We start from the raw sequence: 72,089 nt of genomic DNA, 5'->3' as shown, positions 1-72,089 counted from the left end.
ACAGGTGTCATATTCTGGGTGATAGTTTCCATTACTGTGCCCATAGCGGTTGTCACCCAGCTCCCAATAGACCCTGAATGCCATAAAAAAAAAAATTACGAGTGGAAGTGTCAGTCTTCACTGAACTTCTAGCATTTTATTCATGCACCAAAAATACAACACGGCTACAGTTTTCTCCCAGATAGTAATCGGGAAAGGAAATAAAGGAGAATTTCAATGGTTAGATGATTTTCCGATCACCAAGTAATGTGGCATCGGTGGCTGCGTCCTATGGGGCCTCATGGATTAGCCCTTTAAATGGCTTATGGGGTAGGAAAATGAAATTGTAAGTGTCATTTTCGGATCACACTCTCAAGTGGAGCATGAAGCTTGTGAATATCTAGACTAAGAGGATCCTCCTCATCTCCTTCATATATAATGGATGCTGCGGGCCTCCACTTGGGCACGTCTGCCAGATGCATGGCTGACCAAGCTGCCGTCTATCCCCCTGGCTGATGTATCAGGAAACTTCTCAATATCCAGTGACAAGCAAGGAATGGAAGTGCGAGCGTGCTGGACAGATTAACCCAGACATCCCTCCTCCGCCCCGCCGCCCCCAGAGAGGTCCCATCCTTGTTGGCAAGTGGCAGAAATCATCAGGATCTACAAAAAGGAAGGAGCCAGAAGGGAGCGGTCGCGGGGACGAGGTCCTGATTGATATAGGGTGTCACTTTACTGTCAGGACACATCAGCTCTGCTGTCTCTTCCCCTTATAACCGGAGCCCTGTAGTCGAAAACAGACCAAATGCGCCTAAAGCAGAAGACATATGTGAAGTGTGTCACATTAATGGGATTATATTATCCATTTATAGGGCCATCCGTGTCCAGTCACCATCACTGATCCTTTTTAGAACTACAGCATTAAAGGAAATTGTCCAGAATTGGAACAACATGGCCGCTTGCTTCTAAAAAGAGCGCCACACCTGTATATGGGTTGTGTCTGGTATTGCAACTTAGCTACATTGTGAATGGGGCTGAGCTGCAATACCACACACAACCTGTGGATAGCAGTGGCGCTGTTTATGGTAGAAAGCAGCCATGGTTTTTATAGTCCCGGATAACCCCTTTCATTTCGTCATAGAAAAAGAAAAACATTTAAAATCAGTGTAATTCTGTATTTCCCGGTGATATTTTTCCCATTGTTGCAGGCAAAATTTGACCAGACAATTCTTTAACACCGACAGTCAGGGATCTCGCCTTGTAGAACCCAAAAAGTCAGACCCTTAGGGCTAGTTCACACGGCGGATTTTGCGGAACTATTCCTCCCTATTCCTTAGTATGGGAACATGGGCCGAGAATGCGGGCGGCCGTCCGCAATCTCAGTCCGTGATTACGGGCACGGCCGTGTGCATGAGGCCTTCAAAAAGACCGGTCAGCTCTCCGGACATGTATATTTTAGTAAATACTTTCCCCACGGAAAACAATTCTGGAACATATTTTCTTATAACTCAGCATTGTGCCGTTCCTCTGTTATTCCTCCTAGAGATGTATAAACAGACAACTGGGTGTTACTATTCCCCTTGTCAAAGGGGCGTGTCCCATCTCAGTCTGAAACTGTGAGCACTGATTGGATAGTGTCAGACTGTGTAGGGGCACCCCCCCCCCCAACTGCTTACACCCAGTTGTCAATTTATTCATACATTTCTAGGAATAACAGAGGAACGGTACATCACAGAGTTCAAAGAAAAGATGCGCCCGAATCGTTATATTATGGGGAATACATTATAACTAAAACAGACATGTCAGGAGAGCTGCCTCGTAAAGTCCAACCTTGATCGGGTTGGCCAAGAACCGATTCACAAATGGCAAAAGCAAATCCTAAACATGACCATGGGCAATCGATTTGCGATTCGCCGCGTTGGGCAGATCGGTCAGCTCATCTGTACAGTTACAAATGATCACATAACGGAAGGCGGTGTACAGATCCGCGAGCACGGAGGAACGAATTACGCGGCGCCACCGCTGGATGGATAATTGCGCGGCATGTTCTCCTTTTAATTAAACGTGTTACAAAGGGATTGAGGGGTGAAGGGGCAGAAGGAGCGCAGAAATAATTACTTCCTCACCTTCTATATTTAGACCAACGGCATCCTTAACCGTTTTAGGTAAATATGAAACAAAAAATTGTTTTCCCCTATGACACCCCCCCCCCCCCTTCATGCCGCCAACCCCACACCTCCATATAACAAAGTGTCAGCTTCACAGGCACCGTCTCTGAGCGCCACCAAATTGCCTGTCTTCTAATGACAGGAGATTAAAGCTTCCGCAGGCTGCATACATATAACGAGGGCTGTTTGAGATGTGACACAAATGACGGTTATGGAGGAATTACCACGGTCTGGTGTACTGATCCCGCATGATAATGTTGCAATAAATAAGCGTTAACTAATGCGTTCAATTAATTTCTGCAGAATAACGCGTCGCGTCCGCATTAATACCTAATGAGCCTGTCGCCTCCATTATATTGCAGGGTAATCTGTCAGGGCTGACTGCGATCGCTCATACTTATGCAGTCTGTACGGCCCTCGTCTGCTCCATCAGATGAGATTTTTTGCTGCCGAAAGGAATATGGAGGGAGATCGAAAAGGTATTAACCCCTCGCTGCCCAGGCATAGAACTGCTTGCAAGACCGTAGAGGACGTGATCGTGCGATTTGTTGGTCTGGAAAGAACAAAGTGTCTATTGATTGGCCAATCCCAGAGATGGATCGTGTAAACGAGCGCCGATTAAGGAGATGGATCGTTGATCGACGCTTGTTTGCTCCTTTCTCAAGAAGCTATGTATGGGGACGAGCGCTCATTACTACGATAACTCGTTCCCATACTATGTGCTGCCAGCAACCATAATATTTTCGGCTGAATAAACTATACAATCAGTCGATGAATGAGCGTTTGCTCGTTCATTGGATGATCGATGCTCTGTTTACACAGGGCAACGATCGGGAACAAATCGGCAACGATCGGGAACAAATCGGCAACGATCGGGAACAATCGGCAATGGGAGTCTGCCCACTAATTGGCCCATGTAAAAAGGGCCTTTAGATTCTAACAAGCCCCTGGTCTTCACCCAACTACATGTCATTGGTAGATTATAACCCTCAAAGCCACTCGTTCGTAAATAATAATCTCGCCTTTTTTTAAATGCCGACATAGTATCTGCCATTACTACCCCTTGGGGTTGGGTATTCACTAGTTTGACTGCTCTAACTGTAAAGAATCCTTTCCTATGTTGATGTCAGAAACGCCTTTCTTTCACACGCAATGGACGTCCCGTCGTCCTTTGTAGAGACCTTGGATAGAACAGATTATGTGCTAGTTCGCTGTATTGACCACACAGATCTTAATAAGATCACCTCTAAGGAGTCTTTTTTTCCAAGCTGAACAAGCCCAATTTCTCTAGCCTTTCATTGTAAGACAGACCTCCCATCCTATTTAATAAATCGCCCTCCTTTGAAGTTTCTCCAGCTCTCCTATATCCTTTTTACAAGGTGGAACCCGAAACTGTATCCCATATACAAGATGTGGCCTTACAAGGGATTTATAGAGGGTAATATTACTTTTGAAACACAGGTTTTTAGCTTTCTTTTTATACACCCTAAAATCCTATTTGCTTTTGCAGCTGCTGCTTGACATTGAGTGCTGCTGTTTAGCTTATTTGTAACCAGAATACCCAGGCCCTTCTCTTGGTCTTTTATCCCATTTAACGTCTTTGTATTAATACTATTATTGTGGCCTGAGTGCATTACATATATCATAAAAGGTCATCTGCCATATTTTTGCCCATGCTGCCAACTTATCTAGGTCTTTCTGTAATATTTTATAATAAAAGCTCAGTTTTAAGTGTTCTACAAAGTTTTGTATCGACAGCAAAAACCGACACCTTACTGTCAATCCCACCCACCAGGGCATTAACAAAGAAGGGTATAGGATTTGCAGGTCGCGGCCCTCAGGGACAAATAGTGAGAAGGCTCACAGGCTGGCGGATGAAGATGGAGACAAGCCAAAGATAGCAAACAAAGGGGAACAAAGTCGAAGACAATTAGGGTTCAGCAAGTGCAGGCGAACAGAGGAAAACAATTCGAGGTCAAACCAAGTAGTTGCAGGAACAATAATTTGATACCCCTTGATGATGTCACCGAGGGCTCCTTGGTGGACTGTACTAGCCATTTAAGAGGCTGGCCGAGCACTTGAGCGGAAGCAGAGGAAGAACGCACATAGGGGCCGGAGAGCAGCAAAAGCCATGACAGAGAGAAGGGGATGCGGAGGAGATAATATACACACCAGTGGCGCATGCAGGGCAGGTTTCTTGTTACCCAGAACACCCTTCCCCTGTGACCAGGGCCAGAAGGCCCTTACATAATATTGTACTCAATTGAATCTCCATCTTTAGGACGCAGATACAATCGGCAGCGCTGGCGAGGCAAGGGATCGATCAGTTCCCTTACTTGCCATTCGGCACTTTCCTTGTGATTCAGGCGGTGCGATGATGTCATCGCACCGCCTGCGTCATTCCCCTGGAGGAAGCCTTGCCAGAAGAGACCAGGCTGGAGGAGGCGAGCATGGCGCTGGAACAGACGAGTGCTTATTGAAGCGGGCACCCCTATCTATATGGACAGTGTGTGGCACCATTTACAGCGGACACCTTCTACAGGGGGCAGTGTGGGGCACTATCTACAAAGGGGGCACCAAGTGTGGCACTGCAACACTTTTTTTTTTTTTTTTTTTACGCTACAAGTAGTGGTCAGCACATTCCAACCAGCCGAGTCCTTTATATTACAGCTTGTAATATAAAGGGCTCGGCATGTGGATACGTACAGACCAAAAAACAGATGGCAGCGGGAGCGTGGCGAAAATAACTGGGTTTAAAAAATATCTGTTTGGAAACCCCTCTTTAAAAACCCCACGTTTGCCCGTGTACAAATACACTATTTCATGTATTAAGTTTAGAAATAATATTCGAGATAAAATCCCATGATCTATACCGAACCCTGGACGTAGCCATGACAACCAAACAGTTCACAATATGTTTACATTACAAAGTGACAAAAATGCTTTATGCATAAAAAGGTTTAGAATCCCTTCAATCAGCGTCATATTCCTTAAAGGGACCCTCTTCAATTAATTACCAAGCAGGAGGGGATTGTTGAAAATGGACAAACCCTTTAACTGCCATATTGAATACACCATATATTGTATTACAGGTATTAATCCCCATGTCTTTTGAGCAGCGACTGTTTTGCCGCACAAGACTAAGGCGGCCGGTGATTGGACCATCGCAGAACGAGCGTATAAAACACTGAGCGTCTAGCGCTGAAAGAAACACAATCCGTAATGTGAACAGCGACGTTTAGAAAAGACGTTTCACGTAACATGTTGTCGAGCTCAAGACCAATGGTGAAGGAGACCCGGCGACGTCGGCAGCCGGACAATGCTTTATTATGTCCCAGCAAAAGCTTAAATAACAATCCGTCCTACAATGAAGGAAATGTCACATTTCTAATGGATCGGAACTGGATGTCAATTATAGAGGAGTCACTTTATTATCTTTTTATATCAAAAAAATTCCAAACCCCCTTATATTTCCTGTCAGAACGCAATGTTGGCATAAGACCACATTCACACTGGACGGTAACGGTGCAGCTTTTCTACCACATCATTACCGCCCCATGTTAAGATTACCGATAACTTATGTAACGTTTATCCATTCTAGGCTTAGGTACAGGATAATGATGCACCGACACTCGGGGGACGGGATAATTACACAGACACTCGGGGGACGGGATAATGGCACACGCCGACACTCGGGGGACGGGATAATGGCACACGCCGACACTCGGGGGACGGGATAATAGCACACGCCGACACTCTGGGTACAGGATAATTACACAGACACTCGGGGGACGGGATGAGGGCACACGCCGACACTCGGGGTACAGGATAATTACACAGACACTCGGGGGACGGGATGAGGGCACACGCCGACACTCGGGGGACGGGATAATTACACAGACACTCGGGGGACGGGATAATTACACAGACACTCGGGGGACAGAATAATGGCACACGCCGACACTCGGGGGACGGGATAATTACACAGACACTCGGGGGACGGGATAATGGCACACGCCGACACTCGGGGGACGGGATAATAGCACACGCCGACACTCGGGGGACGGGATAATAGCACACGCCGACACTCGGGGTACAGGATAATTACACAGACACTCGGGGGACGGGATGAGGGCACACGCCGACACTCGGGGTACAGGATAATTACACAGACACTCAGGGGACGGGATGAGGGCACACGCCGACACTCGGGGTACAGGATAATTACACAGACACTCGGGGGACGGGATAATTACACAGACACTCGGGGGACGGGATAATTACACAGACACTCGGGGGACGGGATAATTACACAGACACTCGGGGGACGGGATAATTACACAGACACTCGGGGGACGGGATAATTACACAGACACTCGGGGGACGGGATAATTACACAGACACTCGGGGGACGGGATAATGGCACACGCCGACACTCGGGGGACGGGATGAGGACACACGCCGACACTCGGGGGACGGGATAATGGCACACGACGACACTCGGGGGATGGGATGAGGACACACGCCGACACTCGGGGGACGGGATAATGGCACACGCCGACACTCGGGGGACGGGATGAGGGCACACGCCGACACTCGGGGGACGGGATAATGGCACACGACGACACTCGGGGGATGGGATGAGGACACACGCCGACACTCGGGGGACGGGATAATGGCACACGCCGACACTCGGGGGACGGGATGAGGGCACACGCCGACACTCGGGGGACGGGATAATGGCACACGACGACACTCGGGGGATGGGATGAGGACACACGCCGACACTCGGGGGACGGGATAATGGCACACGCCGACACTCGGGGGACGGGATAATGGCACACGCCGACACTCGGGGGACGGGATGAGGGCACACGCCGACACTCGGGGGACGGGATGAGGGCACACGCCGACACTCGGGGGACGGGATAATGGCACACGCCGACACTCGGGGGACGGGATAATGGCACACGCCGACACTCGGGGGACGGGATAATGGCACACGCCGACACTCGGGGGACGGGATAATGGCACACGCCGACACTCGGGGGACGGGATAATGGCACACGCCGACACTCGGGGGACGGGATAATGGCACACGCCGACACTCGGGGGACGGGATAATGGCACACGCCGACACTCGGGGGACGGGATAATGGCACACGCCGACACTCGGGGGACGGGATAATGGCACACGCCGACACTCGGGGGACGGGATAATGGCACACGCCGACACTCGGGGGACGGGATAATGGCACACGCCGACACTTGGGGTCTCAGAATAAGACAGATTTACTGATACGGTGTAAGATTTAGACAGCGTAAACTTAGACCAGGCAGTCAAACAAAAGATGCGCCAAATTAATAGGCGCATGATATGATACATTTTAGCGCCTCTTGCTTGACCTATCAGGCACTTTTCCTTATAATTCCTTTGATTGGTCTTATTTTGCGCCAAAATTTTAGTTGCGCTTTAATCCGCGACACATTTTGGTGACCATTTTTAAAAAAAACACGTGTGAGCGAGCCAGAAAGCTCTGCTCTTCTGGGACATTTGCCTAATAAATCGTTCTAAAACCTGATGCGACGTGCCACCAGTGCGCCACTTTTTGACGCATTTTACTACATATTCCAATCACCAAAACACATTACTAAGTCAGCCCATTAAATACGGATTTACGTCCGCGCTCGCACTCCCCATGCGGAATATATTGCATTTACAACTCTAGTGCCCTCCAATCACAACCATCGCATTCACGTACACGACGCTCCACGGCAGCCATGTTGTAATGGTCGGGAAAGAGTTAATCAGGCTTCAAACTTTCTTGGCTTTGTTTTCTCCGGCGGATCTGGGCCCCGCTGTGTTAATGATGCATTAGAGATTGCTGGATTAAAGTGGAATTCTTCTCCAAAGCCATCAGACATCATCAGCGGGATTTCTAAATGAATTCATTACGGCTCGTGTTATTACAAGCGATGCGAAATGCGTTGTTAATGAACGGTTTCTGGAAACGCACGGAGCGGGTGGCACATGGGGGGGGGGTGAAAGAAACGGTTTGTGGTGTTTACATGATGTTTATGTGCCCCTTGTCGGGTCAGGTTCTCCTGCAGGTTTTATCACAACACCCCCTCCCCCTTTATTCCCATATTGCACCCCCATCCCCCCCCCCCCTCTCTCCGGCATCATTCTGGAAAATAAATTACGACACAGGGAAATTCTGCTTGCGCCGGCAAATGGTGAATTACTGCCCGAGATGTGAGGACGACGCCGGGGGAATACGAAAAAAGAAATCCTATCAGAAGCATACTCCGGAAAAAGAACTTTATATCCGCGACACCCCATCCATTTTACTTGTCCCACGAGCCCCTGCACCCTAAAAATGACTCGCAAGTCCTGTATATTATTGGATGCTTGGAAGGGTCGTCTTTAGAAAAATTAAAGGGTTTGTCCACTTCTATAACCAAGTTTGCTTTTCCAATGCATCTAAAATAGTGAAGCAACTCTGCGAATAGTTTGATTAAAAACAAAATAATCTCCCGTTTTGTGTATGCAGACCTATGTGTCTCCGTGGTTACAGACTACAAGTAAACTTCTATGTTAGCAAGAGGGGGGGCATCACATGGATGCAGATCAACCTACACACAGAGCTCGTTTATAGTATATATTTTTTTTTAAAAACCCAAAAAAACCAAAAAAAAAAAACACCACATAGTTCTGCCGTGGAGCTGTGTACACAAAACGGTTGGCCATTTTTATATCAAGGTGTTTACAAAAGGTCTTTATTTTTATTTTAAAGGCATTAAAGCATTAAAAAAACAAACCATTTGGAAAAAGTTCATGTAGTCCAATGGTGGCACGGGGGTTGGCACTTTTGCCTTGCAGCGCTGGAGTCCTGGATCGAATCTGATCAAGACCAACATCTGCATGGGGTTTGTATGTTAAGGATTTGGCGCAGGCTGGGACGGAGTACTACTACCCCAGGCTAAAAGAAACGTGAATGCTCTTCACGTAGGAGTTTCTCAAATTTTGGGGTCTAAAAAAAAAAAAAAAAGCCTTAGGGATGAGGTTTTTTCTAGGAATATCCCCATGTGTTATATAGCGTCCCATGCACACGTTAAAATGGAGAGACGCTCGAAACCCCACCGTGATCTACCATTATTTATATATATATATTATAAGGCATGTCATACTACCCCTCTACCTGTAGGTGGGGCTGTTGATGTTTGCGTATAGAAGATAAATGTATCTCAGTTGTGTATAGAAGTGTGATTGTATATAAGTGATAATATAGATTACTCACACCTTAAATATACTCCATGTGGGGGGGGGGGTTCCCATTTAAGAGGAGTTCCCCTTAAAAATGCATGCTTTACCTGCTTAAAGTGACAGCATCAACGATGATGTATGCATTGTGTTTTTACAACTTAATGACTGGAGGGGAATCCCCTTCCACTACCAAAATAGGCAAGAATTTTCAGTATTATTAACTGGCCATATTATTATTGTGACCACCACTAATATCCAGAGTGACCGCCGTGTGCAGCCCGGACAGCAGTAGACGGGCGGGCAGTGATCAATAACGCGCTGGTCGGTGGTCTCCGGTATCTGGCGGTCGCTGACTGCAGAACATCCCACATTTACTGGAGGGTGCGTGGGGGGGGGATCCATAGAGCGAACAAGACGATCGAGCTTCCACAGATGCCCAATTGGGTTCAGGTCTGGAGAATTAGGGGGCCAGGGAAGTATTCGGAAGTCTTGGTCGTGCTCTTCCTGTCGGATATTTGTAGCCGTGTGACATGTCGCATTGTCTTGTTGGGGGGACGTGATCTGGAACGATGGATTCATACCCTAATCTGTTCAGAGCCTCCACATGGATGAGCGGCACAGAGAACGTCAGGAAATAATACCCCAGACCACAACGCTGCCGCCACCGGCTCGTGTTCTTCCAGCAGTGGCTGCCGGGTGTTTGTTCTCTGATGTTTCTCGCCTGACACGCCGACGTCCATCCGTTCCATGAAGCAGAATGTAACGTAGGGTTCGTGGACCTTCTGGGCCGTACTGTCTTGGCGGTATGGCAGCTGGCCAACAGGACGCAGGTCAAAGTCTATAGTTCGTATAGGGTACCTGTGGCAGCTCGGACAGTAGCAAGACAGGAACTTGGCAGCCGGTGGGCGTAAGGCATGGAGCAGTAGGAAAGGCGTGGAATACAGCACACCACGTCAACAGCTCAGCACGGCACTAGATCAGGATACAAGTATAGGATACAGGAACACTGGGAGCAGGAAACACTAGGGGGCTATATGCAAGACAGACTAGGAAAACACAACAAAGCTCAGGCATAGAACTAGGGGGCTGGAGCCCTCTTATAGTCCAGAGTACTCAGGTGTCAAAGTTCATGAACGAGGTCCGGTGTGTGCGCTGCCCCTTTAAGAGCGGGCAAGAGCGCAGCCTACGGGATCCGGCAGTGGTGAGTAGACGCGAGTGCTGGCTTCTCCTGAGGAGGCGGCTGGGGCCAGGCGGGCTGTCAGGGGGGAGAACGGAGCTGACAGCCCGCAGCCATGGACATGACACAGAAAACGTAACTCATCGAAGACAACCCTTTACCAATCCCCGGTGGTCCAATCCCGATCCTGCCGTGCAAATTAAAGCCTTTTTCTCCGCTGCCTCTTTGTTACACAGGAGCAGTGACCGCCCGTCGGCTTCGGACCCCCATATACAGTCGGGTTCACTGAATTGTTGTATTGGACACACCGGTCGCCCCCTGGTTGATTTTCCCGGTGAGCGGCTCCACTGTAGCGCGTCGTTCGTCCCTCGCACACCTTCGTAGCCGACGTTCACCTCTCACATCAATGGCACGCGGTGCTCTGCAGTTTCCATGTCCGTTATTCCCGATGGCGCCATTTCTCCACTCACGATGCACTGTCACCACAGCAGCACGCGAACAGACTGCGCTGTGTGAGAAATACCCCCAACCTGAGCCCGACAGCCGATAATCATCCCAGCGCTGATAAATCTCCCCTATTACCCATTGCAACAACGAGTGATATGTGATCAGACCGCCGACCACACCCCTTATATACCCACCGAACATCACTTCATAGGCTACACGATGCCGACATCGAAAGTAGAAGGTGGTCATAATAATGGGACTGGACTGTGTCACCTGGAGATACTAACAAAACAGCGCCACCTTGTGGCTAGGTTTTTCTGAAAAGAGTCTGTTGGAAAACGAGTCATTTTTCCACTGGGACAAGGCTTTGTTTTAAACTAGTTAAAAATATAGCTGAAAAACCAAAACAAAAAAAAAACCACAATATACTCCATGGCCAGCCGTATGTAGACATGCATCCCAATTAGTAGGTTTGGCCTATTTTAAGCCACACCTTATGTCCGCAGGCATAGCAACAAACACATACAGGACCACAGTCTGGAATATCTTGGCTCCATACAAATCAACAGAACAGGGCCCCTCTTGGGCAAACTTCACACGTCCCATCCTCCATCTAGTGCCCCATTGGGTACACATGGTGGGCACCTGGAGTATTTTTGTGACAAGGGGGTCCCTATGAAGGGACGGAAAGTGGATTAATATAATAGTTCTGTATGGTTTCAGAAAGCCTATCAAATAGGACCCATTTTTGTAATATTCTGTGACTGGATGGCAGTCGACAACATAGAGTGGTCCAATTTTGTAGACTCACTTGCCTAGGGCCCTGACAACTGTACCACTTATAATGTCCCGATGGCGCCCTAGAGCACGTATATATGTAACCTCAATATAGGAAAAAATGATGGGTCCTACTGAAGACTTAGTGACATCATTGGCTACCAGTAATCCCGCCAAAAAAAACACAAATGATGGGGTCCTGCTACAACCCAAGTCCCATCCCCATCATACTGCCAGCACCAGGACCCAATAAGATGGCAGTGCCACCGAATCACAAGGCAGTCCAGGGAGCGGTCCTACCTCTTTCTAGTGAGTTGTATATATTTTTGTAGGACAGTCCGGAATATCTGATAATCTCGCACCCATCAGGTCCCAAATTGAAGGACGTTTACGGCATATTTTTGCGTTTTTTTAATCTTTTTCCTATTAAGACGTGTTTTATGTTTTATAACATTTCCCTTTATGTTGTTGTTATTCATCGTTCTTTTTTTTTTTTACGTCTTTTACGACGTCCTTGCGTTTCACTCATGATAAAGTCATCTTTTCAGATAAAATAAGGTAATTTATTATCTTTTATCCGAGAGGCCGTCTTGTATTATTCACACATTTCACAATCGAACAATTTGCAACATGTCATATTCCCGTAGGCGCAGCTGCAGCGACGGACAGGGTGGGCGTGCTGAACCCTACGACACAAGACAGGCTCTCGTCCGCCCACGTCAACATAACAAGTTCAGCGCGGCTCCTTCCTACGTAAAATTCTCGATAGGCACTAAGCCGCTCGTGCCAAATGGCTCATTAAAGAGAAAAAAAAATAAAATTGTGAAGAAATTGGATCGGAAACTACCCAGAACCCTTTGCTGCCAAGACCTAGAACAGATGTGGCAGCTGCCGGTGTAGCATTTGAGGTAAATTTACCTCAGAAGAAGAATTTTTTTTTCCTCAGTTAATATATCTGCCATGTTAGAATATATTAGTGCCCTGAGGCCGAACAGTCGCCCAGCGCCGTGTCTCGCTGAGGGAAAACACTGACGGGAGTCGGATTCGTCAGCTCCGTTTGCGGTAGCAATCCCAGTTAGCGCTTGTACTCAGAAAGCCGGTACACGCTGGGTCTTGTGCCATCGTACCAAGCGCTGGTGGACTTTGCGTGGCATTGTGCCATGAAAGCAGATGGGCGTTAATGTAAGCAGTCAAGAGGCATTATGTGTGCGGATGAGACGCATAAAACGCAGGCAGGATTCCCAGGAATAAATGTTCCGGCAGCTGTTGGTCTTGTCATTTCTTCTTTCTGCAAGGTTCGTACCACACGGCCGCCGCCATGCCACCGAGGAACAGACATCCATAACAATTCCGCAGAAAAATAACTAAAAAAAAAAAAAAATCTCCGTTCTTTCGGGAAGTCGTCTCATCCAAATTGTATCGCCTGCGAATCGGCAATTATTATATAGAATTCATTTAAGAAAACCGGATAAACAAAAACGTGCGCGGGGTAAATGACAAGAAAAATAGGACAAAAAACACGGAATTCTGAGGCGATTTTTTTCTATATTAGGCCCCATGCACACGACCGTATTGTCATCTATCCGTAAATACGGATCCATAGTCATCTATGCATTTTGGGGTTGAATGGACACTTCATCTCATTAACATACGGTAAACAACCCAATAAAGTCACGAAGACCACCAGAAGTCTGAAATAAAACGTTATAGACACTATGTTCATCTTGCCTGGTCCAGTTTTTACGATACACAGTATACCCATGCACACGACCGTGAAAAAAACTCTGTAAAATGCGGACCGCAATACGGTCCACAATTACGGACTCGCCCGGTTCTATTGGCCACCGACACCTTTCCGTACCGCTACGGATAGGTGTCCGTGCCATAGAACCGTGCCAGGTATTATGGAGCACGTCCTACTTCTCGATTTTTACGGGCAATGCTCCCATATTTTGTATGGGACCATGGCCCGTAAATGCGGCCGGCCGTGCCCGCAATCGCGGGCCATGATTGCGGGCACGGCCGTGTGCATGAGGCCCTCATGCACAAGGTAAGGGAGCACGGCCCGTAAAAAAACAAAAAACAAAACTAAAAGTAGGACGTGCTCCATAATTCCCGGCACTGTTCTACAGCACGGATACCTATCCGTAGCAGTACGGAAAGAGGTCTGCGGCCAATAGAACCGGGCGGGTCTATAATTGCAGACCGTGTTGCGGTCCACAATTACAGAATTTTTTTGCGGTCGTGTGCATGGGGCCTTAGTTCTTTACAGCTCAGAAGTTTCTGGAACACCATGGTGAATTTCACTAAGCAGATGTTGGCACCAGATGTGACCTTGCATGTAAAATTGGGCATATTTTGAATAATATATATATATAAAAAATCTTCAACTTTGAACTGTACATCTTTATATAAAAACTACATTTGGCACCACATAATGATCCGCCATTAAACTCGACAATACACGACCATGTTACATTTTGCAAACAAGAAGATTGCAATATTAAAGCTGCTGTCGAAAATAGGTTTCGGCGCCACGTATAAAAGTCTCTGCGCCAGATATTAGTTTGCCAGTTAGATTTTGTGCATTTGACTCTTCACGAAGTTTGTAAATCATATTTGGCACCCGATATAGATAGCCATAAAAAACAAAATACACACACTGCAGAGGTATTATGAGATTATGCGATGCGGACCAGTGAGAGGGACAACCCACCGTTGCATTGGGTGGTCCCTCACACAACTATTGCAAGGAATCCGGCAGATGCCATGAAAACAGTAGCCGGCAGATTAAAATTGCACCTTTTATGTGGTCACAATATATTTCAATGGACACCATGTGTGATCCCTCATCCTATGAGGCATCATGTAGCACCAGCTTAAGACTTTCAAATTGGACTTGGCGCCAGATATAGACATTTCTATTTAAGTCGGCGCCAGATACAAATTCACATGTTTTGCTCGGTAAATATCCCTGGCAGCTACTATTTATTATGTCCGTATACATTGGCCCTGTACTAAATATTGCTTTGCAAATTTGATTTGGAGTCACTATTATAATCTTGGCACCATATATATCCCTAGGTGTTCTTTTGCCCAGGAGATATTCATTAATAATGAATAGATTAAACAGGTTATGATGTAAGATACAGGTTGTACTGTTATTCTTATATGGAGATGAGGGTACGTGCACTTTATATGTGGTACCAATTAATATTCACAGCACCGTGGTGCCGATGTTTTGTAAAAATATTCTAATTACAGTCACCGTAACATAGCGTTCATGGCATCTGCCGATAAGCTAAAAGGAATAAAAATATCTATTATAGATATTTATGCGTGAACCGATTGGTCCTTAGGACAAAGTGAATCAATGGTTTCTGGCGTCACGTGTGGAAGGAGTAAAACCAAAAACATGGGAACATGTCCATGATCCGAAATGATTGTATAAAAGGTAATTTACTGAAAAACAAAGGATTTTGTAGTTTATAATAAGTGAATTATTTACTGGTGACCCTGGCGCAATAATTCCTGGGATAAATTATTAAATATCCGATCCGTCAGAATTATCCCATAAATAAGTAATTTGGTGCCATCTTTAAGGAGCGCAGTAAATTACTTGTCCATGTTCCGATCTAAATGCTCTCTTGGGTAAATTACTTCTCGCCCCGATGAGTTATGAATGAAGACTGGGCAAGCACGTCACAGCGGGAATTTACAGCCTGCGATGCAGTGTCGCCACGTCCTTTAAACCTCGGTTGCCACACAGCACGTCAGCTGCACCCCGGGTACAGGCCGAGACGCTGGCAGCAGTCCAGATTTTCAAGTCTTGCCTCAGGCAATAAAAGAATTAGAAGACGAGGATGTTTTATATTATCTATGGTCACTAATACATTATCCTGAAAGAGTCACAGAGCGAAAAACATTACATTTTGTTTTACAAAAAAAACACACACACACATACATACACACATAGAGATATATATATATCTCTATCTTCCCTATAGGCTGTAAGAGTTTATGTTCTGGTAATTACTACTATTAGTCATACTAATAACATGCATATGAGACAGCACCGACAACGTCAGCTTATAAAATAGGAAAATACATTTATAGAAAAGGAGGTGGAGAACGTGATGGTCACGAACATGGACGACTGAATGTCTGGAAACGCGTTTCATGAGTTTGAAGCAGATTATATGGTTTGCTACTCATTTCTCAGCCAATTACAATCTATTATAATCAGTAGACTTTTATTTAGTTAATAGTTTTCTAAAGTGCTAAGCAGGGGCGGGAAAATAAGTTAATTTGCATATAGACCCCTCCCCTTTGTGTTCCATTTCAGCCATTCATTAAAGACAAAATGGGTCACGTGACAATCCACTGTAACCCGCATTCATTGTAAACAAGAAACGGGGCCAGCTTTACATCAGATAACAGCCGGTGCAGTATATCCTGTTGGGGCCCCCTCTACTATATGATGTATGGTCATACGGCGTCCAATTAGAAGCATTCTACAGTAGGGCACCCTAAAAACAGTGGCATACATTGGCCAAATATTATTTCCATACAGTTGTATAAACAACAAGACTATAAAGTACCACCGCCATATGCTCAAAAGGAGTTGTCCGGCCATTTTTTATTGATGGCCTATCCTTAGGATAATCAATACCAGATCGGTGGGGGTCCGACTCCTGGTACCCGCTCCCCGCCAATGAACTGAATGAAGGGGCCAAGGCAATAGTCACCACGGCCCCTTCAGGGTTTACTAGGCACAGTGGTAGCGGCCGTGCCTGGGATTACAGCTCAGTCCCGTTCCCTTGTATGGCAATCCCAGGCCCTGCCGTCATGGATGTGTATAGCGCTGTGCCTGTAAACTGGGAAAAGGCTGCGGCAATGAACACGGCCGCTCGTCTGAATTAAATAACCCTTTTAATCCTAGCAGTGCCACAGAAGGAGAATACCACCATACGATGCTCAAACAGGTCGTAAACCCCTAAGGGTGTGTGCACACAGGACAGATTAGCTGCAGATTTTTTCCGCATCGGATTTCGTTGCCGAAAATCCGCAGCATAATAATGTAGTAGCAAAGTGGATGAGATGTGAACAAATCTGATCCACGCGCTGCAGAAGAAAAAATGGTGTGGTCTTTCGGCCAAAATTCCCTGCGGGTTCTAGGTCAGGTACCCGATGTACTTTTTGGCCGGGAATCCGACCCATGTGCACCTTCCCCCGATACTGGCTCTGACAAGAAGAGTCCACTTGAGTGGGCTGAGCTGCAGTACCAGAGACCTCCACACTCACGTCCATCGCTCTGCCTGGATAAAACGAGGAGAATATGGGGGGGGTTCCAAGGGTTGGACCACCACCGATCATATATTTACCAATCCTAATGGATAGACCGTCAATTGAAAAGCCCAGAAACCCCTTTAACACTTCTTTCTGTGCCGAAGTTTTGCCGTCTCCCAGGGCCGCTCTAGGAACAGGGACGGGAAGAATGGAAATCCTTGATGAGCGCGAGCCGACGGCCTTAAAACCAAAAATGTATCCTAAAATAAGTGGCTTAAAATCTCTCAAGAGAATTCAGAAGAGAAGAAAATAACTAGTTAAAATTAAACCGCGTGCGAGTTTGTGATGTTTCCGAGAATTTAGATAGAGAGGATCAGATATCCGTTTTGGAGCTTGATCTAGGATCATAATTAAGACCATTTGGGTCAGCGGTAAAGCAATATATGACATCTTCATACGATATTACCGTAATGGGGGTTTATATAAGATAGTCCTCACTTTATAAGGGTGAAAGGTTTTAGAACCCTATTCACATAGCGTTATTTGGCGCCGATTTTTTTTTAAACCACTAATGATTTTTGAGCCGTTTTTTTACGGCCGTCTTTCTTTTGATCCGATGAAAAAGTCTCCAAAAACGGCTCAAGAAGTGACAAGCATTTCTTTCTAGGAGGCGATTTCTTACGGGTCGTTTTTAAAAAACAGCTGAGTAAAAAAAACGCCCCGTCAGAACGAACTGCCGTTTTTCCCATTGAAATCAATGGGCAGATGTTTGGGGCCCGAAAAACAGCTGAAGATAGTCTGTGTGAACATACCCTAATATGGTATTCAGACTAGATCGTGTTAGTGTTTGGACTGTGCCCGCACCGTCACTCCATTAAGGCGAATGGGAGGATACACCTAAGAACAATAAGGGCATGTTCACACAGTATTTAGAGGAGGCTGAATCTGCCTCTAAAACCCAGGCTGATTTTGGATGCAGAATGTAAGCGGATTTGGATGCCGTTTTTGGCGCATCCAAGGCTTTCGGCGCTGTTTTTTTAGCCTTTCCATTAATTATTGTACACGAAAAAAATCGTATAAAGTTCTGCAACTTCCAAATATACTTTGATTCAAGAACTTTGCTTGCTGTGACAGAGCAAATTCCTGAAAACCAAAACATACTGGCTGAGTCTTCTGTAATGTACCTAGTGTAACGCTGGAGGCAGGTCCCGCTCCTTCCAGTGGTCCCCGCCGCCGGGTCTCGTACCTCCTCCGGTTGCCCGCCTCTCTCCCAGGCCCCCCGGCGTCTACCGTTGACTCCGCTTCTTAGAGGGCCAGCATGCGAAATTCAGAACTCACTCATCCGTTCCCTGTTGCCCCAGGACTATTTAGGGCACCTCCACTATCCACCTGATACCTCAGCAACATCGGAACAAAATTGTTTGAATATTGCAAAGGTTTGTGTCCATCTGATTTCAGTCTGCTATTGCTTTCTGTTGTCAGCCTGTATCCAATCCACTATTGCTGTGTGTTGTCAGCCTGTATCCAGTTATCCACTACCAGCCTATATACAGTCCGCTATTGCTTTAGGTTGTCAGCCAGTATCCAGTTATCCGCTACCCACCGGTGTCCAGCGATCCGCTATCAGTCTGCCTCCTACTGTCGGTGAAAAGCCTGAAGCTTCCACCTATCAGGTACGATCTGCCAGTGCCCGTTTCTAATCCACTTGGCCAGCAGCTACTGTGCCGAGACCACCTCAAGAGGCAGCGACCTGGTAGTCCCCCCGCAGCAAAGACCAGATCCCTGTGGACGGGGTTAAAGGGTGAAGACCGGGAAAGCTACTTCGATAATGCCCTTAGAGGTGGCCCTAAACCAAACTGGTGGAAAAGCCCAGTGGGTCCACTACCTGCTGGTCATGACATCTAGCGCCGGCAACTCTCTGTGCGCCTAACACCCCTATATATTATGCCACCTGCGCCATTTGGATAAATGCGCCACCATTTGTGCCGTTTTAGCCACTACCTGTATCCTATGACACTACTGATAAATCACCGTATATTCCTGACTTGTCCACATCGTGTCCTCCCTGTTATTTGTACACGGCAGGTTAACCCCGGCAATGCCACGAATGGCAGCGCTTATTTATAACGGGCAAATAAACCCGGATGACATATATAAACAGCCTCGTTACCCTGGGCGAACTGTAAGCAGCGCAGAAATTACCTCGCTGATCAGATTCGCTGCCGGCGTCCGTCTGAACACTCAAAACAATGAATGTATCCGAGCCCTGACTCACCGTGAACGAACCTCCTCATCTCCAAGTGTCACGGGCCTACACAGACTTGTTCAGTAAATGACGGCGCTGACGGTATCGTAATCCACGGTGGATACAGGGACGCAAATCAGCGACAAAAAATGATGGATTAACTATTTGTAAACTACTGTAGTAGAACAGGCCCTTTAAGGAACTCCCTGAGGATATTAAACATGGTTGAGGTGATTTTTTTTTTTTTTAAGGGTCTGTTCACACTGAGTATTTTGCAGCCAGAAAATTCTGCGTGGAAAAATCAACTCCGTTTTTTTAAGTGCTTAGGCCGGGTTAACACAGGTCGGATACGCTGCGTAAAAATCACGCAAAGTGTCCAACCTGGAACCCGCAGTACGTTCCGTCCAAAAAAATAAATAAAAAATAGCACCGGTTTTTGAAAGGAATATCCGCTGTGGGAGAAAGCGCTCATACTTACCCACTCGGCATTCTCTGCGCGTCGTACGGCCTTCTACGATGACGCTACAGCCGGTGATTGGATTCAAACCTCATCCCAGGAGGCCGGACAGCAGGGAGGAGGAGCGCGTTCTGCGCAAGTATGTTTTTTTTTTTCTGGAGTTGCGATTTTTGAGGGCGTAACCGCTGCATATACGCCGCAAAGCTTGGTTATCTGTTATGGTATGTTCACACTGCAAAAAAAAAAAAAACGGCTGTAAAATACGGAGCGGTTTTCAAGGGAAAAACCGCCTCTGATTTTCAGCCATTTTTTATGCAACAAGCGTTTTTTTTAAAGGCCGTTTTTGGAGCGATTTTTCTATTGAGCTAATGAAAAACGGCTCAAGAAGTGACATGGACTTCTTTTTATGGGCCGTTCTATCAGACGGCCGCGTAAAAATACGCCCCTTCGGAACGAATCGCCGTTTTTCCCATTGAAATCAACGGGCAGATGTTTGGAGGCGCGAAAAACGGCTGAAAATAGGTCGTGTGAACATACCCTTAGATACACCGGCTCAGCACAGTATCACACGTGATCGGATTAGATACACCGGCTCAGCACAGTATCACACGAGATAGGATTAGATATACTGGTTCAGCAGACAGTATCACACATGGTAGGATTAGATACACCGGCTCAGCACAGTATCACACGAGATAGGATTAGATACACCGGCTCAGCACAGTATCACACGTGATAGGATTAGATACACCGGCTCAGCACAGTATCACACGAGATAGGATTAGATACACCGGCTCAGCACAGTATCACACGAGATAGGATTAGATACACCGGCTCAGCACAGTATCACACGTGATAGGATTAGATACACTGGTTCAGCACAGTATCACACGTGATAGGATTAGATACACCGCCTCAGCACAGGATCACACGAGATAGGATTAGATACACCGGCTCAGCAGACAGTATCACACGAGATAGGATTAGATACACCGGCTCAGCACAGTATCACACGTGATAGGATTAGATACACTGGCTCAGCACAGTATCACACGTGATAGGATTAGATACACTGGCTCAGCACAGTATCACACGTGATAGGATTAGATACACTGGCTCAGCACAGTATCACACGTGATAGGATTAGATACACTGGCTCAGCACAGTATCACACGTGATAGGATTAGATACACTGGCTCAGCACAGTATCACACGTGATAGGATTAGATACACTGGCTCAGCACAGTATCACATCGCAGTTGAGGTGCGGTTTAAACCACATCCAAAAAAGTATGTATTTTTACCACGCTTTGGTGTGTTTTCCGTGTGAACTTACCCTAAGAAACACCTTAAAAAACGCCTCAAATTGCGGTAAAAGCGCATTCACTTTACCAATGCAGTTTTTTCCCCGCAGTTTTAACCACGCCGCGACATCTGAACACACCCCAATCCATTCAGATGCGGCAATTCAGGTAAAAAAAATACAACCCCGATCAAAAATGCATAAAATCATGGTTAAAAACCCAGGCGGCTTTGGAACGCTTTTATCAATACAGTTTTATCCGTACCTCAATGTCTGAACGGACGCCTAGCCACACCGGCTCAGCAGTACACGGTCCATAGTCGATGTCTCACCTCACAGGTCACTCGTGGTCAGGCGCAGCTTGTGATGTTCGGCCTCCACTCATGATCCATCAGTCCAATGACCCTCAGCTGCATTATCTTGACCACAGATTTCACCATGGAAACAAACATGGACGCTCCTTCTTGTGGGGGTGTCTAATGTGGGCTAAAGTCGGGTCATATCATCTGTGTTTGTGCGGTTTCCTCCATATACCTCCGTTTCCAAAAGGAAAGTTTGCGGTGTGAGATGAGGAAATAACGCAGCAGGGATTTGACTTATGACAAGATGGAGGGCCGGACATCACAGGCCGCACCTGTTCAGGACTGGAAGGTGAGACGCGGTTTTAATTTTCTAATCCCATATATAATGTCTGATAATCGCGCGAAAGCGTTCACGAAAGAAGGCCGTGCGATATCGCCGACGCTGTAGGGGGCGCAATTTTTACCACAAAACCGCACAGCCATTAACAATCTCGTGTGGACAATTAGGATGAAGGCCTCGCGCACACGAACGTGTTTTTGCGTCCGCAAATATACGGATGAATTGCGGACCCCTTCATTTCTATGGTTTCCACAGTCCGTGCATTGGCCGGGAAGAGGGAAATGGCAGAGGCTCCATATGGACAGCAGGTTATAATATTTGTTTTGCCGTAACCCGCCCCCTGTCCTGACCTTTAACCTGACCCGGTAGTCATCCGGTTTCTCTGGGTTATATAAACAGTGAATCTTCTCTGAATAATCACTTGTACTCTGACCTGACGAAGAGGCCGGTACGGCTTCGAAACACAGTATCTTGTTGTTGTTACATGTACAATTAAAGTATCTCATCCTTATACGGCTGCGCCCTTGGATTTCTCCGACCTTTTTACTGGATAGAGCTGTTGTTGATAGTGCCATACTGCCCGCCCCTGTAGATAATGGCCCTACCTCCCTCTTGTAGATAGTGCCCCCCAAACAAATAAAACAAAATAAAAACTTATACTCACCCAGACCCCGTCCTAAGGACGCAGACACTATTGAATGTGGCGTCGCTACCGCTGTAGCAGAGTTAGCGGCTTCTAACGGCGCCACCGGGCATGGAGGGCTGCACTGCAGCAAAACTACCATGTACTTGCCATGAATATACCTTTACAGGCTTAGATACACCGGCTCAGAAAACAGTATCACATGATAGGGTTAGCTAAACCGGCTCAGCAGGCTGTATCACACATGATAGGCTTAGATACAATCAGCTCAGCAGGAAGTATCACACATGATAGGCTTAGATACAATCTGCTCAGGAGGCAGTATCACACATGATGGGCTTGGATACAATCCGCTCAGAAGGCAGTATCACACATGATGGGCTTAGATACAATCAGCTCAGCAGGCAGTATCACACATGATGGGCTTGGATACAATCAGCTCAGCAGGCAGTACCACACATGATGGGCTTAGATACAATCAGCTCAGCAGGCAGTACCACACATGATGGGCTTAGATACAATCAGCTCAGCAGGCAGTACCACACATGATGGGCTTAGATACAATCAGCTCAGCAGGCAGTATCACACATGATGGGCTTAGATACAATCAGCTCAGCAGGCAGTATCACACATGATGGGCTTAGATACAATCAGCTCAGCAGGCAGTACCACACATGATGGGCTTAGATACAATCAGCTCAGCAGGCAGTATCACACATGATGGGCTTAGATACAATCAGCTCAGCAGGCAGTATCACACATGATGGGCTTAGATACAATCAGCTCAGCAGGCAGTACCACACATGATGGGCTTAGATACAATCAGCTCAGCAGGCAGTACCACACATGATGGGCTTAGATACAATCCGCACACTTTCCCTGGAAATTATTTTAGAATGTTGACTACATCTATTGAATTTTGAATGGACACAATAACACATTCTGATCAGTGCCGGAAACGTCGGCCTCCGTGCTAAATAAGTAAACAAAAGAAAATACGATGGGAAATGAACACGCCAAAGTCTTCATTTTCCGAATGAAATGGATCTAGAAAGTTTAATAAATGAAGACCATTTGTCTTCTCTTATGACTGAGCCGAGCACTTTGCAATCATGAGTCTGCAGTGCGGACAGAGATGAGGCTCTTGTAATATGGCCTGTGAGTACCGCGAGTTATTATGGCCCGCGCCGCCGATCCTGATTAACTGTCGTAAGAGCGATAAATGTCATCTGTTTTGTGAGGGTGCAGAATTTACAGGGGGTGGGACCAGATAGGACTTCTAACTGGCTACGGTTTTTGTCACACTTTCATTACGTGATGTCCAGGACAGTACAGGATTCATTAAAAACTGTCACCGCAACATCAGCGTTGGAAAAGGAAAAATGTCTCAGCTATGCGACAGATGCATAGAAATGTCTCTCAATCTAAGGCCGGGTTCCCACGGGACTGATACGCTGCGTAAAACTATGCAGCGTATCCGACCTGGAACCCGCAGTACATTCCGTCCGAAAACCGCACCACGTCGGTCCGGTCACATGGGATGTAACGTCATCCCAGGAGTCCGGCCTCTGACGTCATCCAGGCCGGCCTCCTGGGATGACGTATCGTCCCATGTGACCACCTTTGATTGGCTGCAGCGGTCACATGGGATGCAACGTCATCCCAGGAGGCCGGACTGCAGGAAGAAGGAGCGCGTTCTGGGTATGATTTTTTTTTTTTTTACATAGTTGTGATTTTTGCGGCGTAATTGCTGCGATTACGCTGCAAGAGTCGCAACACTTGGCTTTCTGTTGCGAGTTTTGCATCCCCATTGAATTAAATCGGGAAAACCAGCATAAATTGACATCAAATTCCGCACCGCAGGTCGATTTATTAACGTTTACACTGCGATTTGTTTCCGCAGTGTGGGAATGAGATTTACTAAGTTTCATCCACTTCGCTGCTACTGTAAATGCTGCGGAATTTCCGCACAGAATTCCGTTGCGGAAATTCCGCAGCATTTACGCTACGTGGGAACCCAGCCTAACACTACTCCAAAAGTACTGATGGCATATATCAATTTGTACTGCCAGCACCTCTACTGAATGTAAGTGAGATATCCAGGGATCTGCCGATACATGGAGATCTGCATGTGTCACCCGCTGGCCACAGCCTATGTTGCTAGGCAACGTCCTGAACGTATTTGAGCTGCTACCTAAGAAACAAGGGAGAAAAAAAATATTAACTATGGTCTCTGATTGACTTCTTAATTCATGTATAATTCTTGAAGGTAAAATTTGGTTTTCACTGGAGCTCCCCTTTAAAAAAATAAATAAAAAAAAATGGCCCACGTCTATCATTGTGTTTACGCCAAACGGTTAAAGCTTTATCTACATAGGCCTGGATGCCGCCTAACCTGCGGGTAGACCGGACCCGTATTTATCACGGCTACCACAATGGCTTAGACTCGCTTTACTTCTGGTGGCAGTTTGGCGGAAAAAAATAATTCACTCTGGAGTTTCAACCAAGTCCCGTCCCGTCGTGCCCTATTACCCGTTCTGAGGTGAAGCACCAAAAAATACTATAAAAATTAACCAAGCGACGTCCTATAAATATGAATTTTCGATACGAAAAAATTTAGGTAAATCGGCATGAAAATATCAGGCAGGCGCTGGGAGTTGTAGTACTCTAAGCTCTTGGCTACTCCATAATTTTATAGGACACCAGCTTTTACTATGTACGACTTGCCGTGAGAGGGTTAAGTCTTAATTCAGACTTAGAGAGGTGGGAGAAAGACTGGGGAGGAAATAAAAATGATTTTGTAGGAGCCCGGACACCTTTAACACTTCCTCCCGCGGTGATTTAGCACCAGTGACAACCTTTAATCGTCTCCACACTCCGAACGATGTTCCATTAACAGGAAGGAGCGCGTCCTACTTAATACCGTCAGGTAATTTCACACTTCTCTGTCGTACAGACCTCAAACAAACCTGCGATTAAATCATCACGAGAAAATATAGTAATGTCCGTACTCCCACCATATCCGAAGCAGAGCCCTGCATTAACCATACGCACTGACCCACAGAGCTTACAATCTAATTTATATCTCTTAGGGAGCACCAAGCATTGGAGCGGCAGAAACCCGCCAGCAATTTGTCAGATGGCAGCGTCGATAAATCCTGAGGAACCCGAAGTCAATGGCTTCATCTATTCAGGAGTAACCAAGATATAAATCATTCCACGAGGTAATTCACGGCTTTCCATTTGTACGCTCTTCTGGAAAACATAATTTAAATGCTTTATTCTGGATCAGTGGCGACAATGAAACGTAGAATCTGATGGCGTAAGAGAAGATTTCGGCTCACGGCGATGTCTATTTCCCGATTTGTGGTATTTGATTTTTACAGGTGTAATAGTTGATTTTCTCGCCGCAAACATTAGATCATTCTGAATCTGCCGTCTACTAGTCATTTTTATCACAACTATTTGTCCTAGATAATTGTTACCAGTCTGAGTTTCACACATTGCCTATTTGGAACGCCATTTGTGAGGTCAGACACTGATGTTGGGGGAGGGGGCCTGGCTGGTAATCTCCGTTCAAGTTTAACTCACAGGTGTTGGATGGGGTTGAGGTCAAGACTCTGTGTGGCCAGTCAAGTTCTTCTACACCAAACTGGCCCAAGCAGGGACATAACTAGAAAAAGACCGAGCCCGATAGCAAATTTTTTAGGCTCCCCCACAACCAACGCCCCACCCCCGTGACAATAAACATCTATCAGTTCTGTGTGCGATGTAAAAATACAGCTGGGCCGCCAAGTTGTAGATCATCTACCCCTCCCCCTATTTTATGAGTTCCCATTAATAATGATCCCACAGCCCTCTGTAGATAGTGCCATACACACTTCCTTGTAGATAGTGCCCCCCAAACAAATAAAAAAAATTGGGACCCCCTCCTAGGAGCAGTAACCCCAGCTAGAGTATAGGTCGGGGGTTCCGCTCCTAGAAAGAACCACTGACATCACTGTCCATATATGGACAGTGACGTCAGTGGCTACTCCTGGAGCGGAATCCCCTGCTAGAGCATTGCCGGGGATTCTGCTTCAGGAGGAGCCCCTGACATCATCAGGGGTTTCCTCTAGGAACGGAATCCCTGGCATGAGCGTCGGCAATGGAGATTCCGCTCCAGGAGTAGCCCTTGATGTCACTGTCCATATATGGACAGTGACGTTAGGAGTTCCCTCTAGGAGTGGAATACCCGGCCAGAACATTGGCAACGATCTGGCGGGGGATTCCGCTCCTGGAGGAGCCACTGAGGTCACTGTCCATATATGGACAGTGACGTCAAGGGCTTCCCCGGGCACAGCACTTTAAATAGCGCGGTGCCTGGGGAGTCTTCGAGCGAAGTTCAACTTGCTCTTCCGCTCTGAACTAATGCTGAATCGGGGAGCTGACTGTTTCCTGCTTCAGCATTGGGTTCAACTGTACCTGCGTCCCAAGGACGCAGATACTGTTGACAGCAGGACATACCACCGGCCGCACGGGACATTGCCCAGAATCTGGAACTGTCCCGCTGAATCTGGGACGGTTGGGAGGTATGTTTCCACTACTCCAGAGTCCAGTGTCGGCGGCTTTACACCACTCCATCTGACGCTTGACATTATGCTTGGTGATGTAAGGCTGGCATGCAGCTGTTCGGCCCCCATGCCTTGAAGCTCCCGGGCACAGATTTTGTGTGGATGTTCATACCAGAGGAGGTCTGTACTCTGCAGTTATGGAGTCAGCAGAGCGGTGGCGACTTTTCTTTTACGGGATGTTATACACCTGGGGAAATGGTACTAAATGAAACACAGGAATTCAATGATTAAGAGGGGGGTGTCCCAATACGCTTCTCCATATAGTGTAAGTTTCCGAGGCGTCCCACGATACTCCTATGCCCCAACGACGACAACATTAATAATTGTATTTTTCTAATATTTTCGGACAAGTTCAACCAAGGCGATCCTTCACATAAAGGAGTGGATATTCCCCCGCACTGGCGAGTAATAGGTTTCTCATAGAGGATATGGGATAACGCAGATTTTACTTTGCACCTTTCCGTCTTTCTCCCGGAATTTATTTGCCCCTTCTATGATTTCCCGCTGTCTGCCGGTTGTGTAAGTAATGGGATGGCGTCTCTCGGCTTCACACCGTTCTGCTCTACTGCAGTTCTATTTAGACCCCGGGTCATTCCTGTCTCATTTAATTTTTTTTTTCCTGTACAGTAGTGACACCAGCTCATCATCTTGGCCGGCTTGTAGACATCCTGCAGCCAGCGCCGCTCCTGGAGCAGAGTAGCTGCAAGTCCCGCTCCTGGCCAGCAGTTAATTATCTCAGAATGGAGGTCGCTCCTGAAAGCGCGGCGTGTGAGGGGGGGGTTATGATGCGAGATATGGGATGTGAGGGACCCACTCGTGTCTTGCCGCTCACAATGAGGACATGACGGCTCTCTGATGTCTTCTAAACATCGTTTTGTCATTGCCGTAAAATTAATTTAAGAAAAATTGCAAGTGACTTCCCCAGAAGTGTCGGCAGCTGTTTATAACAAGGATTATTACTGTTAGGAGATCATGTCTGGTAATGGCCAGAATATTAAGGCCTGGTCGTTTTAATACAATGAGCGGAACGTTGCCCCTGGGCCGATCCAAGACTCCACGCACCTGGAGGAAGGGGCAGGGACATAGCTAAAGGATCATGGGCCCCGGAGCAAAAGTCCTTCTTGGGGGGGCCCCTCAATTTGTCTTCATGGCCGACAGTCCGCAGCTTTCAGCTCCATTGCTGGGTCTCCTAAATGATCCGTCGATGTAGCACCAGCAGCCAGGGGCGTCGGTAAGGTCTTAAGACATCAGGGGCAATAGCCCCAAGACATGTGTTTTACCCCCCACCCAAAAAAAAACAATAACATAAAGCATATCTATAAGAGAACGACCCCTATAGCTCCACCCACTGGCTGATACGGAGGCCCACGGTATGAGGGGGCCCGTGCTGCACTATCTACATGGAGCAGCTGTATGGCGCTATCTACAGGGGGAGCTGTATAGCGCTATCTACAGGGGGGCTGTATGGTGCTATCTACCACGGGGACTGTATGGCGCTATCTACAAAGGGGGTACTATCTACAAGGGGGGCTGCATGGCACTGTCAACAAGGGGGGCACTATCTACATCGTTTACAGGGGGGCTGTATAGCACTGTCTACGGGGGGCTGTATGGCAGAACCTACTGGGGGCACGATCTACAGGGGGGGGGGGGGCTGTGTGTGGCACCCAGGGGAGGGGCCAAGTCAAAAGTTTGCTATGGGGCCCAGTCTTTTTTAGTTACGCCCCCCTGGCTCTGCCACTGGATAGGATTAGATACAGAGCCCAACAGACAGACTTAGATACAGTGCCAAGCGGATAGTATCAAATGTGATAGACTTGGATACAGGGCCCATCAGATAGTATCACGCATGATCGGCTTACATACAGGGCCCAGCGGACAGTACGCCATCTTTGTATTCCCATTAAGCCTATCGAGCTTAATAGAAGACTGTCAGAGTCATGATATACTACAATACATTAGTATTGTGGTATATTGTGCAAGTGATCCAATGATCGCTGGTTCAAGTCCCCTAGGGCGACTAATAAAAAAAATAGTCTAAACTATTACAATATAACATTATTAAAACCACGCGGTGAATGCCGTAAAACAAAAAAAAAAAAAACAACTGCCAGAACCGCTGTTTTTTGGTCACCTCATCTCCCAAAAAATTGAAGTAAAAAGTGATCAAAAAGTCTTATGTACCCCAAAATGGTACCAATGGAAATTAAAAATAAAACAGCCCTCCTACCGCTCAATGGATGAAGAAATAAAGAAGTAATGGCTCTCAGAATTTGGCGACACAAAACAAATGTTATTTTTAACTATTACTTTTTTTCCTTGGAAAAGTAGTAAAACATAACAAAAACGACATAAATTTGGTATCGCCGTAATCATATTGACCCGCAGAATAAAGTTGAGTTGTCGTTTTTATTGCAGGGTGAATGCAGTAAAAACAAATCCCAAAATACAATGGAGGACTCCATTTTTTCCTATTTCATCCCACAAAGAATTGTTTTCCCTGTACAATAAATTGTGCTGTCAAAAATTACAACTCGTTGGCCAAAAAAACAAGCCCTCGTACCGCTATATCAACGGGCGTCACTGATCAATGTATCAGCATAAGGCCTTATTCACACCAACGTGGTGAAACTCGGACGTGAAAAACGTCAGTTTTTCATGTCCACGTTTCCCCCACTCGGGTCCCGTTTTCATGGCTCCCCATAGACTTGAGTCTATGGAGGGATCCGTAAAAACGGAAAAAAAATAGGATTAGAATGTTCTATTTTTTCAATAGACCCTTCACACGGTCCGTTGAAACTTCGGCCGTGTGAATGGCCACGTTGAAGCACGTTATTTTATTTTAACGGCCTTGAACGGCGTTCGTCTGAATAAGGCCTTACAGCGACATTTTCAACATCGCAAAGCTCGTCTCTTTTATTCACATTTCTGGCTGCAGCTCGCTGTTTCTCCAGCGTTAACATTATCGTAATTTACAGGCAGAGACAAGAAGAACGCGCAATTCTCTTCCCAAACGTGAGAGGCTCTGCACGCCTGCGACAATGCGAATCCCATCCGGAGAAAATCTTAACTTGACACCAGTGTAATTAAATCTCTCCCCGAGCGCACACCTTCTCCGCCGCTCGAACGAGATTTTTTTCTTGACTGATCGTAATGGTCTGAGACCCCAAACTATCCACCGCAAGCGGCTTGTAATTAGTGACGATTCATTGTAACGTCACATAGAATTACCGCACTCCATCTCTCTCCGGAAAGCTCCAGCCAGCGTTCACGTCTGAGCGGGAGACACTTGCCGAGAAATATAGCTGCTGCTGGGTGATAGAAAATAAAGATGGAGACTATTTAGGGCAGTAAATAAATCGTCTTAGTCACTGGTCGGCCTGATATTTTATTGGAGTTGATGAAACCTGCGGAAGACAAAGATCCACTGAGGACGTCATGAATGAAGTGTTTTGTTACATTATAATCTCCTTTACAACATCTACCAAGCGTGTCTCCAGCTCTGGAGGACCCAGCACATTGATTTTCAATGAGAGCTGTGTAATGCTTCATTTGTCCTGCGGTGGCGCTGCAGAAAAATGAAATACTTGCCAGGTTTCCTCGCAGATTACAGCTGATCACCAGGGGTCCCAGAAACGGGACAACTTTATTAGCTTATTGTTGGGGCACTCTTCTAATAAAAAGTGGTTGTCCAAAGTGGACAAGCCCTTTAAAATTCTTATCAATAGCAGACCCATTAAACCATTGCAGAGTATTACTTGCTGACTGTTACGGTCTGTTTCCTACGATACCCAGAGAAGGAGCCAACCAGGGGGCACAATTCACCTATAGTACCACGCCAGTACCACTAGCTCGGTAAGGATTGAGGTACTCTGCTGGCCCCAGGACTTGGGTCTAACCTGCCTGTGGTTGATTCTTTTGGATATAGTCAGCGGACGGAGAACCAATCAAGAAGAAGGTTGAAGATACAGTTACTACGGGTAACCGCAGTAAAAACACATACCAAGATAATTGCGTAGCAGAGCCAAGCAGTTCAGGGTTTGGTAATGTAGTAGAGCTGGGTTCTTGGTACTGAAGCAGTAGTTAGGAGGGAAGTGAGGCATTGAAGGGTTTTGTAACTGTGATGTAGTAGAGCCGAGTTAGCGGTACAGGGTATTTTCCAAGAGAGTAGTCGGGGACATAAAACGGTCACAACAATAAAGTAAAAAATTCGGTTATCGCAAAACCAGGATAGGAACTAAAACGATAAAAGCGGAAGGTAGTGGCCCTGTTAACATCTGCGTTCGTAATTTAGTTTTTCCACTTCGTCAAAGGAGCGGAACAACGAAAATGCCGGTAGCGCAGGTTCTGTTGAAAACGGAGACAACCGGCGTCTGACGGAACCCATTGACTTTAATGTTTTTTTGTCTGGGTGTCCATGATTTCACCGGAATACAAAATCCGCTGCATGCCGTGCTATTGTTTCTGGTATTTTCGGTGGCGGCGGCCCCTAACGGAGAATTGCCACATTTTCTACGTGAAGAATATGCCCTTTTCCCATTCAAATATTAACCGCGTTGCCTCCATAGACCTCTGCAATAATCTGACTGGATGTAGTGATGATGTCGACTCGGCTCCTGATCTCACAGCGGCATAACGGAACGGAACAGAGGGTTGCGTCAACTAACCGCCGCAATGTGTTGTTATGGCGCAGAGAGGGAAGGGCTTAAAGGGGTTGTCCAGAACTATAAAAACATGGCTACTTTCTTCCTAAAACCGCGGCACAGCTGCCCACAGGCTGTAAAGCTGGCAATACACAATGGATGGATGTTGGCCGAACCCGCCGATTTCAGCAGGACCGGCCAACCATCTAACGTGTATGGCAGCGTCCAAACTCTTTCCCGACGGCAGATGCCAGGGTAGAGAAGGGCTGGGCATGTTGAACTTCAACTCTGTTGTTCCTTTGGAGATAAGTCACTGCCAGAAGAGGTTGGGTTTCCCCCCTGTTGAAAACTCCAAGGGAGCCAAGCATACATGTGTATGGGGGAGTCGTATCGCTCCTCATTGTGGTGCGTTTTTCTGGCGGGTGCCGGAAAAATAAAATAAAAAACGTTCATACTTACCCCCTCCCTCTTCTCGGCATGTAGTCCGGCCTCCTGGGATGACGCTGCAGGACATGTGACGCTGCAGCCTGGGATTGGCTGCAGCGGTCACATGGCCTGCAACGTCATCCAGGGAGGCCGGACTGGAGAAGAAGCATGGAACAATAGGTAAGTATAACATTTTTATTTTTTTTCTTACTTGCGATTTTTGCGCCGTAATCGCTGTGATTCCGCCGTAAATATCACAAAACAAACTGCTTTGTTGTGGCTTGAATTCAATCGGGAAAACCCGCAACAGTAGAGCTGAGAATACGCAGCATTAATGAACATGCTGCGGTTGAAGAAACCGCACCGCAAGTCAATTTATGTGCGTTGTTTTCCGCAATGAATCCGTTGCGGAAAATCTGCAGTGTTTACACGTCCGTGACAGTTCGTACCCTTAAAGAGGAGTATATTTGTGTCGGCAGGATATAGACCGGGCAGGTTTTTTTGGTCTGTGGATGTAAAGATTTCCATTCACTGACAGAAAGCAGAGATTTTTAAAATAGTAATGAAATGAAACCCCTAAAACCTGTACATAAAACATATTTACATAAAACGGGAAAACCTATTTAAACGCCTCGTCCCTATTTTATCATATTGAAAACTTTAACGCAATTTCAAATTTTTCGATTTCTGAAAGTTTTTCGTACATTCCCCTTTAATAGAAAAAGTTTTCAATTTGATAAGATGGCCGTAAGTGACCCGAAAAATCAGAAGCAGAACGGCATCAAACATCTGCCCATTGATTTCAATGGGAAATACGGCGTTCTGTTCAGATGGGGCGTTTTTTTACGCCTCATCTTCAAAAAACGGAGCGCAAAAAGACGCTTTTTTGTTAACCGTGTGAACATACCCTAATACATATCATAGGCTAAGGGTGTATTCAGACACTGCAGTTGAGGTGCAGTTTATACCGCATCCAAAAAAACTTGTTTTTATTTTGCCGCCCTCATGTGAATATACTCATATCGACTTAGATACACTGGCTCAGAGTATCACACATGATATGCTTAGGTACATCAGCTCAGCAGACAGTATCACACATTATAGGTTGAGATACACTGGCTAAGCAGAAGGTATCAGACATGATAGGCTTAGATACATGGCTCAGTAGGCTTTAGCACACAGAATAGGCTTAGATACATCAGCTCAACAGAGCGTATCACACATGATAGGATTAGATACATCAGTTCAGCAGACAGTATCACACATGATCAAATTAGATACAGATCAGCATACAGTATCACACATGATAGGCTTAGATACACAGCTCAGCAGACCGTATCACACATGATCGGCTTAGATAACCCAGTCCAGTAGATAGTATCACACATGATAGGATTAGATACACTGGCCCAGCAGACAGTTCACACATGATAGGATTAGATACACTGTCTCAGCATACAGTATCACACATGATCGGCTTAGCCTTAGATAACCCAGTCCAGTAGATAGTATCACACATGATAGGATTAGATACACTGGCTGAGCATACAGTATCACACATGATCGGCTTAGATAACCCTGTCCAGTAGATCGTATCACACATGATATGATTAGATACACTGGCTGAGCAGACGGTAGAACACGTCATAGGCTGAAATGCACAGGCTCAGCAGACCGTATCACACATGAAAGGCTTAGATACATGACTCGACAGAGACTATCCTACATAATGGACTTGGATACATCAGCTCAGCAAAGATTAGCACATATTATAAACGTCGATATATATCGTGTAGGCAACATCTTCTGACAAGTGACTCCCCTGCACATTTCACCTCTTCCAATAATGTAACCTCAGCTCTGACCGCCCAGGTCGCTGCATCCATTACATTCTCTTGACCTCCCTTCTAATATTCTTAAATTCCTGAAATTCTCTTTAATGTATTGAAAACACAAGTATATATATATATATAACTCCTACATGGCTGACCTCCGGCTTACTCCATATACACAGTGAGAATGCCCTCCCATCATCTCTCAGCCAGAGTGGACAGCGGTTATAAAGGGTTTCTATATCTGGAGGACCTGACCACATTAATTTCAATGGGCACTGTGTAATCCTTAATTTCCCCTGTGGTGGCGCTGCAGAGAAATTAAGACTTCCTACTAGGTCTCCCCACATATTCTAGCTGATCGCTGGGGGTTCCAGCAGGAGGACACTCTATGATCTGCTTATTGTCAAGGGATCCTTCTAGTTCTTGTCCAAAGCGGAAAACCACTTTAACCGATTTGCATTTTCTTTTAAGAGATCGAAAGAAAAACTGATCTTCGCTGTGAATGACTGTAAAAAATCTGGTTAATGTGCAGTCCCTTTGTGCCCAATAGACATACTGTAAATATACACTCAAACTCAAGAAATAGCCATGCATGTGAACTATATTTATGTCCATATGTCTTATAGGGGTTCTAAACTTGGAAATGTAAGTGAATATACACCTATAAACACCCCTTTCCAGTTTACATACTGTATATTATCAATCTACATGAAAAATTAAGTCACTTTGTAAATACATTACTTATTTTGTACACATCCTGAATTACTGCTTGTATTATACTCCAGAGCTGCACTCACTATTCTGCTGGTGGAGTCACTGTGTACATACATTACATTACTTGACCTGTACTGATCCTGAGTTACATCCTGTATTATACTCCAGAGCTGCGCTCACTATTCTGCTGGTGGAGTCACTGTGTACATACATTACATTACTTATCCTGTACTGATCCTGAGTTACATCCTGTATTATACTCCAGAGCTGCACTCACTATTCTGCTGGTGGAGTCACTGTGTACATACATTACTTATCCTGTACTGATCCTGAGTTACATCCTGTATTATACTCCAGAGCTGCACTCACTATTCTGCTGGTGGAGTCACTGTGTACATACATTACTTATCCTGTACTGATCCTGAGTTACATCCTGTATTATACTCTAGAGCTGCACTCACTATTCTGCTGGTGGAGTCACTGTGTACATACATTACATTACTTATCCTCTACTGATCCGGAGTTACATCCTGTATTATACTCCAGAGCTGCACTCACTATTCTGCTGGTGGAGTCACTGTATATATACATTACATTACTTATCCTGTACTGATCCTGAGTTACATCCTGTATTATACTCCAGAGCTGCACTCACTATTCTGCTGGTGGAGTCACTGTACATACATTACATTACTTATCCTGTACTGATCCTGAGTTTTTTTTTTAAATATCCTTTTTATTGTCAGTTTTCACATTTTCTTACAAACATTTCACGTAAGAGTTACATCATGAGTGCGCAGCACTCAACTGTCATGGGATTAATTTTTAAATTAAATTCAACATAACATATAAACACACCAACATAGAAACATGGCATAATTGTCGATCTTCAGATGGACCAAACAAACATGACTCCCCCAACTCCAACACCACCTAGATCATCAATGAGTTTCCACTCATCCTTTCTCCCCCAGCTGGCTCACAGTTGCATCCTCCCTAAAACGCCTGCCAAGAGCTGCGTGCAGTACCACTTTGTGTACTGGAAAGGCCTAACAATTTCCGCTATTTCGGCTGTTGTACATTGCGTTTCTATAAATACTTGCCACTTATCAAATAGCTTCTTGGTTCCCGTTTCCTTCCGCCTTTCCACCTCCACCCTCTCAAGAACCAATAACTGTTTCAGCCGTGACACAATCAATTCTAACCCCGGCGTGTCTGCCTCTAACCAGTGACTCAGGAGGCATCTCAAAGCTACCAGTAAAATCGTGTGCACCAACACGGGAGGTGATCTTACTCCTCGAGCACCCTCTTCCTCTGGCGGCCGCGCCTGATGGAATAGTAGCGCTTGAGGCGTCATTGGGAGATTCGTTTTCCAATGGTCCTTAATATATTTCTGTACCATCCCCCAAAATCGTTTCGTATGTACACACCCCCACACTCCATGCCACAAATTCGTCAGTGGTGTATTGCACTTGGGACAACTTGTAATGCGATCAGGGAAAGATTGTGAGGGCAAGATATTAAAGCCATATATAGCTGCATGCATCAACTTGAAATAGGTTTCCCTCCAGCTCTCATTTATCACACTCTTCCGTACCGTCTCCCAACCCCCCAGTATGGTCTCTCCTATATCTGGATCCTGAGTCCACCGTTCCCAGCTTTTAAAACTAATCCTTAATTGCGGACGAACAAAACCCTCTCTCAATGCTCTATACATTCCTGAAATGGTCGCCCGCCCAGTTGTTGGACCTATGACCTCATCCAGAGTGTGCGTAGTAGCTTCCTTACTCAAATCCCTGAGCCTGGAGGTACAAAATGTTCGTACCTGAAGTACTTGCAAAAAATGGACTCTATCTACTATGGGTCTGAGTTTAGCAGTGATTTCCTCCCCAGTTAACCACCTCTTTTCCTCTGTGTGCATAAGATCCCCTGCGCTACCAATGCCTACCCTCCCCCATGAGGCAATTCCGTCCCCCTTGTCCATTCCCGGTAAAAACTCCGGATGACCGCTCAACGGCATATACTTCGATACCAGGTGGGGTAACCCAAACTGCTTACGTACCACTTTCCAAGCTAGAACTGTATCTCTCAATACAATGGAGGTTTTGAGACGGCACGGAAGAGAAGCGATTCTACAATGTAACAAAGCTTTCAGGTTCCAAGGTGAAGCATACTCCCCTTCCAGATCTAAATTGGAATAATTACTTGTTTCATGAAGCCAATCTACTACATGACGCATAAGACAGACCACGTTATAACCCCTGACATTCGGAAAGTTCACACCCCCTTCTTGTTTGCCCATCATGAACTTGGTGAGTGCTATGCGCGGCCTTTTTCCTGCCCATATAAATTTAGTGAATGAAGCCGTCAATTTCGAGACATCCACATGCTTCAATAAGAGAGGTAGCGTTTGAAAGGGGTATAGCAATCTAGGAAAACTAACCATCTTGATCAGATGACATCTTCCCAAGAGGGACAACGGCAATTGGCCCCATCTAGTGAGTTCCGCTTGTATTTTTTTAATTAACGGGGGATAATTTAAGCCATACAGAGTGTCTGGTACCCTCCCTATTTTGATACCCAGATAGGTAATGCAGTGTTCCACCGGTGATATCCCGCAACCCAAGGATTGCCAAAAGGTCTTTGGCAATGGCCTGCCCAACTCCAGCAGTTCGCTCTTAGCTATATTGACTTTGTATCCCGAGCATTGCCCAAATTCCTGCAAAAATTGAAAAACCTTCCCTAAATGCTCCTGAGGGTTTGACATAAAAAGTATGACATCATCAGCGAACAGGGCTAATTTCACTGCACAAGATCCCACTTGAATGCCTCTGAACATATCCGATTCCTCCAAGAATCTGGCCATAGGTTCCAGTGCTAGATTGAATAGCAGGGGCGACAAGGGGCAACCCTGTCGTGTTCCTTTATGTAATTGGAAGGGATCTGATAGGAACCCCGAGGAGTGAACGCGTGCTTGCGGGCTAGTGTAGACTCCCTTCAGGAAGACCCGGAAATCTCCCTGAATGTTCATTTTGTCTAGCACCATCCCCAGCCATTCCCATTGTATGTTATCAAAGGCTTTCTCTGCGTCTAGCGCTAAAAGTGCCGGCCTGGTACCTGGCTGGGGATCGTGCCTGACTGTTTCTAGCACCGTCAATACCTTGCGTAAATTTGTCACTGCAGCCCTGCCCTTTACAAAGCCTACCTGAGATTTTCCCACCAGTATGGGTAGATACATAGCCAGTCGATTGGCCAAAATTTTTGTGAGCAATTTCTGATCTTGATCTATCAGCGAGATGGGGCGGTACGACCCCGGGTCAAGAGGATTCTTCCCCTTCTTGGGTAACACCTTTATATGCGCTACCTTGGCCTCTGCTGGTAAAGCTCCCGTTCCTAGTAAAGTATTATAATATGCCACCAAGGTAGGGCTGATTTCTTCTCTCAGAGATTTGAAAAACTCCCCTGTGAATCCATCCGGACCCGGGGCCTTTCCGTTAGATAATGTTTTAATGGCGCTCCAAACTTCCTCTAGTGTAATCTCCGCGCTCAAATGACCATTCTGCTCCTGGGTGAGCCCTGGCAACTTCACCTTCTCCAAAAATTCCCTCCCTTTTTGGAGATCTATGGGTGTTTCTGAGTAAAGGGCTTGGTAATATTTACTTAATATGGTATTGATTTTTTTTGGGTCCGAGGTAGGAGTTCCGTTTGATTCTTTAAGTGTTGAAATATGTGCCGGTGCATACCTCCCCTTTGCTAACCGCGCTAATAATTTGCCCGCCTTATTGCCGAAACGCATTAAATCAGAATCAAATTGGGACCGGTAAATACTCTCTCTTTTGTCTAACCATTGATCAAACTGTCGCTTGGCTTCCTTCCATTCCTCCCCCAATAGCATTGATGGTGAATGTAGGAATGCTGTGTACGCACGCCGCAATCTGTCGCTCGCTGCCTTGTATCCTTCGGTCGTCTTACGTTTAAGATTAGACATATACTGCATGATTTTCCCTCTTATTACCGCCTTGGCTGTACGCCAATACAATGACGGTTCCGAGCGATGCGCTACATTATCCCCATCGAATTCCATCCACCACCCCTTAAGCTTCTGTGTAAAGCCCTCATCCTTTGCCAGAAAAGCGGGAAACCTCCAGATAAAATCCGTTCCTCTAGCTACTGTGTCAGCCAATGTAATGGTAACCGGAGCATGGTCCGAAATAACTAAATCTTCAATTGCCGCTTCACGTAAACGTCGCGCCATTGCGTCACTAACTAACAAATAATCAATACGCGACCATGACTGATGAACATGAGAGAAATGTGTATATTCCCGCGCATCTGGGTGTAAACTCCTCCACGCATCTATTAGGGCCGTGTGTCTTAAAAAGTCGGGCAAGATCTTATCTCTATTTCTCTGCGAACTAGTCCCTGCGCTCCTATCCTCCTTTGAAGACCTTACAGTGTTAAGGTCTCCCCCTAAAATCAAAAACCTAGTGCGATCCTGCTGGAGTTGGGTTTCCAAGTGACCAAAAAAACCAGTGTTAACCGTATTTGGGCCATACACATTATGAATACTGATGGTTTCCCCTGCATGCTCCATCACTAGATGGATCCAACGGCCCTCGTCATCCCGCTCCTGGGACACCAGCGTAAACGCAAAGTTTTTATGTACCAGAATTATAACTCCCGCCTTACCCTCCCTTGCCGACGAGCCAAAAACCTGACCCACCCAGAACTTTTGCAAATACTTAAACTCCGGCTCGGTTAGGTGAGTTTCCTGCAATAGGGCCACATCAGGATGCAATCGTTTCATGTGCCTTAAAAGTTTGGTCCGTTTCTGTGGGGATCTCAGCCCTTTAACGTTCCAAGAAACTATTTTCATGTTATTGGACCGTGTTTAAGATGAGCTAATGTGCCTAAAAGTCGTGTGGAGTCCAGGGAGTCAGATCCGTCTTTTCCCAAGAGCCATGTACAAACATTAACATTAACATCATAACCACACCCTGGCTTGTAAGCCAGAACCAACAAGGCCAACCATCCCTTACCTAACAAAATCATAAAATCACCTGCGGCAAGGGTTAGCAGTCCCTTAATACCCACTGGTGTATGTAACTTCACTTTTTTCTGTTATGCCAGAACGCGCCCCTCCCTCCCCCTCCCCCCCCAGCCTGCCTATATGGCTCCTTCCATGAGGAAGTAACACCTGCCCTTGCCCCCTCAGTACCTCTTTGTCGCCTGCGCACCCTTATGTACATTCCCTTATCATTACTTTAACAGCCTAGAGTCCGTTAGGATTGCATCCTCACATTTCCCTATGAACCTTGCTTCGCTTCAAGGTTTCCCTACCTCCGTGCCCCCTATCTCCTACCACAATTTCCCTCAGTCTGCCATTGTAACAGATAACACTAATCCCTTGCATGGGGGAGGCATTGTATCACTCCCGGTCAATCCCGCCCACCAGGGACAATCTCAGATCCTGATCTAACTCCCTCACAAATATCTTGCAGTGAAAAAGCAGGGAAATATCAGAATGCATATACTTCAACCTTGATAACATTGTAGCATTGTAACAATAGGTCAACTATTGACCGATACATAGTGCTGTATAAGACTGCAAAATATCCCCCTCAATAACTTTCAGATTATCTGTAAACTTATCTGTATCTGGTCGGAATCTGCAATTGGTCTACAGCGTCCACAAAATCATCATCACAACAGCTTAAATAAAATGCGCCAAAAAGGACTTCGTCCGTCAATCAGGAGACGTGGATCGGGTGCGGTCCCGTGTTCGCCTCTGCGGCTTCGGAGAGTCCCCTCTATTTCCGGCTCGACCCCCCCGGGATCTTCCAGGTGTGGGCATTAAGGCTTCTGCCCAGGTACGCTCCATATTTAGCCGGTTCCTTTTGTCTTCTCTTGACTTGCGCTGCGGACTATGTACTGGACTGTGACGCTCCTCTTGCTGTGATCTGTTCCCACAAAGCTCCGCAAGTGCGTCCTCCGCTTCCTGTGGAGTGGTGAAAACCTTGTTCCGCCCGTTCTCTTGAAACACCCGCAGGATGGCTGGGTACTGCAGGCTAAAGCGTATTCTCGCTTGGAACAGCGCGGTGCAGATCTTGCTGAAAGCTCGCCTTCGTTTTGCAACCTCCGCCGAGAAATCCTCAAATAGTAGCACTTTCATGCCCATTATTTCCAAAGGACGCGATCTGCTGCGGAAAGCTTTCATGAGTGCCACCTTGTCATTGTAATCCAACAGTTTGAAGATCACTTGTCTGGGACGATGTGAATTGTGGTCAGCTGTTGCTGGGAGGTTTCTGGGGTCCGGCCCCACTCTATGCGCCCTCTCCACCCGGCATGGACGGGGGAGACCTAAGGCTTCCGGCAATGTCCTCTCACACACTCGTTGCAAATCAGCAGATATCACCGCTTCTTTCAGCCCCACCAGTCGCAGGTTGCTCCTCCTGGAGCGGTTTTCCAGATCCTCCACCTTGTCCCCCAACTGCGCAGTAACAGACAGCACCCCTTTGAGTTTGGATTGCAGGCGTTCATTTTCATCCTCCAGCAGCGTCATACGCTGTTCTAACTCATCAGCTCTGATAGTGACTTGTGCCAGCTCCGCATGCACGCGGTTTAGAGAATCTTGCACCGTTTTTTCCAGCGCCTTTTGCAGGTCTGGCGCTATCTGTTTGGCTACTTCCCGGGCCAGGGTTACATAGTCAATGGCTACTGGAAGAGCGGACAGTACATGCTCTGCCGGGCTTGAAAGCTGGGACTGATGGTGCTGCAGCTCATCTTCCTGTGTGTATAGCAGGGTCGCAGTGGCGGGAAGCGCCGCCATCTTACCTCCCTTTACCACGGCCGCGGCTGATTCCTCCATGGCTGGCTTCTGCGCGCTTCTGAGGAGGTACCTGTCCATACAGGCACCACCGATGATGTTGCCGTGTGCAAGGCTGGTGACTTCCCTGCTGATTATCGTCGCCGTAGCGACTATTGCGAGCTTACAGGCTGGACGGGAGCGGGAGCTCAGTCACTCGCGTCCTGCATCCCCAGCGCCAGAACCGGAAGTCACTGATCCTGAGTTACATCCTATATTATACTCCAGAGCTGCACTCACTATTCTGCTGGTGGAGTCACTGTGTACATACATTACATTACTTATCCTGTACTGATCCTGAGTTACATCCTGTATTATACTCCAGAGCTGCACTCACTATTCTGCTGGTGTAGTCACTGTGTACATACATTACATTACTTATCCTGTACTGATCCTGAGTTACATCCTGTATCTCTTTATTTTATATAAATTTACAAAACATAAACTGAAAAACAAATACATAACTAATTCCATATAACCAAAAAGTCACAACCCAATTCTTATAAACAAATTTTCTTATATACATCTCTGTATATGAGAAGAGAAAACGATACCAGACCCGGCCACATACACCCCACTCTTATATACTTACATCTACACTTCATCCGAAACTAAACAATAACTAGAATATATACAAACATCATATAAACGTAATCCAAAGTACTAACAGAAAATCCCCCGACCCGCGTCAACCAAGGGCCTAAAGAAACAATATAATAATGATAATAATCAAACACCATAATAATAACAAATAAAAGAATAATAATAATAACAAATAAAATAATAATAATAATAACAAAAACAATCCAAAATATAATAATACTAATCCCAATTTTTTTTTTTTTTTTTTTTTTTTATATATATATATTTTTTAATCACACTATACACATCTTGACTTTCCCTAACCTTACCCTTCTTACCTAAACTCCACCACCCCAGCCAGCATCTCGCCTCATGTCCTCTCACGTCCGCATAGTCCAGATGCTGGCCCCCACCACCACACCCAACACCCCAGCCCAGCCCCCCGCCCCATGTCCTCCCATGTCCGCATAGTCCGGGGCTGGGTCAGGCAAACCCCCCCCCCCCGACCCCCTCCCAACCTATCTATTAACCCCCTTAAGTCTATCCCTATTCTAACAACATTTCTACATTATAATACAATACACGTCACCAACCTGTCCAAATACCAAACCATATACAAAATACACCGTACCCGAAAGCACCAAGTTCGGTCGCTTGTAAACCTTTTTCCTGCCATTTCAATCCTAAACAAAACAAAAATCTTCCAGTGCTTACCTAGCCCATCACCAGATAGAGAGAAGGGAAAGCCCCCCCCCAGCTCCCCCCCAGAGGCCAAGGTACCACGTCCACCGCTGCACCCTCCCTATCGCTTGCCCTATCTCCTTACCCTATTACTAACCCTTTCTTGACCCTATTGAAAGCTGACCCTATGCTGACCCTCACCTTTCCCTTATTCCGAGTCCTATCGCTATATTTTTTATTGGTGCCTCAGCGGAACGCAGACCCCCACCTCCAGTTGAGCACCGGTGACGACTCCCCCTCCCTCATGAAGGCAGACACATTAAGGCACCCAAAAGGAAAAGCCCCTCCAAAGACGAGAGGCTTTGGATGCTCCCAATCTGCCAACCTCCAAAGAATGCACCTTCACCAGGTCACCCATGATATTGCTAACAACCTCATCCACTAGGAGGATTTTCTTCTGGGTAGAAACTAGACATCGTGCATTCCACATAAAGTGCCTGACCACTATACTGACTAGAAACAAGGTGCAATGGTCCCTACCACCGAGGTCTCCGAACACTCCATAGGCCCACCCAGCATAGGAGAGGCTGGTTAGGCCTGGCCAACCAATGGAGGCTCCCACCCTTTTGTATACCTCTGTATTGAAAGGGCAATGAAGCAGGAAATGCTCCATGCTTTCCAGCACTCCGCCACACTCCTCCCGGGGGCAATCCCGATCATCAGAGCTTCTGCACTTTAGATTGTCCCTCACATACAGTCTCCCATGGAAGCAACGCCAAGCCAGATCCCAAAACTTCTGGGGAATCCTCGCTGAATTTAAAAGTTTTAATCCCACCCCGAGGTCACTACTTGGGCAGTCTTTGAGCGCCAGGGGCTTCTGGAAGTGGGTCATCAGGACCCTCCTGTCAAGAAATTTTCTCGACATGGTCCTGATCTCCCACACCTCCAGACCCCACCGGCGAACAATCTTCAGCGCCAGGGTGGCATAAGCCGGGAGATGTCCGTGAGGTGTACGCAGGTCTTTCACTTGCCCTCTTCTCTCCCATTCCTGGAAGAAAGGCCGAAACCACCCCCTGCAGGAGGATATCCACCAAGGAGCCCTCTCTTGCCAGAGGTTTGCCAGGTTGATCTTAACAAAGGTGTTCACTAGGAACACCACCGGGTTAACCATACCTAACCCGCCTAGTGTCCTTGGTAGGTAAGTAACCTCCCTCTTGATTAGGTTGAGCCTGTTCCCCCATAACAGCTGGAAGAACAGGCTATAGACCCGAGTCCAGAGAGGTTCTGGCAAGATGCACACACTGCCCAGGTAAAGCAACATGGGCACCAGGTAGGCCTTGGCCAAGTGAACCCTTTCCCTCAGGGTTAAGGACCAACCCTTCCATTGGTCGACCTTCTGGGCAACTAGATTCAGCCTATCCTCCCAGTTCTTCTTGGGGTAATCACCCGGGCCAAATTCGACTCCTAAGATCTTAGCAGACCCCTGAGGCTCTGGAAGGGTGTCCGGGAGATCAAAACCAGGATCTCCTCCTCCCAGCCAGAGACTTTTGCACTTATCCCGGTTGATCTTGGACCCAGATGCCAATGAGTAACGCTCCACTTCCGACATCACCCACTCTGCCTCCCCTCTCGAGGAGACAAAAATGGAGACGTCGTCTGCGTACGCAACCACCCTCTGAGTGGCCTCCGGCCCCTCCAGGCCGGCCCCGACTCCCGCCAATGGCCCACGATCGATCCTTTTAAGAAAAGGATCAATTGCGAACGCATATAGCAAAGGGCTCAAGGGACAACCCTGGCGGACACCAGACCCAACCTCAAAGGGGGTTCCAACCCAACCGTTCACCAGCGCAAAAGTCTCAGCCCCAGTGTATAAGGTCTGTAGCCAATTGACAAACCCCCCCGGTAGGCCGTACCTCAGAAGGACCGACCAGAGGTACTCGTGGTCCACCCGGTCAAAAGCCTTGGCCTGGTCCAAGGACAGGATGTACCCCTCCCACCGACCAGAATTTCCCTGCTCCACTGCCTCTCTGACACTGAGGACAGCACTAAATGTGCTACGGCCTGGAACAGAGCAATGCTGGACCGGCGAAAGGAGCCGGGATGCAAACTTCACCAGCCGATTAAACAGCACCTTTGCGAGAACCTTTCTGTCCGTATTGAGCAGCGCTATGGGACGCCAATTCTCAATACGGGTCGAGTCTTTACCCTTCGATAAAACGATCAAGGCCGACCTCCTCATTGACATTGGCAAAGTACCCGAGGAAAGGCACTCATTAAACACCTCAGTCAAGAGGGGAACTAGGGTTCCTTTAAAAGTCTTATAAAACTCGGATGTTAAGCCATCCGGCCCTGGCGATTTTTTGAGGGCAAGCCCATCAATCGCCAATCCCACTTCCTCTTCCTTGATCGAATCTATCAAAACACCGAGAGAGGGGTCTACCCCTGGCTCAGGGATGGTTTCAGCCAGGAAAGCCGACATCTCGTCTCGGTTTGGATCTTGCTTCCCCAAGAGGTGCGAGTAGAAGGATCTGACGACCTCCAAGATCCCTGATTTGGATCTCTTCAGAGATCCTGTACTATCAATCAGTCCTGTCACAACCTTACGACTCACTGACATCTTACAGTTCCTGTAGGGGTCGGGCGAGCGGTACCTCCCGAAATCCCTCTCAAGAACTAAAGATGTGTGCCTATCATACTGACACCTCCTGAGCAAAGCTTTCACCACGGAGATCTCCTCCCCACTACCCCCGGTTGAGACCAGATGTTCGAGTTTCCTCCTCAGTTCCTGATATAGGCGGTACCTACTCATGGACCTGAGGCTCGAGAGCCTGCGGAAAAATCCTGCCACCCGGACTTTAAACAACTCCCACCACTCAGACTTCGTACCACTGAGATCCAACAAAGGTACCTGGCTCTGAAGAAAATCCTCAAAGGCCTGTCTTATCTCCGCTTCTTCCAAGAGAGTAGAATTCAGCCTCCATATACCTCTTCCCATCTGGAGGGACTCTGCAATGTTCAAAGAGAAAATAATCATACAGTGATCGGAGAACTCCACCTCAACAACGGACACTGGTGAAGAGATGGCTTCCTCCTTCAAAAAAAACCTGTCTATCCTAGACCTACAACTACCTCTACGATAGGTGAAACCCGAGTGGCCTGGGGTATGCCTGATGTGGATATCCACCAGGCGAGCATCGCTAACTATATTTTTTAATGCTACACTATCGTAGGTCAATTTTTTATCTCCGGAACCTCCTCTATCTCGGGGTCTCATGACAGTATTGAAGTCCCCTCCAAAGATAACTTGTCGACCTGAAAAAAGGAAAGGCTTAATCCTCATGAAGAGACTTTTACGGTCCCATTTGCTCTGGGGTCCGTATATATTGATTAGTCTTAATTCCTGTCCCCTCATGAGGACATCTAAGATCAAGCACCTCCCCATTTCTAACTCAATCATCCGTCGGCATGTTACCGGTGCGGTGAAAAGGACCGCCACTCCGCTATAGGGCTCAGCCGCAAGAGACCAGTAGGAGGGCCCGCGTCGCCACTCCCTCCTAGATTTAACGACGTCTGCCAAAAGTGACAGCCTGGTCTCCTGCAAAAACAAAATGTCGGCTTCAACTCGGCCAAGAAAATCAAAGGCTGCAAATCTCGCCCTATCTGACTTAATGCTGGCAACGTTAATTGATGCCAGCGTCAACGGAGTGGGTGCCGCCATCATGGATGTTTGAGTTAGACGGCTTTCTTCTTCCCACCCCCCCCCCCTCTATCTGATGAGGACCCCCCTTCTTTGCCTCGCTTCTTGCAAACTGAGGAGTCCATATTCACCACCCTATTCCCATCTTCATCCCCAAGTACCGGGTCAACCTCCCCCTCTGGGGGCAACGGCCCCTGCAGTAGGGGAGGCTCAACGACTCTAGGGTGCCCTACCATGCCCTCCCTCTTAGTATGAGAGGCTGGAATGTCCACGAGAGCATGGTATCGATCAGTAGAGCGCACCAGGGGGGTACAGGATTTACCTTCCTGGGCCAGGGCGGGGCCAGATGTATTTGGCCCTTGGGTTTTGCCCGGTGTCCCTTTTGCTGTAGGCTGAGTCCTCTCTTCCTCTCCCACACTTTCATAGTGGGAGGACTGAGAGTCCTCAGCCCTCTGCTCCCTTTGGATCCTCCTCATCTCCCCATTCAATTCGGCCTCCCCAGGGGCATCAGATTCAGGGGGGGCATCCAGATCCGAATCAGAGGTTGTCCCAGTTTCCTGGAGCGCCCTCCAAATCCTCTCCTTCCTTCGCTTCTCCGCCCTTCTCTGGCGAGAAGGGGGACCCTTCTTTGCATTCTTCCCTTGCCCCTGTGCACCATCGTCCCTGCCCGCACCCTCACCCACGGAGGCCTCCCTCCTTTCATCCTCCGCAGGTTTGGAACAAGCATTGACAACAGAGCGAGGACACCGACTGAACGGGTGACCTAAGTCACCACACAGGTTGCACCGAATACGGTCACACGATGCGGCTAGATGACCAATCCCCCCACAATGAGCACACTTCTGCACCTTGCAGCCTGCACTCAAATGTGAGGGGTCGCCACACCGGTGACACAACTTCGGCTGCCCCTGGTAGAAGACAAGGATCCGATCTCTTCCCAGGAAAGCAGACGATGGTATGTGGGACACCGTCTGTCCCAGACGCTTTAATTTAACCATGAACGTCCAGGCCCCTGACCAGATGCCAAACTCATCCATGTTCTTCCGTGGCATCTCTACTACCTCTCCGTACCTTCCCAACCAGGTCATGATATCAATACAAGAGAGTGACTCATTACGGGTAAGAACGGTCACTCTCTTGGGACCACTTTGGCGAGAAATTGCTTGTGCAGCAAAGTCTCGCCAGCCAGGCTCGTCCTTCATCAGCTCGTAGTTCCCCCAGAAGACCTCAAGGCCCCCTAGGTGAACAAAGCTGATGTCAAACTCGACCGAGCCATGAGGATGTATCAAGGCAAAGATGTCACTCGCCTTGAAGCCCATCCCCAGCAGCAGCTCCACCACCCTCTTTCTGGGAGGGCACGCATCATTGCCACGCCACCGGAGACGGACCACATTCCTCCTGGCTACAGCCTGCCCGGCTGTTGGGAGCGACCACTGATCTCCTCGTTGCTCTCGGAAGGCATTTAGACCATATCTGTCTATCCAGAAAGACAGGTCCTTCTGCACTCCCCCTATGGTTAGGGTTTGCTTTCCCTCTCTTAAAGCGTCCAAGAGATGTTGTTGCAAGTTACCGTCCCCGGACCTTTAGGATGAAGATGGGTGGGCCCGCTGTCCCCCCGCTGCCACACCAGCATAAGACCTGCCGGATGTCACAGCAAGAGGAGCGCCAGGCCCATTGCCCCTGGTTGATACCCCATCCCCACCACCCACCACCTCACCACCTACAGACACAGCACTCAACACCCCATTACCAGCAGACACTCCAGCAACTTTATTTGCAGACACCTGCATACCCCCAGCAGTTCCCACATCCACAGCCGCAACTTTTTTATTTAACCCACCAGGTCCCCCTGCAGTCATCCTTCTGGCCAGGCCTGGTTCTATGTTCTGTATTTTTGCTGTACATTTTGTGTGGGTAGACACTGCTTCAGTCTCCGCATCATCAGGCACCTTTGCAGGGACGCCACCAGATGTTATAAGCGGTGTCCCCGCTGTGCCCTCCGCCTCATTAACCTCCATCTTTTCTATGTGCGGAACATTTTTGGGAAAGGGGCCACCGCCGCCCCCGACGCCAGCAGCCCCCTTCTCGCCTACACCACTTTTCAGTGATGCGGACGAAGGAGCCACTGATGTCACTGGAGCCGCCTCCGGCGCCGGACCACTCCCCCCTCCCACAGAGGAGTGGCCAACAGAGCCGGAGCCCCCTCTGTGACCGCCCTTGTCCGGAACGTCTGACGGCTTTACTGCGACACCGACAGACTTCCGGCTTTCAGACACCACATCCGGTTTCTGGTTTACCCGTTCTCCAGACCGCTGACTCGCATCAGAGACCAGTTTCCCGGGCTCGCCATTAACCGGACACGGGGACACACCCCCTGGCGTCACCAGGCCACCAGTACCGCCCCCTTTGCAGGGGTTGGCGTCCGGCGCCATTTTGACCACCACGTGTTCTAATGCCGGACCCGTAACACTCTCCCCGCATTCCCGCTCCAGCCCCACTGCAGAGGCTTGAGCTGGGGGTCTTGCGGGACCTGCGCCCTGATCCTGACTTTCATCTGGCTCAGAGCACAGGAAGGATCTTGCTGTATACACCATTTTAAATGAACCTTCAGCAGATTTTTTTTCCTTTGTCTTTTTTTTCTTCTTAAATTTTTTTTTCTTTTGCTTTTCCTCCTCTGCGGGTAACTCCGCACCAAAACAAAATCCCTGGAAGGATACCGGCGACTCCACGTTACGGATCTGTGTAAGTAATCCTGGAGGCCGCTCACTGTCAGTATCAAAACTCTCCTGATTTCTCCCAGCTGTGAGTCCACCCTCCTCCTCCTCACTGCTCCTGGGTGCATCAGAATCTGAGCCTTCTCTGGACTTTGCATTCTCATGCTCCATTTTCTCCCCCACAATTTCCTTTGCTGTGTCTGGGGCTCTGCTGTCTTCCTCCACACTTTCTATTTTTATAGGTTCTGCCATCTCGGCAAACCTCTCTTCATTTTTTAATTTTTCACCAAACACCCCTCCGCCTGCCAAAATCTCCTCACGTCTCTCTTCCACTTCTTTTATTTCCTCCAACAAGGATTTCACATTTAAAAGGTATCGGGACCTCTTACCTCCTGAGGCTTTTGCAGCTCTTCCTCTGGCGACCGCCAAGTCCGCACGGAGCCGTTGCAGCGACTTCCTGAGGTCCCGATACTCCTCCAACCGCATAGCCAGACGGGAGCTGAAGTTCTCCACCGTCTCTCCGGTCCTCAGCTGTCCCCATTCCTCCACACGACCGTCATCCAAATGTCCGGACGGCGCTGGTCCTTCTCCAGATGACAACACCTCGATCACCCTGCCGGACCGCGTCTCCATACCCTTATCCAGGGTTCCAGCGTCAGGGGGAGCCAGGACAGCCTTGCCCCGAGATGATCTCCTCACCCCCGCGACTGTTTGCATATTCCCAGCCAGCTGGGATGACCCTCTACCCCCCGCTGGCATGCTCCGGGAGGTAGAGGTCTGAGGCTCCATCCTAGGATGGAACCCCCCTCAGGGTACTTTCCAAGCCCAGGCAGATGGTATGAGGCCTGGGCAGATAGAATAAGGAAAGTCCCTGGATCCAAGGCCTGCACGGTAGTCTCAGCAGCTCTCTCCACACCTCCTACTCCACCCACTCCAGAGCTGCACTGACTATTATGCTGGTGGAGTCACTGTGTACATACATTACATTACTTATCCTATACTGATCCTGAGTTACATCCTGTATTATACTCCAGAGCTGCACTCAATATTCTGCTGGTGTAGTCGCTGTGTACATACATTACATTACTTATCCTGTACTGCTCCTGAGTTACATCCTGTATTATACTCCAGAGCTGCACTCACTATTATGCTGGTGGAGTCACTGTGTACATACATTACATTACTTATCCTATACTGATCCTGAGTTACATCCTGTATTATACTCCAGAGCTGCACTCAATATTCTGCTGGTGTAGTCGCTGTGTACATACATTACATTACTTATCCTGTACTGCTCCTGAGTTACATCCTGTATTATACTCCAGAGCTGCAGTCCCTATTCTGCTGGTGGAGTCACTGTGTACATACATTACATTACTTATCCTGCACTGATCCTGAGTTATATCCTGTATTATACTCCAGAGCTGCACTCACTATTCTGCTGGTGGAGTCACTGTGTATATACATTACTTATCCTGTACTGATCCTGAGTTATATCCTGTATTATACTCCAGAGCTGCACTCACTATTCTGCTGGTGGAGTCACTGTGTACATACATTACATTACTTATCCTGTACTGCTCCTGAGTTACATCTTGTATTATACTCCAGAGCTGCACTCACTATTCTGCTGGTGTAGTCACTGTGTACATGACATTACTTATCCTGTACTGATCCTGAGTTATATCCTGTATTATACTCCAGAGCTGCACTCACTATTCTGCTGGTAGAGTCACTGTGTACATACATTACTTATCCTGTACTGCTCCTGAGTTACATCCTGTATTATACTCCAGAGCTGCACTCACTATTCTGCTGGTGTAGTCACTGTGTACATGACATTACTTATCCTGTACTGATCCTGAGTTACATCCTGTATTATACTCCAGAGCTGCACTCACTATTCTGCAGGTGGAGTCACTGTGTACATACATTACTTATCCTGTACTGATCCTGAGTTACATCCTGTATTATACTCCAGAGCTGCACTCACTATTCTGCAAGCTTCAGGTTTAAAATATCTCAGCATCTCCTGAAATAGCAAACAAAAATTGTGTTATTTTGTTTTGAATGACTAAACAACTTTCTTTATAAAAATGTCAGACCCGTTATTCAGCATCACATTAGGATGTTTATACATAAGGGAAGATGAACTGCTATGGGATGAGGTTCCTTTAAGTGTCACATTATTAAAAATTCAATGACATGCTAATTTTCATATAGTGACACAGAAATAGCACAGAATACAAGTTTCTTAATCAGCTTCTCCCCTTTAATGTGTGTCATTGCAGCTCCAGAACCAATCACTTTCTGCTCTCATAATATTATCATTTTATAGTTATTGCACTCCGTCTTATTACAGCCACAAACAATTACCATTCCTCCACATCGTGGGAGTGACATCAATATGCTGTGCAATTATACAATAATGAAATTGCTTTTGTGAGAGATTGTTTGTTTTTAATTTTGTACGGGAACCTCAAGACATACTAATGTTCCTTCCCATCAGCCGTCTGCGGCAATCAGTTAGAGGGATCGGGCGGCCTATATGGACCTCTCTCTATAGGACTGCAAGGCTCACGTTCTGAATTAACCTTACTGTTAAAGGGACACCAAACCTAAAGTCTAATTTTTATCTGCTCTGATGTTGGATCTGATCTGTTGCTCTCTGTTATCGGCCATAAAAGGCTTGACTGTACTGTTCTTCATTGGGATAACTGACTGGAAGGCAAGAAAAATCCCTGCCTTTATGATCCCTATGTTATGTCACATACTTCATGTTCTTAGGACTTCCATTGAAATTCCTACTATACTATAATACTGCCTCCTATATAAAAGAATATAATTACTATAATACTGCCCCCTATATACAAGAATATAACTACTATAATACTGCTCCCTATATACAAGAATATAACTACTATAATACTGCCCCTGTATACAAGAATATAACTACTATAATACTGCCTCTATATACAAGAATATAACTACTATAATACTGCCCCCTATATACAAGAATATAATTACTATAATACTGCTCCTATATACAAGAATATAACTACTATAATACTGCTCCCTATATACAAGAATATAACTACTATAACACTGCTCCTATATACAAGAATATAACTATTATAATACTGCTCCTATATACAAGAATATAACTACTATAATACTGCCTCCTATATACAAGAATATAACTACTATAATACTGCCCCTATATACAAGAATATAACTACTATAATACTGCCTCCTATATACAAGAATATAACTACTATAATACTGCTCCCTATATACAAGAATATAACTACTATAATACTGCCTCCTATATACAAGAATATAACTACTATAATACTGCTCCTATATACAAGAATATATCTACTATAATACTGCCCCTATATACAAGAATATAACTACTATAATACTGCCCCTATACACAAGAATATAACTACTATAATACTGCCCCCTATATACAAGAATATAACTACTATAATACTGCCCCCTATATACAAGAATATAACTACTATAATACTGCCCCATATACAAGAATATAACTACTATAATACTGCCCCTATATACAAGAATATAACTACTATAATACTGCCCCTATATACAAGAATATAACTACTATAATACTGCCCCCTATATACAAGAATATAACTACTATAATACTGCCTCCTATATACAAGAATATAACTACTATAATACTGCCTCTATATACAAGAATATAATTACTATAATACTGCTCCTATATACAAGAATATAACTACTATAATACTGCCCCTATATACAAGAATATAACTACTATAATACTGCCCCTATATACAAGAATATAACTACTATAATCCTGCTCCTATATACAAGAATATAACTACTATAATACTACCCCCTATATACAAGAATATAACTACTATAATACTGCTCCTATATACAAGAATATAACTACTATAATACTGCTCCTATATACAAGAATATAACTACTATAATACTGCCCCCTATATACAAGAATATAACTACTATAATACTACCCCCTATATACAAGAATATAACTACTAGAATACTGCCCCTATATACAAGAATATAACTACTATAATACTGCCCCCTACATACAAGAATATAACTACTATAATACTGCTCCTATATACAAGAATATAACTACTATACTACTGCCCCCTATATACAAGAATATAACTACTAGAATACTGCCCCTATATACAAGAATATAACTACTATAATACTGCCCCCTACATACAAGAATATAACTACTATAATACTGCTCCTATATACAAGAATATAACTACTATACTACTGCCCCCTATATACAAGAATATAACTACTATAATACTGCCCCTATATACAAGAATATAACTACTATATTACTGCCCCTATGTACATGAATATAACTACTATAATACTGCCCCCTATATACAAGAATATAACTACTATAATACTGCCCCTATATAGAAGAATATAACTACTATAATACTGCCTCCTATATACAAGAATATAACTACTATAATACTGCCCCTATATACAAGAATATAACTACTATAATACTGCCCCTATATACAAGAATATAACTACTATAATACTGCCCCCTACATACAAGAATATAACTACTATAATACTGCTCCTATATACAATAATACTATAATACTGCCCCTATATACAAGAATATAACTACTATATTACTGCTCCTATATACAAGAATATAACTACTATAATACTGCTCCTATATACAAGAATATAACTACTATAATACTGCTCCTATATACAAGAATATAACTACTATAATACTGCCCCCTATATACAAGAATATAACTACTATAATACTGCCCCTATATACAAGAATATAACTACTATAATACTGCCCTCTATATACAAGAATATAACTACTATAATACTGCCCCCTATATACAATAGAACTACTATAATACTGCCCCCTATATACAAGAATATAACTACTATAATACTGCTCCTATATACAAGAATATAACTACTATAATACTGTCCCCTATATACAAGAATATAACTACTATAATACTGTCCCTATATACAAGAATATAACTACTATAATACTGCCCCTATATACAAGAATATAACTACTATAATACTGCTCCTATATAACTATTATAATACTGCTCCCTATATACAAGAATATAACTACTATAATACTGCTCCTATATACAAGAATATCACTACTATAATACCGCCCCTATATACAAGAATATCACTACTATAATACTGCTCCTATATACAAGAATATAACTACTATAATACTGCCCCTATATACAAGAATACAACTACTATAATAATGCCACTATATACAAGAATATAACTACTATAATACTGTTCTTATATACAAGAATATAACTACTATAATACTGCCCCCTATATACAAGAATATAACTACTATAATACTGCCACTATATACAAGAATATAACTACTATAATACTGCTCCTATATACAAGAATATAACTACTATATTACTGCCCCTATAAACAAGAATATAACTACTATAATACTGCCCCTATATACAAGAATATAACTACTATAATACTGCCCCCTATATACAAGAATATAACTACTATAATACTGCCCCCTATATACAAGAATATAACTACTATAATACTGCTCCTATATACAAGAATATAACTACTATAATACTGCTCCAATATACAAGAATATAACTACTATAATACTGCCCCCTATATACAAGAATATAACTACTATAATACTGCCCCTATATACAAGAATATAACTACTATAATACTGCCCCCTATATACAAGAATATAACTACTATAATACTGCTCCTATATACAAGAATATAACTACTATAATACTGCCCCTATATACAAGAATATAACTACTATAATACTAACTCTATATACAAGAATATAAGTACTATTATACTGCCTCCTATATACAGGAATATAACTACTATAATACTACCCCCTATATATAAGAATATAACTACTATAATACTGCCCCTATATACAAGAATATAACTACTATAATACTGCTCCCTATATACAAGAATATAACTACTAATACTGCCCCTATATACAAGAATATAACTACTATAATACTGCCCCCTATATACAAGAATATAACTACTATAATACTGCCCCTATATACAAGAATATAACTACTATAATACTTCCCCCTATATACAAGAATATAACTACTATAATACTGCCCCTATATACAAGAATATAACTACTATAATACTGCCCCCTATATACAAGAATATAACTACTATAATACTGCTCCTATATACAAGAATATAACTACTATAATACTGCTCCTATATACAAGAATATAACTACTATAATACTGCCCCTATATACAAGAATATAACTACTATAATACTGCCCCTATATACAAGAATATAACTACTAAAATACTGCTCCTATATACAAGAATATAACTAATATAATACTGCTCCCTATATACAAGAATATAACTACTATAATACTGCTCCTATATACAAGAATATATCTACTATAATACTGCCCCCTATATACAAGAATATAACTACTATAATACTGCTCCTATATACAAGAATATAACTACTATAATACTGCTCCTATATACAAGAATATAACTACTATAATACTGCTCCCTATATACAAGAATATAACTACTATAATACTGCCCCTATATAGAAGAATATAACTACTATATTACTGCTACTATATACAAGAATATAACTACTATAATACTGCCCCCTATATACAAGAATATAACTACTATAATACTGCCCCTATATACAATAATCTAACTACTATAATACTGCCCCCTATATACAAGAATATAACTACTATAATACTGCTCCCTATATACAAGAATATAACTACTATAATACTGCCCCTATATACAAGAATATAACTACTATAATACTGCCCCTATATACAAGAATATAACTACTATATTACTGCTCCTATATACAAGAATATAACTACTATAATACTGCCCCCTATATACAAGAATATAACTACTATAATACTGCTCACTATATACAAGAATATAACTACTAGAATACTGCTCCTATATACAAGAATAGAACTACTATAATACTGCTCCTATATACAAGAATATAACTACTATAATACTGCGCCTATATACAAGAATATAACTACTACAATACAGCCTCCTATGTACAAGAATATAACTACTATAATACTGCCCCTATATACAAGAATATAACTACTATAATACTGCTCCTATATACAAGAATATAGCTACTATAATACTGCCCCCTATATACAAGAATACAACTACTATAATACTGCTCCTATATACAAGAATAAAACTACTATAATACTGCCCCTATATACAAGAATATAACTACTATAATACTAACCCTATATACAAGAATATAAGTACTATTATACTGCCTCCTATATACAGGAATATAACTACTATAATACTACCCCCTATATATAAGAATATAACTACTATAATACTGCCCCTATATACAAGAATATAACTACTATAATACTGCTCCTATATAACTATTATAATACTGCTCCCTATATACAAGAATATAACTACTATAATACTGCTCCTATATACAAGAATATCACTACTATAATACCGCCCCTATATACAAGAATATCACTACTATAATACTGCTCCTATATACAAGAATATAACTACTATAATACTGCTCCTATATACAAGAATATAACTACTATAATACTGCCTCCTATATACAAGAATATAACTACTATAATACTGCCCCTATATACAAGAATACAACTACTATAATACTGCCCCTATATACAAGAATATAACTACTATAATACTGCCCCCTATATACAAGAATATAACTACTATAATACTGCCACTATATACAAGCATATAACTACTATAATACTGCTCCTATATACAAGAATATAACTACTATATTACTGCCCCTATAAACAAGAATATAACTACTATAATACTGCCCCTATATACAAGAATATAACTACTATAATACTGCCCCCTATATACAAGAATATAACTACTATAATACTGCCCCCTATATACAAGAATATAACTACTATAATACTGCTCCTATATACAAGAATATAACTACTATAATACTGCTCCAATATACAAGAATATAACTACTATAATACTGCCCCCTATGTACATGAATATAACTACTATAATACTGCCCCCTATATACAAGAATATAACTACTATAATACTGCCCCTATATAGAAGAATATAACTACTATAATACTGCCCCTATATACAAGAATATAACTACTATAATACTAACCCTATATACAAGAATATAAGTACTATTATACTGCCTCCTATATACAGGAATATAACTACTATAATACTGCCCCTATATACAAGAATATAACTACTATAATACTGCCCCCTATATACAAGAATATAACTACTATAATACTGCCCCTATATACAAGAATATAACTACTATAATACTGCCCCCTATATACAAGAATATAACTACTATAATACTGCTCCTATATACAAGAATATAACTACTATAATACTGCCCCTATATACAAGAATATAACTACTAATACTTCCCTATATACAAGAATATAACTACTATAATACTGCCCCCTATATACAAGAATATAACTACTATAATACTGCCCCTATATACAAGAATATAACTACTATAACACTGCCCCCTATATACAAGAATATAACTACTATAATGCTGCCCCTATATACAAGAATATAACTACTATAATACTGCCCCCTATATACAAGAATATAACTACTATACTACTGCCCCCTATATACAAGAATATAACTACTATAATACTGCTCCTATATACAAGAATAAACTACTATAATACTGCTCCTATATACAAGAATATAACTACTATAATACTGCCCCTATATACAAGAATATAACTACTATAATACTGCCCCTATATACAAGAATATAACTACTAAAATACTGCTCCTATATACAAGAATATAACTAATATAATACTGCTCCCTATATACAAGAATATAACTACTATAATACTGCTCCTATATACAAGAATATATCTACTATAATACTGCCCCTATATACAAGAATATAACTACTATAATACTGCTCCTATATACAAGAATATAACTACTATAATACTGCTCCTATATACAAGAATATAACTACTATAATACTGCTCCCTATATACAAGAATATAACTACTATAATACTGCCCCTATATAGAAGAATATAACTACTATATTACTGCTCCTATATACAAGAATATAACTACTATAATACTGCCCCCTAAATACAAGAATATAACTACTATAATACTGCCCCTATATACAATAATCTAACTACTATAATACTGCCCCCTATATACAAGAATATAACTACTATAATACTGCTCCCTATATACAAGAATATAACTACTATAATACTGCCCCTATATACAAGAATATAACTACTATAATACTGCCCCTATATACAAGAATATAACTACTATTTTACTGCTCCTATATACAAGAATATAACTACTATAATACTGCCCCCTATATACAAGAATATAACTACTATAATACTGCTCACTATATACAAGAATATAACTACTATAATACTGCTCCTATATACAAGAATATAACTACTATAATACTGCTCCTATATACAAGAATATAACTACTATAATACTGCGCCTATATACAAGAATATAACTACTACAATACAGCCTCCTATATACAAGAATATAACTACTATAATACTGCCCCTATATACAAGAATATAACTACTATAATACTGCTCCTATATACAAGAATATAACTACTATAATACTGCCCCCTATATACAAGAATACAACTACTATAATACTGCTCCTATATACAAGAATAAAACTACTATAATACTGCCCCTATATACAAGAATATAACTACTATAATACTAACCCTATATACAAGAATATAACTACTAATACTGCCCCTATATGCAAGAATATAACTACTATAATACTGCCCCCTATATACAAGAATATAACTACTATAATACTGCCACTATATACAAGAATATAACTACTATAATACTGCCCCCTATATACAAGAATATAACTACTATAATACTGCCCCTATATACAAGAATATAACTACTATAATACTGCCCCCTATATACAAGAATATAACTACTATAATACTGCTCCTATATACAAGAATATAACTACTATAATACTGCTCCTATATACAAGAATATAACTACTATAATACTGCTCCCTATATACAAGAATATAACTACTATAATACTGCCCCTATATAGAAGAATATAACTACTATATTACTGCTCCTATATACAAGAATATAACTACTATAATACTGCCCCCTATATACAAGAATATAACTACTATAATACTGCCCCTATATACAATAATCTAACTACTATAATACTGCCCCTATATACAAGAATATAACTACTATAATACTGCCCCTATATACAAGAATATAACTACTATATTACTGCTCCTATATACAAGAATATAACTACTATAATACTGCCCCCTATATACAAGAATATAACTACTATAATACTGCTCACTATATACAAGAATATAACTACTATAATACTGCTCCTATATACAAGAATATAACTACTATAATACTGCGCCTATATACAAGAATATAACTACTATAATACAGCCTCCTATATACAAGAATATAACTACTATAATACTGCCCCTATATACAAGAATATAACTACTATAATACTGCTCCTATATACAAGAATATAACTACTATAATACTGCCCCCTATATACAAGAATATAACTACTATAATACTGCTCCTATATACAAGAATAAAACTACTATAATACTGCTCCCTATGTACAAGAATATAACTACTATAATACTGCTCCTATATAACTACTATAATGCTGCCCCCTATGGATTAGTAAATGGATAAAAGTTTCTTCTTGACTAGGGCTACTTGCTGTCAGTTAACTAGTTATTAGTGACCTCAGTGAGAGGACGCAGTTTTATTCTGTAGGAATACCCTGAGTGAATCATTTCTATTTATTTTTTTTACATACTTAATTGACTCCAGCAAGACCTGAATTTTCTATTTATATCTAACCGGTCGCTGAAGAATCTGCTCAAAGGGATCCCAGGATATATATTTATACAACTCCGAAAACGGCATCCAATTATACGAACGCAAAAGATGAAAGTACAGAAAATTGCATAATGATTATAAAGCTCTTCCACTTCCGAGGCTACAGTCGTCTGTGAACTGCCAGACCCGGTTTTCACATATTCTCTGTTTTATGATCACTCCCTTAAAGCAGAATTTTCCTTCCACGCGCTGATCGCTCCGAGCTGCCTCTGTACTTGGGTATAGAGGAGGATAAAACCGGATTGTTTTGATTCCACAAAAACGAATACCTCTCCTCCCCCGCCCCCTTCGCTTCCTGAAAAGAATAATTTTTCTTCCTTTTTTTTTACATTCGGTTGTATTAGCCATGTATGAATGTGTTCACTCCAATAGAGCTGAGCTGCAATACCAGACACAACCCGTGGACAGGTGTGGCGCTGTTTTAGGAAAAAAATAATCCATGTCTTTCTAATCCTGGACACCCCCTTTAATAAATTAACCCGAGTCACGTTTCAAGGCTCTATAAAAAGTCGGACATTGACTTACACAGCAGTCACCTATAGGTGGCACTAGAGAGACCTTTCTTCTCCCGTTGGATAGCTATTTTGCATATATCGAAGATCGCTAATACGAATATCTACTCGTGTCAATAAACCTTAAAGGAGTTGTCCAGGATTAGAAAAGCATGATTGTTTTTGTCCATAAACAGCGCCACACCTGTTCATAGGTGGTGTCTGGTATTGCAGCTAAGCTCGATTGTAGTGAATGGACAGGTGTGGCGCGGTTTTTAGGAGAATGCAGACATTTTTTTCTAATCTGTGCAACCCCTTAACGACCACTCGCTGTCTTTCGATGGCGGGCAGTGCAGGTCCTTAGTCTACAGTGACATCTTTCGGCGGGGGAGCCCTCTGCAGTCAACCCCGGGGACCTAGAAAGGACCCCAGGGCTGCCTGCTCAGTATGCCTGCTGTTAGGCATAGTGACACAGTGTAATGTAATAGTAAACAGGAGGGTGCTAATACATTATAAGTAAAAAATAAAGTTGTAATAAAAAATGTATAAAAATAAAAAAGTCATTATTTAGCGTAAAATACATTTTACTGCCCATACGTTACATAAAAACAAACCTACACATATTATATATCTACACGACCGTAATAACCTCAAGAATTCATTTAACAGGTTATTTAGTGTAAAACATGAACGGGTTAAAAAAAACTAAAAAAACAATGCTGAAAATCACTTTTTCCTATATTCACACCATAAACATAAAGAATATATAATAGAGAGAAAAAAAAATTCTCTACCCCCCAACCTGTGCAAAAAAAAAAAATGCAAATTCTCCTGAATTAAACAAGGCCTCATACAGCCACGTCAATGAAAAAAAAAAAAAAGTTATGGCAAAAACTAAAGAATTCAGCTGTCATTAAAGGGGTTGTCTCAACATTAAATGTTATGCCCCTAGCCACAGGATAGGTGATGACATGCTTATCGGTGGGGATCCGACTGCCGGGACCCTCACCGATCACGAGAACATGGGTCCCGTTCCTTTGAATTAATGGAGCGTCAAGTTGAGCATGGGCACTGCCGTTCCATTCACTGTCTGGGACTGGCCAAGTACTGCGCTTGGCTATCTCCGGCAGTGCCATAGAGAATGAATGGAGCGGCAGTGTTCATGCTCAACCTGCGGTTTGTTATTTGGCGGAACAGGTCCCCCGTGATCGGTGGGGGTCCTAGCGGTCGGACCTCCACCGATCAGCATGTTATCACCTATCAGGACTCCCGTTCTCGTGATCGGTGGGGGTCCCAGCGGTCGGACCTCCACCGATCAGCATGTTATCACCTATCCTGTGGTTAGTGGGTAACATTTAATCTTGAGACAACCCCTTTTAAGGCCTTTTCAGGCCTGGTTATTAAGGGGTTAAGACACCCCTTACCATCTGGATCTCTGCAAGGTGAATCAAAGGTATAATGACCTAAAAAAAATAAAACCGTGGCTGTTTAACAGCGGAGCCTCTATTGCCTTGCGACAAGACATTAAACCCCCTGAATAAATATCATTCTGATTACTTTGTATTATTTTGATCAGTACAGATGGATCTTCGCGTCGCTGTGCGCACTGCGGGAGCCCCTGTGGAGCCTGCAGCGCTCTCTGGGAGAAGAAGAGGGAAAAAAATGAACCGTCAGATTGTGCAGATCCGGGGAGATAATTTTATCTGAAGTCAAGAAAACCGATCTTTAATTTCACCCACACCCCCGCAGCCGGCCGCCCGGGGGACAGCGCTCGGTGTGAGAACCAGTTGGTTTGTTGAGAGTTTCATTTTTTTTGGCGGCGATTCAGCAGGATAGCTGCGTATCTTATCTCGTGTGCCTGGCTACATATGCAAAAGGATTGTTTGGCTGTCTTTTGTCAAAGTGGCAGCTTCGCTCGACAGGATTTATGGCCGTCTACCAACACGGCGAATTAATACAGCGTAATCCATCTATTATTTAATATTCTGTCCTTTAGTGTCTATATTGGAAGTAACCGATTCGTTACATCGGAGGAGATTTCACCTTCACTACACAGGAGAGGCTTTTCTTATATCTGTGTCTTGAAGGGAGGCGGCAGATTTATAGCAGCCGTTTCTAAATCACACTAACCGTTAAGAATCCGCTAATACAGAGAATCATTCCTCTAATCCAGCATCTGATGGTCCGCCAGTTCTTCGGAGCAACAATATATAGCAGGGTCGTCCAGTTTTAATCAAATAATTAGGGACAAGGGGCGATTAGGCCCGAAGAGGCATAAGGGGTTCCCATGCGTCCTTAGCACATGTTTAGTGTCCGGGTCTAAGGGTAGGACAATGGCGCTGACTGCATGGTCGGTGGCGCTAGGGAGTCTAGGGGGAGGAAGATGGTCTTTTGTTTAATCAGGGAAAGGTGTTAGGAGAGGAGTAATGGCAGGAAGACGGGGGAGCGGTTAGGGAATTAACAATAGAAGGGTGGAGGGGTAGTTTTGGGATCAGGACAAGTGGGGCATTCCAGAATTTTTACCTGTGAATTAAAGACCAACCCAACCCTCCCTTGTGTTGATAATGACGTGTTTATGTGAGGCCGGCGGATCGTGGCGCTGCACTCCTGCGTTTCGGTGGTGGACCACGGCAAGTTTACCGCTAGCTACACGGCAGGGTGAACTCGCACGTGGGGGGACACTAGCTGCACAGTAGGTCTCCAGGGTGTTTTTGTCTTGGGCAGTCACGAAGGCCGGACGACAGTTCGGCGGCTGCCTGGGGGACAGCGATTGGCAGAGGGCACGGCTGTCCAGGTAACAGTTGGTGAACTAAGGGAAGATGGGCCCCAGTGACGTGTCATGATTGAGGTCAGGCTCCTCGTGAGCTGTATTTGCATGACGTTCATTGTTAATAAAGGGGTAGCTCCTGCCACCATTTTTTGCCAAATTATGTATTGTTTTTTAAAGTGTAAGGGGTTAGCATGTGGACACCTTATGGACAATGTTTTATGACCCATCATGACTGCAGAGCTATCCCCTGTATACTCTCCGCACATTATATCGGTTGACGCGCAAGAAGATTTGAGTCCGTGAATGGTCCAGGTACAAAAACATACCACCCAATGTGTAAGATTCTGAAACCAAGAATGACGTAAGCCCCAATCCTGGTCTGCTCCAAGTGTATGGGGCTAAAGAAATGAATCCGATCACGCAAGAGGGTCGAGATCCCAACTTAGTCCTGAACTCCGCTTCAAGCTGGAATCTCCACATTGTCTGGAATTAATACAGTAAAAGAACCCGGAGCTTGAGGGACACAATGGGAAGGGCCACAGCAGAGAAGAGAGAAGCAAAATGTGTCGTCCCGGAGGGGGCATATTCTACGGCGGACTTCTGGAAAGGTTGCGGAACATTTCCCTGCATTTTGATTGGATGTTAGTCCGGCGTCACGCTGTCCTCTTGGCTGCCAGAGTAATGGAGTCTCACTATTTATAGTTGGCCATTCAGCACGCACAAGGAAAGAGCAGAGTATTATTTTGAAGACAAGGAACCCGTCTTTCTTTTTACAAGCCATTGCTTTTCATTCAGTAATTTGCTGTCCCCTTGTGTGTTTGATGTTGGAGGCAGAGCCCATTAGGCTGAAGGCCCGTATAACTCTTTCCAGAGGTGATGTCCGCAGATGCTTTCCAGTCCAGCGCACACATAGCAGCAGCTGCCTGCCGGTCCCTGGGAGTTTATAAAGTCCTCGCTGCCCCTGCTCCCTTTATTCCGCTGACCCTTTATCTGGCAGGACGGCCGGGCGCTCACTCCTTAATTAATTATTGAATTTACTCTGAGCCTTTCAGACAAGTCCCTGGACACTGCCACGGAGCATTATGGCTGTACATTGATAGGTGAGGTGTGTACAGATATTCTACCTTAAAATAATTCATTTCCAACCATTGGCCACCGATAAACAGCTCTGAAGTACAGAAATGTCCTTTATTAAAAAACAAAAAGGACTTTGAGATTCTACAACAATTGAACGCTGACATTCAGAAGTCTAGGATAATGGTTGTAGGACAATGATACCGACACTTGGGGTACAGGGTAATGATACACTGACACTTGGGGTACAGGATAATGATGCACTGACACTTGGGGTACAGGATAATGACACACTGACACTTGGGGTACAGTATAATAATACACTGACACTTGGGGTACAGGATAATGACACACTGACACTTGGGATACAGGATAATGATATACTGACACTTGGGGTACAGGGTAATGACACGCTGACACTTGGGGTACAGGATAATGATACGCTGACACTCGGGGTACAGGATAATGACACTGACATTTGGGGTACAGGATGACACACTGACATTTGGGGTACAGGGTAATGACACACTGACACTTGGGGTACAGGGTAATGATACACTGACACTTGGGGTACAGGATAATGACACCGACACTTGGGGTACAGGATAATGACACTGACACTTGGGGTACAGGGTAATGATACACTGACACTTGGGGTACAGGATAATGATACACTGACACTTGGGGTACAGGATAATGACACACTGACACTTGGGGTACAGGATAATGATGCGCTGACACTTGGGGTACAGGATAATGACACACTGACATTTGGGGTACAGGATAATGATACACGGACACTTGGGGTACAGGATAATGACACACTGACACTTGGGATACAGGATAATGATATACTGACACTTGGGGTACAGGATAATGATGCACTGACACTTGGGGTACAGGATAATGATGCGCTGACACTTGGGGTACAGGATAATGACACACTGACACTTGGGGTACAGGATAATGACACACTGACACTTGGGGTACAGGATAATGACACTGACACTTGGGGTACAGGGTAATGATACACTGACACTTGGGGTACAGGATAATGATACACTGACACTTGGGGTACAGGGTAATGATACACTGACACTTGGGGTACAGGATAATGATACACTGACACTTGGGGTACAGGATAATGACACTGACACTTGGGGTACAGGGTAATGATACACTGACACTTGGGGTACAGGATAATGATGCACTGAGACTTGGGGTACAGGATAATGATGCGCTGACACTTGGGGTACAGGATAATGACACACTGACACTTGGGGTACAGGATAATGATACACGGACACTTGGGGTACAGGATAATGACACACTGACACTTGGGATACAGGATAATGATATACTGACACTTGGGATACAGGGTAATGATATGCTGACACTTGGGGTACAGGGTAATGACACACTGACACTTGGGGTACAGGATAATGACACACTGACACTTGGGGTACAGGATAATGACACACTGACACTTGGGATACAGGATAATGACGCGCTGACACTTGGGGTACAGGATAATGATGCACTGACACTTGGGGTACAGGACAATGACACTGACACTTGGGGTACAGGATAATGACACACTGACACTTGGGATACAGGATAATGACACACTGACACTTGGGGTACAGGGTAATGATATACTGACACTTGGGGTACAGGATGACACACTGACACTTGGGGTACAGGATAATGATACACTGACACTTGGGGTACAGGATAATGACACACTGACACTTGGGATACAGGATAATGATACACTGACACTTGGGGTACAGGATAATGACACACTGACGCTTCGGGTACAGGGTAATGATATACTGACACTTGGGGTACAGGGTAATGATACACTGACACTTGGGGTACAGGATAATGACACACTGACACTTGGGGTACAGGATGACACACTGACACTTGGGGTACAGGGTAATGATACACTGACACTTGGGGTACAGGATAATGACACTGACACTTGGGGTACAGGGTAATGATACACTGACACTTGGGGTACAGGGTAATGATACACTGACACTTGGGGTACAGGGTAATGATACACTGACACTTGGGGTACAGGATAATGATACACTGACACTTGGGGTACAGGGTAATGATACACTGACACTTGGGGTACAGGGTAATGATAAACTGACACTTGGGGTGCAGGATAATGATACACTGACACTTGGGGTACAGGATAATGATACACTGACACTGGGGGTACAGGATAGGCGGAGGTTGGTGCCCCTCTGGTATTTAGGGAAGTAAAAGAAAACCTAGCTAGGCCTCTGAGAAATGTATAAAATCTATTACCGGGATGATAAAAGCAGTGAGAGAAGCAGCTCGCTGTACGTAGGTTACTGGGCACAGATCACTGTATGTTACTAGGCATCGTTCGCTGTCGATTACTGGGCACATATATCGCTGTAGGTTACTGGGCACATATATCGCTGTAGGTTACTGGGCACATATATCGCTGTAGGTTACTGGACACATATCGCTGTAGGCTACTGGGCACAGATATCGCTGTAGGTTACTGGGCACTTATATCACTGTAGGTTACTGGGCACAGATATCGCTGTAGGTTACTGGGCACATATATCACTGTAGGTTACTGGGCACAGATATCGCTGTAGGCTACTGGGCACAGATATCGGTGTAGGCTACTGGGCACAGATATCGGTGTAGGCTACTGGGCACAGATATCGGTGTAGGCTACTGGGCACAGATATCGGTGTAGGCTACTGGGCACAGATATCGGTGTAGGCTACTCGGCACAGATATCGCTGAAGGTTACTGGGCACATATATCGCTGTAAGTTACTGGGCACATATATCGCTGTGGGTTACTGGGCACATATATCGCTGTGGGTTACTGGGCACATATATTGCTGTGGGTTACTGGGCACATATTTTGCTGTGGGTTACTGGGCACATATATCGCTGTAGGTTACTGGGCACATATATCGCTGTAGATTACTGGACACATATCGCTGTAGGCTACATGGCACATATATCGCTGTAGGTTACTGGGCACTTATATCTCTGTAGGTTACTCGGCACATATATCGCTGTAGGTTACTGGGCACAGATATCGCTGTAGGTTACTGGGCACAGATATCGCTGTAGGTTACTGGGCACATATATCGCTGTAGGTTACCGGGCACAGATATCGCTGTTGGTTACCGGGCACAGATATCGCTGTAGGTTACTGGGCACATGTATCACTGTAGGTTACTGGGCACATGTATCACTGTAGGTTACTGGGCACTTATATCACTGTAGGTTACTGGGCACATATATCGCTGTAGGTTACTGGGCACATGTATCACTGTAGGTTACTGGGCACTTATATCACTGTAGGTTACTGGGCACTTATATCACTGTAGGTTACTGGGCACAGATATCACTGTAGGTTGCTGGGCACATAACGCTGTCGGTGCCCGGGCACATATCGCTGTGTAGCACAGGGAGACGAGACGTTAGAACTTAATCAGTGGTTGACATGGCGGCCATGCTTGATCGAGACTCCACAACTATATCCGTAACCGCGGCCTAATCTGAGCATAAATAACATCTGCTCTTACAAACGGACTGGAGTCTACTGACTTCTAAAACGTTTCTTGGGCTCCAGGGTCGTTCCCTTCACTCTAAATCTGGGCGAGATGTAATTCCTAAATAAAATAATGTCCATTAGAAAGGAGTCTTTCCGCTCCGATGAGCCACAATAAGAAGGTTTAAATCGTAGCCCCGGGAGGTGCTGAGCTGTTTAAATCATAAAAGATGAGGGTAAAGCTTGAGACAGAGCACTGGAACGCCGATGAATTAAGAAAGGAACCACTGGAACGGCAACAAAGGATCAACGTCCACTCCCCTTAACCCCCAACTCGCCCCAGGGTTCCAATACATATTATACTGGATGTGTTGGGGGGGAGGGGAGTAGCCATGGAAAGTCCAGATGACCAGCAATTCGGCCAGAATCTCAAAGTACATATCATACTGCACCGACAACAGGCCCGGCCCATTTTCATTCGATATTTGTTAAGTGTCAGCAACAGGAATGATCATCTGTGGAAAAAATTCCCTAACCAGTTGGCTAAAATTGTTGACGTTTTGTGGTAGACAAATCTTTTACCTGGAGTCAACTGAACGATGTAAAGTAGAAGTAATACAAAATATCACTAGTTCTGCTCTATTCTTAATAAAATATAAGGAAAGTTTTATATTCTAGAATTAAATTACATTGTATTATAGTAAATATATTCTTGTATATAGGGGCAGTATTATAGTAGTTGTATTCTTGTATATAGGGGGTAGTATTATAGTAGTTATATTCCTGTATATAGGGGGCAGTATTATAGTAGTTATATTCTTGTATATAGGGAGCAGTAATATAGTAGTTATATTCTTGTATATAGGAGCAGTATTATAGTAGTTATATTCTTGTATATAGGGGGTAGTATTATAGTAGTTATATTCCTGTATATAGGGGGCAGTATTATAGTAGTTATATTCTTGTATATAGGAGCAGTATTCTAGTAGTTATATTCTTGTATATAGGAGCAGTATTATAGTAGTTATATTCTTGTATATAGGGGGCAGTATTATAGTAGTTATATTCTTGTATATAGGGAGCAGTATTATAGTAGTTATATTCTTGTATATAGGAGCCGTATTATAGTAGTTATATTCTTGTATATAGGGGCAGTATTATAGTAGTTATATTCTTGTATATAGGGGGCAGTATTATAGTAGTTATATTCTTGTATATAGGGGGCAGTATTATAGTAAATATATTCTTGTATATAGGGGGCAGTATTATAGTAGTTGTATTCTTGTATATAGGGGGTAGTATTATAGTAGTTATATTCCTGTATATAGGGGCAGTGTTATAGTAGTTATATTCTTGTATATAGGGGGCAGTATTATAGTAGTTATATTCTTGTATATAGGGGGCAGTATTATAGTAGTTATATCCTTGTATATAGGGGCAGTATTGTAGTAGTTATATTCTTGTATATAGGGGGCAGTATTATAGTAGTTATATTCCTGTATATAGGGGGCAGTATTATAGTAGTTATATTCTTGTATATAGGAGCAGTATTCTAGTAGTTATATTCTTGTATATAGGAGCAGTATTATAGTAGTTATATTCTTGTATATAGGGAGCAGTATTATAGTAGTTATATTCTTGTATATAGGAGCCGTATTATAGTAGTTATATTCTTGTATATAGGGGCAGTATTATAGTAGTTATATTCTTGTATATAGGGGGCAGTATTATAGTAGTTATATTCTTGTATATAGGGGGCAGTATTATAGTAAATATATTCTTGTATATAGGGGGCAGTATTATAGTAGTTGTATTCTTGTATATAGGGGGCAGTATTATAGTAAATATATTCTTGTATATAGGGGGCAGTATTATAGTAGTTGTATTCTTGTATATAGGGGGTAGTATTATAGTAGTTATATTCCTGTATATAGGGGGCAGTATTATAGTAGTTATATTCTTGTATATAGGAGCAGTATTATAGTAGTTATATTCTTGTATATAGGAGCAGTATTATAGTAGTTATATTCTTGTATATAGGGAGCAGTATTATAGTAGTTATATTCTTGTATATAGGGGGCAGTATTATAGTAGTTATATTCTTGTATATAGGGAGCAGTATTATAGTAGTTATATTCTTGTATATAGGGGGCAGTATTATAGTAGTTATATTCTTGTATATAGGGGGCAGTATTATAGTAGTTATATTCTTGTATATAGGGGGCAGTATTATAGTAGTTATATTCTTGTATATAGGGGCAGTATTATAGTAGTTATATTCTTGTATATACGGGGCAGTATTATAGTAGTTATATTCTTATATATAGTGGCAGTAATAGTAGTTGTATTCTTATATATACACGAGGCAGTAGAATAGTAGTTATATTCTTGTACATAGGGGGCAGTATTATAGTAGTTATATTCTTGTATATAGGGGGCAGTATTATAGTAGTTATATTCTTGTATATAGGGGGCAGTAATATAGTAGTTATATTCTTGTATATAAGAGCAGTATTATAGTAGTTATATTCTTGTACATAGGGGGCAGTATTATAGTAGTTATATTCTTGTATATAGGGGCAGTATTATAGTAGTTATATTCTTGTATATAGGAGCAGTATTATAGTAGTTATATTCTTGTATATAGGAGCAGTATTATAGTAGTTATATTCTTGTATATAGGGGCAGTATTATAGTAGTTATATTCGTGTATATAGGAGCAGTATTATAGTAGTTATATTCTTGTATATAGGGGCAGTATTATAGTAGTTATATTCTTGTATATAGGGGGCAGTATTATAGTCGTTATATTCTTGTATATAGGGGGCAGTATTATTGTAGTTATATTCTTGTATATAGGGGGCAGTATTATAGTAGTTATATTCTTGTATATATGGGCAGTATTATAGTAGTTATATTCTTGTATATAGGGGACAGTATTATAGTAGTTATATTCTTGTATATAGGAGCAGTATTATAGTAGTTATATTCTTGTATATATGGGCAGTATTATAGTAGTTATATTCTTGTATATAGGGGGCAGTATTACAGTATAAATATGAATTTAGGAGGCATGATGGGAGTGTATTCAGAAGAAAGCAGAAATAATTTAGTAAAATCATTTATTTTATTTTTCTTAACTTTAACTAGTGTATAGTATCAATAAAGTATAACTCACTGGGGACTAGAGCTGCTCTTTAAGCTTCCACTGCTCTGTGTCTTATTTTGTTCAATTTTTCTTTACGTTGGCAAACATGAAAATCACATCTGTAAAGTTGTAGCATCTGAAAATACAAAGTATTATTAGAAGGGGGTCACAGACCTGAAAGTGAACATCTGTACACCTGGATTTTGAGTAATAGAGACACAATCTGCTCTCAACACGTTGTCAAACACCAATGCTTGCGAATCACAAGCCACGCAGTGTTTGGTTCTTGGTGCAGTGGGGACCAGTCATAACGATGAAAATAAACACCTAGGAGAAGATTGTGCAAACAATATGAAATGCAAAAGCCAAACACATTGTACTCTAACCTTCACCAAGATCAGGCACGGAGAAAATATATTACTGTGAATAGGCGCAACCTCTATTGATATGCAATATAAACTCTGAATACACACATTTCACTCGACGTGGTGCATAGCTAGTGTATCAAAAAACATGTCATGTGTGGCGTCACTAAACTAAACTGAAACATTATCAATAATAATACTGTATCCTGTGTACTATATAATACTCCTCCCTGTGTGCGAGAATATAACTATGAAAATACTGCCCCCTATATACAGGAATATAACTACTATAATACTGCTCCTATATACAAGAATATAACTACTATAATACTGCTCCTATATACAAGAACATAACTACTATAATACTGCCCCTATATACAAGAATATAACTACTATAATACT

General features: G+C 44.1%; 1 long non-coding RNA gene across 2 annotated transcripts; it reads left to right on the top strand.

Moving 5' to 3' along the window:
- Nucleotides 1-21,695: 21,695 nt before the first annotated feature.
- LOC142665122 (uncharacterized) lies at nt 21,696-62,793 on the top strand. 2 transcript variants are annotated; one of them, XR_012851435.1, is made up of 3 exons: nt 21,696-21,760; nt 25,487-25,618; nt 62,348-62,793. It is a non-coding gene; the product is annotated as an uncharacterized LOC142665122 (long non-coding RNA). The 2 variants fall into 2 exon arrangements; XR_012851436.1 differs by having other exon boundaries at nt 62,343-62,793.
- The last annotated feature ends 9,296 nt before the right edge of the window (nt 62,794-72,089 follow it).

This window comes from Rhinoderma darwinii, chromosome 12, assembly GCF_050947455.1.
Source record: "Rhinoderma darwinii isolate aRhiDar2 chromosome 12, aRhiDar2.hap1, whole genome shotgun sequence".
NCBI lineage: Eukaryota > Metazoa > Chordata > Amphibia > Anura > Rhinodermatidae > Rhinoderma > Rhinoderma darwinii.
This window is presented reverse-complemented; position numbering and strand designations above follow the sequence as displayed.